The sequence below is a fragment of the Mesocricetus auratus genome, unplaced genomic scaffold (assembly GCF_017639785.1).
Source record: "Mesocricetus auratus isolate SY011 unplaced genomic scaffold, BCM_Maur_2.0 Super-Scaffold_100676, whole genome shotgun sequence".
Taxonomy (NCBI): domain Eukaryota; kingdom Metazoa; phylum Chordata; class Mammalia; order Rodentia; family Cricetidae; genus Mesocricetus; species Mesocricetus auratus.
Genome location: NW_024429266.1, coordinates 182,787,928 through 182,860,016, shown reverse-complemented (window position 1 = coordinate 182,860,016; position 72,089 = coordinate 182,787,928). Strand labels below are relative to the sequence as shown.

Sequence of the window (72,089 nt, the reverse complement as noted above, 5' to 3'; positions counted from 1 at the left end):
TAAAATTTTGGCTGAGGGGCAATTATTATATTTCAGTTTACTTCTGGAGTTTTTAATGGTTGGGTTACTGGGTGCAGCACCTCAAATGTTCTCATCTGGATAGTAAACATGAACCTCTAGATCTCAGTGAAGCCTATCTCACATTCTCAAGCACAGGCATTTTAATTAATTAATTACTCCCAGCTCATCACAGTTTCTCCTCTCTCCTCCCCTGCTCCTCCTCCCCCCACATCCACTCCTTCCCTATCTCTTCAGAAAAGAAGCACAGGTATTTGATTTCATTTTGTTGATAAATTTTATATGTTTTTTTTTTTGTGCTGATGATTGAACTTAGGGTCTCATGCAAACCATGTAACCACCCTACTACTGACTGACACTCCTCTGGCCTCACAGTGATGCTTTAAATGAAATGAAAGCAAACAGGGTTTGGTTGGGAGAACAATTTTAGGTTACCTTTTCTTATTTCCTCAGCTGTGAGAAGAGATCAGAAGGTCCCCTCCTCTGGTGGGCAAGAGCAGCGCTTGAAGTGGCTCCCGGCTCATCGCCTTGGGGATGTGCACGTGTAACATCATGTAAAATAGTCGAGAATGACTGGTTTATATGTGAACTGCCCTCCATTTCCACCATTGCTACTCTCCACCATCCCGGAATCACTTGTCTGAAGAAATGAAGTGCTTTTCTAGGTGGGGACTAAAGGAAAGACAAGTGACAGTGGGTAAGTATAAAAGTCTCTACTTGAATCTCCACATTTTCCCCAAATGTGTGCCCGCCAGTGGGAGAGGCTATTTTTCTATCTGTGGTGTGGTCAGTGGGATCACACACTGTGCAGAGTAAGATCAGTCTTGCTGGAGCTCTGAATTCCCTGGGAGAAGTCATTAGAGTTTGTGCATCATGGAGGCATAGACGTAGCTTCCATAAACAGCATGGATAGACTCCCCAGTCCTTTCTAACAAGAAGTAGAAGTGGTTAGATCAGAGGTTTCATATACTTTCTTATAATTTCTCGTGGCTCTTGGGTGTGTCTGGAAAACCACCCTACCGCTACTTCTGTGTGTTTTTGTTGAACTCTCAGTCTATATTTTTTTTCTACCCCCTCCATGCTTTTCATCTTCTTTTAGTACATGGACATTTGACCATTTTCTTCTTCAAAGTCTCCCTGGAGAGCTTGTGTCACCTATTCAACAGTTTATCACTATTTGGTGTTAAAGGAAAGGTAAAAAGGAACATTTACCAAACCGCACATCCCACAGCTGTTCTCTCCCAGCCCTTCCGGAAGATGGAGTTCTCTTCCTGTCTCTTCCATCTTGCCCTGTGACTCTCTACCCCTGCATCCTAACTTTTTCTTTTGTATGTGTTGAAGGCTTTTCATTTCCGTTTTCTGCAAACAGATCTTCCTGTCACGGGAATAGACAGGCAACAGGAGAGGAAGCCAATTAAGCACTCTGTCCCACAGAAGCAAAGGAGAATGTTGTACACTTCAGATAGTATATTTTCTTCATGGTCTGGGAATCAGAGAAGTTTTGTGCTCCCTAAAGTCTCTGTTTGGCCACTCTGGCCTCCCTGAGTCTCACCTTTGTTGTAACCTGGTCATTAGCTGACCCCACCAAACAGCATCTGTGCTCTGCCTGCGTAGGGGTCTAGATCAACCTTGTATTTTGTATTGGTTCAAAGGGTAATGTGCAAATTTCAACACAGAACCCTTACAGAGTTTTGTTACAGAAAGAGCTCACTCTGGGTTGTAGGTACGGATAGGAACCTTGTGCACTGAGCAGCCTTACTGCTAGGAATTTAAACCCAGTTATAATAATTGGGCATGCACTGAACTCTTGAAGCATGGTACACAGACAATGTCAACTATTGCTTCTGTTACATATAGCTCATATACGGTGCTTCCTTGGATGTGGAGCAAGTGTTGTGTTTTAAATTTCCATATAGTAATTTTCCTTCCTGGTACAAACCACCATGTTTTACAAATACAAATGGGTTTATCGATGAACAGGAAAATACCCTGAACCTTTGGTGATATCTGGTAAACAGTAACACAAAGGCTTTTACTGACCTCTACTTGGTATAAAGTTGTGGTGTGCTATGTGTATCTTAATTTGTTTGGAAGATCTGTAACATCTGCAGAATTTCTCTACCTAGAACGATCACCATTGATCCATCACAGATAAAGGGACAGTTAATTTTAGAATTTGAAATCAACACATTCATTGATAATATCTAATGAAATTTGGCTCCAAAATGACAACTGCTTTTTATACTATTTTCAAAATACATCTGCACCAAGTAGGAGCATTTGTTTTCTATGCCACAGCTCCCTTTTCCTACAAGGACACAGAAGTAACAGAGACTGTCTGGTCTCAAAATGAACTCTGGAAGAATAGTAATGACTATGTGAAGAACCCCACCAGAGCAACAGCTTCTTTGAGTGGACTGACACATCGCTTGACCTGGCGCCGGGATGGCAGCGAGTGTGGAAGGGGTCAGCCAATGAGAAGAGGCTGCACTGGAGAAATCCATACTGCATCCCAGGCAAGTTCTGAAGTGCTGTCATTTTCCAGTTCCTACTATGACTTGTTCCACAGCCGCCGGAGGCTGTGGCCATCATCCCAGGCTACTGGCTGTATCTACAACCCTTCACAGAAGTAAGAAAATTGCTAGGTGGAGAAGTTAATTGATAAAAAAATTTAAAAGTGGCACAAACACAATCAAAAAACCAAATTAAACAAACAAACAAACAAACAAACAAACAAAAAACCACGAAGGCAAGAGAAAAGAGTACAGTTAGGGATACTCCTGATGTTCTAAAGGATAAGGAGGCAAGATCAACCTGTCAGGGTCCCAGAGGAAAAGAAACAGACATGGAGTGAAAATAGCAGGAGAGTTAGTAGAAATAAGTAAGGTAATAATAGTACATTTATAAGTAGATTTGTATTAATAGTATAAAAAGTAAGTAAGCTAAGAGAAAGAAGTGAAACAAACATCCCAAGGTCTTAATTTGGAAAGAGCTGTATAGACTTCTAGTCAACCAAGATAAATCAGAAAAATCACATCTAAACCTATCAGAGGGAGAACACAAATGCACCAAAGCAAGATTTCTAGAAAAGGCACGTGATCTGCTACAGTGGTCCCTATGGCTTTCATCACACCCCACACTGCATGCTCTGCTCAGCTTCATCAAAATCTCTAAGTATTTCCTAGATTAACTTCTTATTTCCTCTCTGATCCATGGGTCAAAGGTGGGCTATTTAGCTTCTACAAATGCTTCCTAAGGGCTTCTAACTTTATCCCACTGTAGCTGGAGAAAACACAGATGCTTCACTTAACCTATAGATTCTTATATTCCAGGGGCTTCCATGGGTGGCCGATTCACAACAGTACTGAAGCCTATGGAGAGTGTCTTAGGGTTTTTATTGCTGTGAAGAGACACCATGACCATGACAACTCTTATAAGAAGACATTTAATTAAGGAGGCTTGCTTACAGTTTCAGAGGTTCAATCGAACCTCCGAGGGAGCATGGTGGCGTGCAGGCCGAGGTGGTGCTGGAGCTGAGAGTGCTACATCTTACAGGAACAGGAAACCAACGGACTATCACACTGAGTGAAGCTTGAGAAAGAGACCTCAAAGCCCGCCTCCACAGTGACACACTTCCAATCAAACTCGTGGCCCAGATTAAAGGTGTGCCCTCCAGCCTCAAGGTCTGGATTAAAAGTGTGTGTCATCCAGCCTCCTCCAACAAAACCACACTTCCTCCAACAAGGCCACATCTCCTACTAGGGACACTCCCTCTAAATTTAGGGGGGGCAACTACATTCTAACCACCACAGTCAGTAGGTTCCTTTTACAGCAGCTGAGCTCTGAAACACACCCATGGTTGACTTTTGGAGGTTGTCTTACAATGTTTCCTCCATGGGCAGCACAGGCAGTGTTTGTGTTGGTTGGTGAGTTGGGGATCCCTTTAGTCACCCAATCCAGATGAAGAATTTTTTGCTGAACATTTAACAGGATCAATGAGACTTTGTTTTGGAAGCAAGAGGCAGACTTATTCTGCTTCTGTTTCCTCTCGGAAGCAAGGGACTTTCTTCCTGTGCCCCAAAGGGAAAAGCTGTTCTTCATTGGGTCACTGAAGCCTCTTGCTTCTCATACTAGGAGGCTAAGAAGAAAACAAGGCACTATATGTCTTCCAGCAGCTGCTGGCCCCCTCTTGACTCCATTTGGAATGGGCATCCTAGTGTAGTCTCCTTGCTGGTCCCAGGCTTTCTGGTTGGTTCCCTGTATAGACCCATGCAATTGTGAGTGGGCCCCATGTTTATGGATCTCAGCTCTTCCAAACTAATGGGGTGGCCATGCTTTATTTGTAGCAGTTCACTGGGACTCTATCTTAGTGCTGGTTTTGAGTGGATTTTCTGACTAGAATTTGGATCACTTGGATGGCTCATGGTTGCAGTTAGAATGAGATAAAAAAATGTGTGATCCTGTAACTATGCTATATTCTCCTCATTACTGAGGCCTGGGAACATTCCATGTAGCTTCCTCCATCCCAGTAGAGTAGGAGACCCAACAATTGCTATTTTTAAAGCCTTGCTTTAAATCTGATGCACAAGTTTCATCCATCGGAGAATGTTTCTGCTGTCTGTGTTAGCTCCCTTCTGCATTATCCTAGCCCTTCTCATGCCTAAATTTTGTTTAATGAAATCTAGGTTTTAAAAACAAACTTATTCTCACTTGCCACTTTTGAAAGCTAAAGCTCCTCCCTTTATTTCTTACAGCAGATGGGTAGATCCAACCAGAAAAATAACCACATTGGGAGGTGATTTTGTTCAAGATGGCTTCTGGTGTACCACTTTTCAATTTATGATACCCCAGAATTTTCAGTGGAATCTAGAAGTTCTAGGGGCTGGAAAGTTTCCTATTTTTCCCCCCTCCAACTCCAAAATGAACCAAGGCACACACACAGACACTTTGGAGCACCTTCACCCCTGAAATGAAGAGGACACCTCAGTGCTCAAGAGTCCTCTCAGAGGCTAAGCATCTATGTCCAATAAGGAATTCTCCAGTTACAACACATGGTGTCTCTTTCCTTTGCTGTCTGGGATTCTATTTCCCCAGTTGTGTGTGAGGTTCCCACAGGGCAATATTTAGACCTTGGATATCTTATCCAATCCAGCACTGGGCACATTCTAGGTTGTTGTGCAGGGTTATCTCTGTTGTGTGTGAAGAGTAAGGAGCTTGACCTTGAAAGAAAACATATGGTCCTCTGGCAGGCAGAGATTTGGCATGAAACACCCTATAGGGTGTAACAGGACTGGGGAGATGGCAAAGACTATGAAGACACAGTATCATCTTGTTGTGAGTATCTGCTGGTCACTGTAGGGAAGACTGTTTAAACAAGAGTTGGGAACACTGCATATTTGGGGAATAGTATGGGTCAGAGTTACCCTGTGTCAGTGGTCTGATAATCTTTGGGAAAAGTGACTTTAAACATGAGACAACTTTTATTGTAAGAAACTTCCAGAAAGGGGAGCCTGGGTTGATCTAAATTTGCGGGACAATGTTAGTTGGGATAATGAATTAGGAAATGTAGAGATAGTAATTCAAGGTAAGTCTCATTACTGAGCATTGTGGTTTCAATGTGTCAATCTAAAGGCAATGCTACAACACCAGAAGTGGGTTCTAGGAAGAGGTGATTATCCTAGTGGGCTAGTACCATATGGCAAGTGTGGGCAGGCGTCCTGAGAGCCAGTCAGCTCTCACGTGTCTCTTTTGCATGCACTCACTTGACCTCTTCTGCCATAGAATGGGGATGCTGCAACGATTGAAACACTTGTTGAGGATAGGTAACTGCTTATTGTAGAAATTACTCAGAAGAGAAAACGGGCAACCCAGATGAGTTAAGTCTTTCACTATCAAACCAAAAGCCGTAAAGAGAGAGAGAGCGCGCGCGCGCGCACTCTGCTGTTCAGTCTTTTATTCCTTCCTCCGTACATGCCCCTAGCCACGCCCAAAAGTGGGCCTGGCTAGTGGCATAGTTCCGCAGCCCTGTCTCTAGTCATCCCAAAGTGTTATGTGGTTAGTGGCACGGTTCCGCCCTTTCGTTACCACATCCATATGCGTCTTTAGAGCTCCACGTGACTAATGGCAGTGTCCTAAGTTTCCCCCTGCAGAATGGCATATCCAAGAAGTCCTCAGTAGGGGTGGCATCCCCAACTTAGGACTTCCCAACCTCCACAACAGTGAGAAGAGGAAATTCTTTACCAACTCTCCACTCTGAGACATTTGCCCACAGTAGTAGAAAATGGACAGAGGCACCAAGAAAGACTTAGTGATGTATCAGGTAGGGTTAGCTGGCCCTTTTGTCTTTCTCCTCACTTTCTTTCGGGAAATCCTCCTGGAACCAGCAAGCATGCTGTGGGGTCGTTCAAAGCACCCATGCCATGATATTTCTGTTGAGTTCAGAAGGGAGATACCACTTTCATCTTGGAAAATGAAGTGTTTTCTCCTCATTGACCCGTGTAATAGGGAAGATATTCCTATCCTTGGATAGGACACACGTTTTTAATGTACACCAAGGCAGGGGATGGCAGGATTCTAAGAACACAAAACCTTTCTTGAGGAATATATACTTTGATTTGAGTCTCAAATTTGAATGTTAACCTCTTAAAACTAATGCTAGGATTGAGAAATCTAAAGCAACGTATTGGCCCCTCCTTATGAATATAGGTGCTGAATGTAATAAGATGTACTTCCTAAATATATAGTAAACTACTTGATTGATTGGTCGGGCCTGCCAATTTTTGTGCTTTAAGTTCCCTAAAGGAAGCTGCGCAAAGCTGGGCGGTGGTGGCGCACACCTTTAATCCCAGCACTCGGGAGGCAGAGGCAGGCAGATCTCTGTGGGTTCGAGGCCAGCCTGGTCTACAGAGTGAGTTCAAGGGCAAGCAAGACTGTTACACTGAGAAACCCTGTCTCAATGGATAAAGGTCTTCTTATGCAAACGTAAGAACCTGAGTTAAGATCTCCACATCATCCATGTTAAAGTTGTGCAGTACAGGTCTGAAATCTTAGTGCTTGTGTGTGTGTGTGTGTGTTTGCATGGGTCTGCAAGCAGCTTGCTAGCCTGCTAGTCTGGCTGATACAGCAACTTTCATTGATCCTGTCTCTAAAAACGGTGAACAGCAATAGAGGAAGACATCTGATGCCAATTTCTGGCCTCACATGTGCACACAGGGTGACCATATCTATGCACACACACACACACACACACACACACACGTATTAGGAAAAAAAATCTTTGGTAGGAGGAAAGCTAGCCTTGCTCTTGTCACAGAGAGGATGAAGCTTGGCCAATCGCCACTCAGATCCTCACACTCCCATTGTTCCTGAAGCTGTGATGTCATTACTGTAGTCACCTAAGAGGTAAAGTAGCTGAGGCAGAGAATTCTATGTCTTCCCTCCTGTCCCAATGGCAGAGATAGAATCAGGGGTCAGTCTGTTCCCAAATGGTGTCCCTTGGCTCTATGCAGTGTTTGCTATGCTCTTTGTATTTTTCCTTTTTGTCATGTTCTCGCCTTTTTTGCTTGAGATAGACCAACACATCAAGAAATGTAAGTATCATGACTCACAGAGGAGCTTTAGTGAGAGGATGTGTGTATGGACATAGGGGAGACCCTGTCACACTGTGGGCAATGAGAATGACTGTTCTTTTCTGGGCTCTAAGCACTCAGCCCATGGCTCACAGGCCTTAGAAATTGTAACCTTGGGACAGAAAAGCTTAGAGGACTCAGGTCTGAGCTGTGCTAAGCAATCTATAGCTTGTACACATGCTGAGCAGGATCCTACGCCCTGACTTATGACTTGTGTCCCAGGACAAAGACGTGGGGGACCCCGAGGACTCTGGACTGTGAGGGAGCTTCTCCAGTGGACTCTGACCCACGGTGTTTTGTCTTAGTCTTGCTCAGGTGCCGGTGTTCTCTGCGCAATACTTCGAATAAGGATAAAGACAGTAATGAGATGAAGATGAGCCACCTGGGAAGGCCAAGTATGTGCTCTGCCCCTCACTCCTGGGGACCAGTCAGCCCCACAGTCTGTGTGATACTTAAGGGAACTCTGCTAAATCCTGGCCGTGGTGGGACAGTTGCTATGTTCTTGCTATACCTTCTCCTGCCAATATTGGTCTAAGGGCTCTGAGGTTTTCTCTAGATAATCTTTTGTTTTGCTTTTTAAAGCTGAGGCTTGGTCCTGAACTCTCATTAACTGTGTTGGTTGCAAAGTCTCTGTTGTCACTTACACCTGTGGTGTTTCCCTTCCCATAGTATCCTTGCAAGGAAAAGAATGACGACTTTTCTACAGAAAGTGGCAGTTCATTTCCTTCCCTGACAGGGATGAGAAAGGAGAACTCTGCAAAGCTACTCTGTCAGCTAGAAGCCCAAGGTCCATCTGTTGATGGGTGATGTCCTGTCGATCAAATTCAGTGACATTTTCTTCCTGTGGTGCCAGGGACTGAACCCAGGGCTTCATTCAGGCTAAACATACAATTTACTACTGAGTTATGTACTCAGTGAGCACAGTTCCTGTAGAGTGTGTGTACTATGGAATTTGCTTCTTCCATTAAGGCAGTCTCTGTCCTCCTTACCACTTCATGACTCTTGTGACATCAGAGAGAGAGAGAGCACACTGGATTCTAAATTTCTCCATGACAACCGTGTTGGTGGCTCTCGTATATACGCCCCAATACTCTGTCCAGGTTACTCTTACATAAAATTGAAATGTATGTAAAAATGTGTCACTTTACTTGGAAATAAGCAAAATGGCTTGAAAATAAGTTTCCATATGAAGAAATAATTAAATTTGAATTTTTTTGTTTCTAAATTTAAGAGAATATGACTATCTTGATTTTTTTACATTTCCAGCCCTATCCAAAATACGTTAGGTGTGGGGAGCTGGAATATCTGTCCCCAGTGTGCCATTAAATTGATGAGCACATAAAATTATAATGAATATATAAATATGCATATGTAATGTATTTGGTTAGGTTAAATTAATTACCTCAAAGTTTCTGTGAAATCACTAATTCCAGGTACTTGCTCAAAGGCCTCGGCTACTCCAATCTTCTGCACATCTGTCTGCTAATGCTCTAGATGCCCTGGCTGCTCTAGAGCTCAGGGTCAGAGTTTCAGAGGAGACAGGCAGACGGACGGCTCTGTCTGAAGCTTCGTGTTCCAGAAGCGAGTGGGGATATTTCCCTCACGACAAAGAAATCCGCCGGTTAAGTCGGCCTTTGTAACCGAGCAAAGTGCACTGAAGCAAGTGTAGCTGCTTTTTCCAAGAGCTCAGAGTGAATTTCTCTCCCCTACTCTTCAGTTTTAAGTGTTTCTGAGAATGTTAGTGCCCTCTAAGGCTGGCTAATCCTGGGCTGAGTGGGCTAATCCTGGCCTGTGTTTTCCTTATTCCCAGTACTGATATCCACAGTCTAACCTGTTCTGAGGACGTCTCTCAGATTTGAAAGTGGGTTCTTTGGATGGTCAGCTACGCTTTGTGCTAATACTATCTGTGAACCAAAGTAAGGGGACTTGGAGGAGTTGTTACGATATGGACATTTTGGTGACATTGCCTTATGAGACCATTGTCTCATACTTTGATTTTACGTCATTTCTTGGGTCAGATGAGGTGAGAACTACCCCAGATTTTCTCTTTAAAAGCATTTATTTTCATGCATTTGGGTGTTTTGTTTTTGTAGGTCTGTGAGCTACATGTATGCAGTGTCCATAGAAGCCAGAAGAGGTGTTTGATCCCCTGGGACAGGAGTCAGAGGGTTGTTTGCCAAGTTCTGGGAATCAAATCTGGCTCCTCTGTGAAGTATGCAGTGCCTTTGACCACTAAACCACCCTTCCAGCCCATTGTCTTATAAGATCATAAAATCTTAGTGCTGGAAGGACTCGAGCTGCTGTGTTAGCTACTGTATTCCCTGATTCTCAGATGAAAAAACTATGTAGCTATAGAAAAAAGGGATCTTTGGTAAGGGATGACTTTTAGAATGCAGGTCAAAGCACCAACCCAGGGACAATTTATAAACATCAGGATCATCTATGTATTTATTTTGGGAATCAGAAAACAATGTAAAATCTCTGAGGGACAAATATTCTGATTGTATTTTCCTCCCTGCTATGTCTTATGCATTATAGCTTGAGAAATGATGTCTTGTGGCAAGTATTTACCAGACCATGGGTCAGTGGTCACATCCTGACATAACTGTGCAATCTGGTGATGTGCGGAAATAGTTAACTTTCATACATTATTTCATCTCTCTGCAATAGGTGCTTTCTTAGATGGCTGTTCAGCTTAGTCATGGTTGTGATTAAGCACCTTTCTTGTTCTTCCAGAATGTCTTCTGACATCATCAGAGAGGGTGGTTATGGGAGAGAAGAAAGATGGGTTGGGAAAAGATCCATCTCTGTTTGTGAGAGTAGCAAGAGAGTCCAGGGCCTCTGAGATCTGTACCCTTGGAGCACTGGTCTAAAAGTGACTGAGCTAATAAGGGCCACTTGTGACATGAAACCCCAGCTTTGATTCTGAGACACCCTCCTTATTTACATTGACAAGATGGCAATACATATCTTGAGACTTCAGAAAGGTTTGGAGTTATGAGGAAAAATTCAGTGAATTTTCTGGGCTCTTTCACTCAATTGTTTTTATTTACTACAAATTCCAATTTGATTTCTTATTTCCAGGAGAGCATCTAGGCAAGTGAATGCCATGTGTCATCATTTATTACAGAACCATGTATAGAATCATTCTTTCAGGGGAAAGATCAGCCATTCTATGACTCAGTAAATTCTGAACTAAGGGCTATAGATTCCCTCTCTATTTAAGATAGTTGCACAACAACAGTACCTGAACATTCCAACGTGTCCTTTCCAGGTTTCACTGATGTCTTCTGCAGCCAACGTGTCCTTTCCAGGTTTCACTGATGTCTTCTGCAGCCAGAGAACAGGATGGTTTTACAGAGTCAGATGCATAGGGAAGGGATTGCTACAGGTTCCATCTACCCAAAAACATCATGAGCTCTATGTTAGCCAAATTTCTATTAGCTACATAAAATACCTACACAATCAGCTCATACAAAAATATTTTGGTTTGCCGTTTTGGAAGTTCTAATCCATGAGGAGTCAGCCTTCATCTTCGTGATACAGTGTATCATAGAGAAGCAGATGGAGGGAGACTGATGGTGTCAGCAAGAGAGAGGGCCTGTGGAGAATGGGTAATCGCAGCTAATTGTCAAAGCCAAGGAAATTCTGTCTTATGTCATCTGAGGAAAACTCCAGAACTGAAACCATAGGAATGAGCCTCCTTCTCCAGCTTAATCTGAACCTTCCTGTCGATGCTGTTCAAAAGAAGATAGAGTTAATCAAAACTTAGACCTGGATGCATCCAGTTAGTGATTTATTAGTAATGATAAGCAAGAATATTCAGCATTGGTTTACATTTCAATCACTAAACATGAATGTTCATCTGAATAAATGTAAAACTGTTGAATCAATCTTCAGAATCTGAGAGATCTCCAAGCTGAGATAGCGAGACCCATAGATACCTTGTTGCCCTGTATCTATCTCCTGAAGCCAGAAGTACCTTTGGGAAACCATTTCCTGTTGGCTCTATTTAATTACTGTCTTTACTAATGTCCCATAAAGAAATTTCCAGTAATTTTGTTCTAAGATGACCTTGAACTTTTCTGCCTGGGATTTTAACTCCTCCATTGAACAAGAAGCTCACAGAGCTTTGGGCACATTTTGGGTTCCTAGGTCATGGGGGCAGTAACCTTTGTGTGCTTTGGATTTGTACACTTAGGTAGGAAATACATGCAAAGGCACCTACAGTCCTCCTGGACATTGAGTCTTGGGAGTAGGCAGAGACTGTGTGGGTAGATAATCATTTGTGAGTGGGTCTCCACTGGTCACTTTAGGTACGGCTGAGCTGAGAAAATTGTGATTATTGTGTGCCTTGGAAGGGAGTGCTGAGACAGTGCCATGCTATGGATGATACTCTGGGGAAAGTGATTTGAAGCTTAAGGCAATTTCTAATGTAAAAGTTGTCATTAGAAACAAGGAAAGTTGGGGCTGGTGAGATGGATCAGAACACTAAGAACCACAAGCCTGACATCCCAGAACCCATGTAAAGGTAGAAGAAGAAAACCAACCCCACTAAAATGTCCTTTGCTTTTCACATGTGTGTTGTCACATGTGTGTGCTTGTTTTCACATATGCAGAACACACACACCACACAAACAGAGAGAGAGAGAGAGAGAGAGAGAGAGAGAGAGAGAGAGAGAGAGAGAGAGAGGTGGAGGAGGAGGAGGAGGAGAGAGACAGAGCTAGAGAAATGAGGAAGCATTCAATCTAAACTCGGGAAAACATTACTGGGTTTGTGTAGGAGGTGAGGAATATGCTATTGCATGGAGGGAGGGCAATACTCTTGCTCCAGGTGATGCTGCTTAACCCCTTGGCTGTATTCCAGCTCTGCTTTGCATGTTCTGGTGACGTTCAGAGGAGCCAGTACTTGATATTGTTCAGGGTAGAGACAGCATATTGACACATATGACTAAGGAGACATTGCTGTAGTCAGTGAGAAAAATGCAAGAGTTTCTGTGAAGGGTGTGGAAATTTCCAGAATCATTTACTCCTTCTGGTGTCTCTATTAATGACTCCTGAGCTGAGGAGTTTGGGGAAAGAGGCAGTATCTTTTGCATATAGATCTGATTTCAATGGAGGAACACACACTTTTTCTGGATTGGCTCTTCCTGGCTCTTGTTAATTCAGCTATTCTAGTGCTTTGGAGTCAGGGGTTCTTATAGAATGGAAGCTTACTGATCTTACCTAGTATTTTCTTCATTGGCCAACATTATTTTTATTTCCTCTCTTCCCTCAGTTGCTTTGATCATGGCATTTTATCCCAACAATAGTCACCCAAACTAAGACAGTGACCTTCTCTAAATGAGAGGGGGAGCTCAAGTGGGTATCGCTGCCTTTGCCAAGAGTTCAAAAACTGAATTAACTTTTTCCCTTTGAAAGGTGACTCTACACGTGATGAGATTTGGAGAGTCAGTTTAGACACTAAAAACGTTTGCATTTTTGTGGCATGTTGTACTTGATGGCCACTACCTTTACTCTTAGGATATATTTAATTTGTATTTGTGTGTGCATGTGTGTGTACCTGTAGGTGTGGATGTGTACATGTGGGTGCTCAAGGAGGCCAGTAGAGGGCATCAGATGGTTCTGTAGTTACAGGTGGCTGTTCATTGCTGATATGGGTGCTGGGAACTTGTGGTATTTGAATGAAAATATCCCCCATAGGCTCATAGGGAGTGGTACTATTAGGAAGTATGGCTTTGTTGGAGGATGTGTGGCCTTGTTGGAGGTAGTGTTGTCACTGCGGGATGGGTGGGCTTTAAGGTTTCAAATGCTCAAGCCAGGGCCTGTACACAGCCATGTCTCCAGCCATGACAGCAACGGACTAAATCTCTGAACCTGTAAGCCACCCCAAGTAAATGTTTTCCTTTATGAGAGTTGCTGTGGTTATGGTGTCTCTTCAGAGCAATAGAAACCCTAACTCAGACGGAACTAAACTTCAGTCCTTCAGAAGAGTAGCAAGTGCTCCTCGTCCCTGCCTTTAATAATTTAGAATCTCCCCCTCCCTCTTTCTCTGAGGCTGATGCTCACTGTGTGGACCAGGCAGGCCTTGAACTATAGGGATCTTCCTGCCTCTGCCTCCTGAGTGCTGGAAGTAAAGGCATGCACCACTCACTCCACCTTGATTTTTAACATAAGTATGTAATTTCAATGAATTATATCAGATGTGAGTAGGATGTGCCCCAGGATTTTCATCCCCTGCCCCTCTGTCCTCTCTCTCTCTCTCTCTCTCTCTCTCTCTCTCTCTCTCTCTCTCTCTCTCTCTCTCTCTCTCTCTCTCTCTCTCTCCTGCCCCCCTCTCATAAAAACACAAAGTTAAGGAAAACAGAAGTTGTTCCATCAAAGACAGGAGTGATTCAGCTTGGGGAACTGTTACTGTTGGATCTTAAGTTGCCACTGTGACTTGGGGAAAAGCTACCAAGGCTGGCATATTACCCATATGGGAACTTCAAGAAGTCAGGAGAGGATCTCACAGAAAGACTGAGCCTTCCATTCACCAGTAGCTGACCTGGGATTTTATTTGACCCGCTCTCCATTTCTGGCAAAGTCATCTTAGTTGAATGTTTTGAAGTGAACTTTTCCGTTTTCTGTCTTCATGTTTTCTGGTTGTGCAGTTCTGTAACAACTGTATCTGGCAGTCATCTCTCCTGATGCTAACCAGACAGCATGACTGCAGGAGTGTGGTTTTATTCTCATAAAAATGTTTGAGGTGTTCACTGATGTTTGCAATCGTAGTCCACGAAACTGTTATTTTTTCTCCCCCCCTAATGGGTTCTGTCCTTTTGCTGCACTAGGCAGTGAGCCGTATGTCCTTGTGTTTCAGGGTGTCTTCTCCAGCCACCTGGGAGAGACGCTCCCAGAAGAGAGGCAGCTGGAGTGAGAGAAGACAGCTCAGTTCTGGTGGAGACGGTAGGAGAAAGGACCCAGGAAGTCTGCCCGGTGACATCAGTTTAAGGGTGATCAGTGTCAAACATTCGTTTGACGTCTGTGAGGTGTCCTGATGTCCCGTCTCAGGAAGACGCCTCTAACAAACATCCTCATTGTTGTAACAAAATAAAAATGATAATAAAGATTTTGGACACCTCAAAAATATGGTTATCAGTTCTTTCTTGAGCTTCTGTCCTTTTTTCAACCCATCAAATCAAATCCCAAATACCATTTTTGCTGTGGAGGTGACCTGTGTCATTTCTTTCCCCCAAGTAATACTGATTCAAGAACATACTTTTTAAAATGAAGAGACAAGCTCAGCTATCGGTTGTACTTTTAATTTTCCCTGAAGCAAGTTGTAGCTTTGTGGTTCTCAACCAACGAAGTTCTAGCAGAAAGTCACACTAAATTATGTCACCAGTGAATAGAAAACAAAAACAAAAACACTTTCTTTGTCCTTGTGCTGGAAGTGGCTCCAACCAAGATCAACTACACTTTTCTATCCAGGGTTCTCAGAGTCTTGAAGAGCAGAGCCTGTGGACATACTATCCCATTCCCAATTTGGTCCCTGTGAGTGATCTGTACTTTCTAATACTCTTAAAACAACCTCATAGATTATCACCTAAACTGTTGAACCACAGATTCAGAAGAAAGTCTCAACAACAAAATCATGTATTTTTCACTTTTCCAAAATAATGTGTGTGTGCACACATGCACAAGGGTGTACATGTTTTTGTGTGTGGAGGTAGATATACATGCCATAGCACATGTGGGGAGTTCAGAGGACAACCTTAGGCATCAGTTCTTACCTTCCATTTTAGTTTAAAATCTCTTCCTTCTTCTTCCTTCCTCCCCTCCTTCCTTCCTTCCTTCCCTTCTTTCTTGTGTGTGTGTGTGTGTGTGTGTGTGTGTGTGTGTGTGTTCCTGTTTATCTGTATAAGCATCACATGCATGCGGTTACCCACAGGGTCAGACGAGGGCGTATGATAATCTGGAGCTGGAGTTATAGGTGGTTGTGAGCCACTTCATATGAGTTCTGGGAATTGAACCCTGATCCTTTCCTAGAGTAGCAAGCACTGTTAAGAGCTGAGCCATCTCTCCAGTGCCCACCATGTTTTAAGACAGGATGGTTTCCTGTTCACAGCTGCATGTACCAGTCTAGTTGACACATAAAAAATCCAAGGATTCTCATGTCTCCACCTTCCTTCCTGCAGTAGGAAGGCTGGGCTTATCTATATGCTCCATCATGTGTGGAATTCGGTGGGTTCTAAAGATCCAAACTCAGGTCCTCATACTTGTGTGACAAGCACTTTATCCACTGAGCCATACCCACCCTATCCTAGGCCTACTTTGCACTTTTTAAAGTCTTGTTAGTGATAGACAGTAAGTCCTTTATCTGATCTGTATTAGTTAGGGTTCTCTAGAGGAATAGAACATGATTTATGGGCTGTGGTCCAGCTAGTTCAACGACGGCTGTTTACCAATAGAAGGTCCAAGAACCCAGTAGCTGTTCAGTTTATGAGGCTGGATGTCTCAGATGGTCTTCAGTATATGCTGGAATCCCACAGAAGTGGGTTCTAATGCCAGAGAAGGAATAGACTTGCTAGCAAGATCAAGAGCAGCAGTCAAAGAAAGCAAGTTTCCTTCTTCTGTGTCCTCTACAAAAGCTGCCAGCAGTTGGCTCAGATGAGAAGTAGGTCTTCCCACCTCAAAAGATTTGGATTAAAGTTGTGTCTTTTTGACTCAAAGATCCAGATTAGAAGCAGACATTCCCACTTCAAATGGTTTCGTTAAGCAAAAATCCCTCACAGGTGTGCCCAGGCATTTTTGGGTTTTAGATTATTCCAGATATAGTCAAACTGACAACTAAGAATAGCCATCATGCCATCTGGATCTTCTGCTCATCCTCTTGTCAATCATGTACATCTGCTCCAGAGAAAGGCAAAAACATGGATGTGTTGGGAAATAGATGTGTTGGGAAGTTACTATGTTCTATATTACTGGCTGCATACTGAAGAAGTAACTCAGATTTAATTGATATTTATATTAGTAAGTTTCAACATACTTTCCCTAAATATTTATGTTCTGTATCTTCAGTCTTAAAATATAAATGGGCAATGGAAAACCTTGGGCAGTTGCTGAGATTTTGAATGACTTACTCTGTAATAATTTGTAACTTCTCAATAAAACATTTTGAAAAACGAAGTTGAGTTCTTCCAGCAAGTTTATAAGTCTGGGTAAAGCAATTCAGAAATTATGGTAATTGGATGTGGCTTGTGTGGTGCTTCTCAGAGGTGGGAGGATGAAAACAATGCAGAACTTCCCCATTCTACAAGTCTTGTGGTTACACTAAACTGTGAGTCACACCGGAGGGCAGACTCGCTGATTTTTAAGTGTGTCCTTAGCAATTGGCATAGGGTGCTTGAGCTGCCTTATGGATACTGGTTAGATAAATGTCATAACAAGTTGAAGTGGTTGAAACAAAATACTAAACTGGGGGAAAGAACACACTTTTTAAGCAGTTAGGCTTTGATAGATGTTTTGATAGAAAACATCTCACTGGGGAGAGCCCACTCTTCAGTTGGTCCCATACACGAAGCTGTCATAGCTTAGGAATATTGCCCATCCATAACCTCTTGTCTTTTGCTTCTTATTACAGTCTTTGCTGATCTTAAAGCTGCAGAACCTGGGGGATAACTCCGTGTTTCTCTTCTCCCTGAACTCCAGAGGCTGAGTTCTACTGTGTCCTAGTTAGAGTCTCTGTTGCTGTAATAAACAATGATGAAGAGCGAATGGGGGAGGAAAGGGTTTATTTCATCTTACAACTCCCGGGTCTCAAACTATCATTGAGGAAAATCAGAAAATGAGATGGAGACAGGAGCCTGGAGGGAAGAACGGAAGCAGAGGCCTGTAGGGAGAGATCTAGGTACCCATGCCGCTGACCACACCCTTTTTGGGTGTGGCTACAGGTGCGTACTGGGTGTGGATAAAAGAATGAGGAGAGAGGTGCTCTCACTTTTTGGGGTTCTAGTCAGGCCTTGGAAAGCTGCTGAGACTAACCTGGGTTGCTGGTTTCTCTTGTAAGTACCTTCCCACAATAAATAGTCACCTATATGCTCATCAAGTGTAAGATTTATATTTCCTTATCAGAGGCTATGGAGAAAAGCTACTCATTGGTTTGTTCTCAGTGGCTTTCTCAGCTTGCTTCTTTATACAGACCATGGTCTCAGATTTGGGCTAACTGGTGGCTTTGAAGGGTGTCAGAATGGTGAAATCTCTTGCTGGTTGTACAAGTTCCTCCTTTGGCCAGCACTAGGGTTCCAGTTTTTTTTATTCCCCCAGTATGAGACCCCTGCAGAAATTTCAGTTTCTTTAGTCTGAGGGCCAAAAGGAGGGACACATTTGTCTCTTTAGAATATTTTCATTTCTGCCAGGAATCTCATGCTGGGAAAAGAAAAAGTCTGAGACCCTGGTGCCATCCAGGGGACTTTGTTTCTTGGAAAGAGACCTACACTATCCTGACAGCTTTTCTAGGTAACCTCAGAAGAGAATGGAGCCCAGGAGATGATGATGAGGGCAACCATACTTTGGCCAGATTTTATGGCTGTGGTAGTTTAGCTTTTTATGGATATCTTGTTCCTTTGTCTTTGGTTCACACTCCCTCCTTACCCCCTCCCAACTTTATCACCCCCTTTGTTCTTTCCTTTGCTCATCTACTTAGTGAGAGATGTATAGCAGGGCTGGTGTTTTATCCAGCAATAGAAGAATGAACAATGTGTTCTTTCCCAGTTCTGCCAAGAGGCGGTGACTGACTATCCAAACAAAGCAATCTCTGGCATTGGCTGTAATAATGAATGCTGCTGATTGAGCTCCTGATGGTTTGTCAAAACTACCCATTTTTCTTCAGCCCCAATTGCCAACATCCTTTTTTGCCATCTTTGTAGTCTGTTCTCAGTTCTGCATTCAGGAAACCTCATGCTACATGTGTGGGAGAGAATGAGTGGAGATAGGCAGAGGCATTACACAAGCCAACAGCGAAAATGCATTCTAGGGTAACGTGGTGATTCCAAGGAAGCCAGACCTGATGGAGAAAATTCATATTTTATAAAGATGACCTTGAAAACAAAAGGGCAGATTAATTCTTAGGGCTTCTCTTTCTTTACACAAGTTTTACAGGAATTCACATGCAAATGTATATGGGATATCTGAAAATAATATTGCCTCTGGGAAATCTACTAATTGTAAGAGAGCTATGCTAGCTGTACTTGTATTTGTAATTTGGGTTAGATGAAGTTAAAGTTAGACTAGATGTGCTTAATTCCAGACAGTGAAAGCAAAAGCTCCAAAGAAGCCATGGAGAAGGGGCTGTGAAACCAGGCCAACCACGCACTGGCTGTGCATGGGGAGATTAGGGACATCAAACCACCTTGCTAGACTTGGTTGCTTTGTTTGGCATGCAATTCACCCCAGACACTTAAGAATGAGTATCCGAAATGTTCTGTTTTATCAACTCTGTTACATTATCGTATTTGATTACTAGATTTTCTATTATATCAAAAATTGAATTGACCTTGCTACAATCACTACCATGCCCATGGTACTTAGAAAATTACCCAAAGCCCTAAGGAACTTTCCCTACGCAATCAGATGGAAAAGCAAGGGTAGAATGGGAAATCATCACTCTTAAAACTCTTCAGTTGGTCTTCTTTTCCTCTTACATTTTATTATGAATGAAAGATTATGTAGTTACATTGAACCTCATTGATTATCCAAAGCCATTGATTTGCCCAAATTACCCTAGGATATTTTGGAAAGCTATCTGTAGGAGCAGTCAGAGCCTAAGATGAGCTATAAGGAGATAAGTTAGCAAGATCTGTCACCAACATAGGCAAGGACTGATAATCTCAGGAAACAAAGCAGTAATGCTGTTTAAGGTGAGGGAACTAACCAAGGTGTAAGTGGCAGTATGTGGGAATCTCTACTTACTACAATCTTGTTGAATCCAATCTAGCTTTCTTGCACCTTTTCGAATTGAATAAAAAGCATACAATGTGCTCAAAGTTAAAAACATGGAACTTGCACATACTTGAGGGACTTATGCATGAAACTGAACCTTATTAGATAAAATCTAAGTCATGCCTCTCAAGCTGTGGAAAGCCTTTCTCCAAAAACAACCCTTGAACAATCAGCTTTGAGTTTGTAAAATTTCACTGGTCCTCAGTCACAGCAGAAAATGCAAAGTTGGTTTACTAGGTGTGAGACAAAGACAGTGCCAAGAGAAATAGTGATGTGTTTCCCAAAACCTCGACACTTCAGGCAGCAGAACCTCCTCCTTTCTTGCAGTCTGTTCCATCCCCTTCCCCATTGCTTATGTGCTACAAGGTTAAAAAGTCAGTACCGATTCCAGAAGTGTGCCCAGTTGTCTCTCAACGGGAACAACTTCATCTATCCTTATGCTTTAGAGTTGAGAAGTGGATTCTCCCCCCTCCACCATTTTGGGTTTAGTTGCTCTTTTATTTAAGTTGCATTTAAGAATTTATTGTATAACCCTACATATATTAACTAGTTTTTGTGAATGTCCATGTTCTGCTCATTAAAAAGCACAAGAGCACTGACTGCTCTTCCAGAGAACCCACAGGCTTACAACTGTTGATCACTTCAGTCCCAGGGGATATAATGACCTTCCATGGACATCAGATACACATATGATACACAGATGTTAATCCCAAATATGGGAGGAGAAAAACCACTGACCCACATCATCATGACCAAATTAATTAAAGCAAGAGATTAATTAAAAAAAGCTTTTTAATTCATGTATACAGATTGCCTCCATCTAAGACAGGGTTCTAGGGGTTACCATTGGATGTGAGGAAGATAAGGCTTTTGTAGTTCAGGGGTAGAGGATTTCCAGATTGGGGGGGATAGAATTGTTTACAGGAGTAGAACTTAAGCATAACAAGTTAGTCATAAAGACCTTTTGAAACATAGACAGGATTGCAAGATGGACATAGCAAGATAACCAACAATAGGTAGTCACAACAACAGGTAGGCATAACAACTTTTTGAAACAAAGGTAGGGTTGCAACATGGTTATAACTTTTTGAGACAAAGGCATGGTTGCCATTTCCTGGAACATGCAGTACAGAGCCATTTGTAGTTAAGGTTCCAGGTAGCATAGTCCAATCCTTGAGAAACAGAAGATTAATCATAAACAGGAATAAGCTTCATTAGTCTTTACTATAAGATGCAAGAAACAATTCAAACAGTGCAAGGGTTGAAAACTGAAATAGAGACAAAAAAAAACACAATCTGAAGGAAGGCTGGAAATAGAAAAGCTGGGCAATTGGTCAGGTACTACAGATACAAGCATTACCAACAGAATACAAGAGATGGAAGAGAGAATCTCAAGTGTTGAAGATACACTAGGAGAAATGGATTCATCAACCAAAGAAAACCTTATGTCCAACAAATCATTAACACAAAACATCCAGGAAATATGGGACACCATGAAAAGACTAAACCTGTAGGGAAAAGGGACCAGTCAAAGAAACACACCCTGAGCAGAGCCAAAGAAACACACTTTGGCCCTGCAACCACAACCAAAGAAATGTACCCTGACCCTAAAACCAGTGCCAAAGGAATACACTTTGTCCCTGGAATCAGAGTCAGTGAAAGAAATGTACCCTGGCCCTAAAATTGGAGGCAAAAGGCTAAAAAGGACCAGAGAAAGAAACACACTTTGGCCCTGAAACCAGAGCCAAATCTGACCCTAATCCTGTGTAAAAAAGTAACCAATCCCGGAGCAGAGCTCTAGCCAATCTGGGCTCAGCACTGAAATTGGACCAATCCCTACTCTGGAAAAACTTCCCCAATCCCTATATAAACCCTGTGTATGTTCAGCTTGGCTGGTCCAGCTGTCTTCCAATAAACCCCTTTGGATGAACTTCGGGTGAAGATCTTCTTTTGCGGTGGCGACAGAGCAGAGGCGACCCTGGGCAGAGCAGAGCAGAGCAAGCAGAGGCGACCCTGGGCAGAGCAGAGCAGAGCAAGCAGAGGCGACCCTGGGCAGAGCAGAGCAGAGCAGAGAGAGCAGCGCTGTAACACTTGCCCGGGAAACCTTCCTTGGCAGAGCAGAATTGTTACACTCTGCTCCGGGCTCCCTGCTCTCTGCTCTCTGCTCTCCAGGAGCAGAGCTGAACTATAGCAACTTCGCCCGAGAAACCTCCTGCGGAGCAAAACTGCTACACTAGGCGAATATCCCCAGGTGAAGACCCTGTCCTGCCGGAATGGAGCTGATACACCAGAGAAGCCTTTCTCTGAGGCAAGGCTGTAAGCTGCCAAGCTTACTGCAACCTGTGGTGGTCCTTGGCTCCCGAGCTCCAGGAAACCTTTCCACCTGAGCTGTGTAACACTGAGTATTCTGTGACTCCCGAGTGCCAGAATACCTGACCCACTCCTGTTCCATCCTGTCCTGACCCATCCCGACGAAATGCTTACAAAACCTAAGAATAATAGGTATAGAAGAAGGTGAAGAAAACCATCTCAAAGGGGCAGGAAACATATTCAACAAAATCATAGAAGAAAAACTTTCCCACCCTAAAGAAAGACATGCCAATGAAGGTACAAGAAGCTTACAGAACACAAAATAGAGTGGACCACAAAAAGTCCCCTCACCACATAATAATTAAGACCCCAAATATACAGAAAAAAGAAAGAATATTAAGAGCAGCTAAGGAAAAAGGCCAAGTAACATATAAAGGCAAACCTATCAGAATTACACCTGACTTCTCCATGGAAACTCTGAAAGCCAGAAGGTCCTGGATAGATATTCTACCAACATTAAGAGACCATGGATGCCAGTCCAGACTACTATACCCGGCAAAGCTCTCAATCACTATAGATGGAGAAAACAAGATATTCCACGACAAAACTAGATTCAAGCAATACTTATCCACTAACCCAGCCCTAGAGAAAGTTCTGGAACAAAAACTCCAACCCAAGGAAGCTAACTACAACCAGAAAAACATAGGCATTAGATAATCCCACTTTACCAACAGCCAAAAGAAAAAAGGGGTGGAATTCCACACATAATTCCACCACCACCAACCATTCCAAATCAAAGAAGAATGAGCAATCAATGGTCATTAATATCCCTCAATATTAATGGCCTTAACTCACCCATAAAAAGACACAGGCTAACAGAATGGATTCAAAGACAGAATCCATCCTTCTGCTGCATACAAGAAACACACCTGACCTCAAAGACAGACATTACCTCAGAGTTAAGGGTTGGGAGAAGATTTTCTAATCAAATGGACCCAAGAAACAAGTGGTGGTAACAATCCTAATATCTAACAAATTAGACTTTAAAATAAAATCAATCAAAAGAGATGAAGGGGGTCATTACATACTCATTACAGGAGAAATCCACCAAGATGAAGTTTCAATTCTGAACATCTATGCCCCAAATACAAAGGCATCCATGTTCATAAAAGAAACATTACTAAAACTCAAATCACATATAAAGCCCCACACACTTATAGTGGGAGACTTCAACACCCCACTCTCACCACTAGACAGGAATACCAGACAGAAACTTAACCAAGAAGCAAAGGGTCTAATAGAAGTTATGACCCAATTGGGATTAACAGACATCTATAGAACATTCCATCCAAACACAAAAGAATATACCTTCTTCTCAGGGCCACATGGAACCTTCTCAAAAATCAACCACATACTTGGCAACATATCAAACCTCAACAGGTACAAAAAAATTGGAATAACTCCATACATCTTATCAGACCACCATGCTTTAAAGTTAGAATTCAACAACAACACAAATTGCAGAAGCCCTACAAACTCATGGAAATTGAATAATGCACAATTGCTCTATTCCTGGTTCAAAGAAGAAATAAAAAAGAAATTAAAGACTTCCTAGAATTCAATGAGAATGAAGACACAACATACCCAAACCTATGGGACACTTTGAAAGCAGTGCTACAAGGGAAGTTCATAGCACTAAGTGCCCACATGAAGAAACTGGAGAGTAGTTATACTAGAGAATTAACAGCACAACTGAAAGCTCTAGAAAACAAAGAAGCAAACTCCCCCAGGTGGAGTAGACACCAGGAAATAATCAAACTGAGGGCTGAAATCAATGAAGTAGAAACTAGGAAAACAATATAAAGAATCAATGCAATGAAGAGTTGGTTCTTTGACAAAATCAAAGAGCAGCTTATACCAATTCTTCTCAAAGTATTCCATGCACTAGAAGCAGAAGGGTCTTTGCCAAACTCTTTCTACGAGGCTTCAATAGCCTTGAACCCCAAGCCACACAAAGGCACAACTAAGAAAGAGAACTTCAGACCAATATCCCTCATGAACACTGATGCAAAAATACTCAATAAAATACTGGCAAATGAGATCCAAGAACACATCGAAACAATCATTCACCACGATCAAGTAAATTTCATCCCAGGGAAGCAGGGATGGTTCAACATACGAAAATCCATCAATGTAATCCACCATATAAACAAGCTGAAAAACAAAAATCATATGATTATCTCACTAGATGCAGAAAAACCTTTGACAAAATCCAACACCCCTTCATGATAAAGGTCTTGGAGAGATCTGGGAGAACAGGAACAGACCTAAACATAATAAAAACTATATACAGAAAACCAACAGCCAACATCAACTAAATGGACAGAAACTCAACACAACTCCACCAAAATCAGGAACATGACAAGGCTCTCCACTCTCTCCACACCTTTTCAATATTGTACTTGAAGTTCTAGATAGAGCCATACGACAAAAAAGGAGATCAAAGGGATACGAATTGGAAAGGAAGAAGTCAAACTTTCACTATTTGCAGATGATATGATAGTTTACATAAATGACCCAAAGAAGTCTACTAGGGGACTCTGACAGCTGATTAACACCATCAGCAATGTGCCAGGCTACAAGAACAACTCAAGAAAATCAGTAGCCCTACTATATACAGATGATAAAAGGGCTGAGAAAGAAATCAGAGAAACATCACCCTTTACAATTGCCACAAACAACATAAAATACCTTGGGGTAACGCTAACCAAACAAGTGAAAGACCTGTATCATAAGAACTTTGAGTCTTTAAAGAAAGGAATTCAAGAAACCATCAGAAAATGGAAAGATCTTCCATGCTCTTGGATAGGTAGGATCAATGTAGTAAAAATGGCAATCTTGCCAAAAGCAATCTACAGATTAAATGCACTCCCCATTAAAATACTAGCACAATTCTTCACAGACCTTGAAAGATCAATAATCAATTTTGTATGGAAAAACAAAAGACCCAGGATAGGCAAAACAACCTTATTCAACAAAGCAACATCTGGAAGCATCACTATCCCTGACCTCAAGCTCTATTATAGAGCTGTAGTCCTGAAAACAGTTTGGTATTGGCACAAAAATAGACAGGTAGACCAATGGAATCCAATTGAACACCCTGATATTAACCCATACATGTATGAACATCTGATCTTCGACAGAGAAGCTAAAAATGTACAATGGAGAAATGAAAGCATCTTTAACAAATGGTGCTAGCATAACGGATGCTGGCATATAGAAGAATGCGGATAGATCCATGTCTATCACCATGCACAAAACTTTTAAGTCCAAATGGATCAAAAACCTCAACATAAATCCAGCCACACTGAACCTCTTAGAAGAGAAAGTGGGTGGTACCCTTGAACGAATTGGTACAGGAGACAGCTTCCTGAACATAACACCAGTATCACAGACAGTGAGGTCAACAATTAATAAACGGGACCCCCTGAAACTGAGAAGCTTCTGTAAGGTAAAGGACACAGTCAGCAAGACAAAAAGGCAGCCCACAGAATGGGAAAAGATATTCACTAACCCCACATCTGACAGAGGGCTGATCTCCAAAATTTACAAAAAACTCAAGAATCAAGTCTCCAAAACACCAAAGGTTCGAATTAAAAAGTGGGCTACAGAACTAAATAGAGAATTCTCAATAGAGGAGTCTAAAATGGCTGAGAGGCATTTGAGAAAGTGCTCAGCATCCTTAGCCATCTGGGAAATGCAAATCAAAACAACTCTGAGATACCATCTCACTCCTGTAAGAATGGCTAAAATCAAAAACACCAACGACAATTTATGCTGGAGAGGTTGTGGTGAAAGGGGAACTCTCCTCCACTGCTGGTGGGAGTGCCAACTTGTGCAGTGACTTTGGAAATCAGTATGGAGATTCATCAGAAAAAATGGGAATAAACTTACCACAAGACCCAGCAACTCCACTCTTAGGCATATATCCAAAAGATGCCCATTCATACAACAAGGATGCCTTTTCCACTATGTTCATAGCAGCATTATTTGTAATAGCCACAACTTGGAAACAACCTAGATGCCCTCAACTGAAGAGTGTATAGAGAAATGTGGTACATTTACACAATGGAGTACTATTCCGCAAGAAAAAAATAAACCAATGGAATCCTGAAATTTGCAGGCAAATGTATAGCTCTAAAAGAAATCATCCTGAGTGAGTTAACCCAGTTACATAAAGAAAAACATGGCATGTACTCTCTCATATATGGATTTTAGACATAGATCTGGGGAGTGCCAGCCTACAATCCCATGGTCAGAGAATCTGGGAAACAGAACCTTCATTCAATGGCTGATGGAAGCAGAGGCAGCGTCCCACAGCTAAACACTGAACTGAACTCAAGGAATCCAGGGACAGAGAGGGAGGACTGATGAACAAAGGGGTTAAGACTGGGCTGGTTTAACCCTCAGAAACAGCTGACCTGACAAGGGTTAGCTCTCGAATCCCAGACTGATGGCTGGGAATCCAGCATGGGACTGATCAAGACCCCCTGAATGTGGGTGTCAGTGAGGAGGCCTAGGTAATCTATTGAGCCTTGGGTAGTAGATCAGTATTTATCCCGGGTATACAAATGGACTTTGGACTCCCATCCAACAATGAGAGATGTATATTCACCCTGGACTCTTGGGGGAGGATCTAGGCTCTGCCCTGGATGAAATGACAGACTATGCACACTCCCATGGAGGGCCTCACCCTCCCTGGGGAAATGAGGGGATATTGGAGGGGTTGGTGGGGAGACATGGGAGGAGGGGAGGGAAAGGGAGAGGGACCTGGAATTGACATGTGAAGCAACCTTGTTTCTAATTTAAATTTAAATTTAAAAATAAAACATAAAAGAAGAGTAAAAAAAAATCTATATTACCCAAGGTGACTTTCAGAGTCAATGCAGTATCTTCACAAAGAAACCCAATGTTTTGTTTTTTCATTTAAAATAGTCTCAAATGATATGGGAAGATGAAGGATTTTATACAGCAAAAGTAGCTGGAAATGTAGCTTAGTGGTTGAAGGCTTGCTGAGCCTGCACAAAGCAACATACACACAAACACACCATACCCCCACACACAAACAACATACCATATCACACACACACATGCACACCACACATACCATATACACATACACACAACACACACACCCATACATATGCCACACACCATAACACCATACCAACACACTACACACACACACACACACACACCACACACACTACACACACCACACACCATACCACACCACAATATATCCACACACACACACACCACACACATACATCACATCACATCTACACCATACATACACACCACATACCATACCACACACTATACGCACTAGAAAAAGAAGGAAGTTGGCAGCCATGATTAAAGCATTAGGGTGCTCCAAGAGACCACTTCCTGAACATAACACCAGTAGCACAGACACTGAGACCAACAATTAGTAAATGGGGCCTCTTGAAACTGAGAAGCTTCTGTAAGGCAAAGGACACAGTCAACAAGACAAAATGGCTCCCTACAGAATGGGAAAGGATATTCACCAACCCACATCTGACAGAGGGCTGATCTCCAAAATATACAAAGAACTCAAAAAGGTAGTCACCAAAACACTAAATAATCCAATTAAAAAATGGGGTACATATATAAATTGAGAATTCTCAATAGAACAATCTCAAACGGCTAAAAGGCATTTAAGAAATTGCGCAACATCCTTAGCCATCAGGGTAATGCAAATCAAAACAACTCTAAGATATAATCTTACACCTGTCAGAATGGCTAAAATCAAAAGCACCAATGACAGTTTATGCTGGAGAATATGTGGAGAAAGGGGAACACTCCACCATTGCTGGTGGGAGTGCAAACTTGTACAGCTACTTTGGAAATTAGTATGGTAGTTTCTCAGAAAATTAAGGATCAACCTACCTCAAGGCCCTACAATACCCAAAGGATGCACATTCATACAACAAGGACATTTGCTCAACTAGCAATATTATTTGTAATAGCCAGAACCTGGAAGCAATTTACATGCCCCTTAACTGAAGAGTGGATAAAGAAAATGTGGTAGAGGTACATAATGGAGTACTATTCAGTGGTAATTGGTAAAAAAAACAACAACCAAAAAACAATGAAATCTTGAAATTCACAGACAAATGGATGGAACTGGTAGAAACCATCCTGAGTGAGGTAACCCAGACACAGAAAGACCAACATCATACATGTAGTGAGCACCTGTGGTGCTGACCATGCCCAAACAGGCATGGTCACAGGTTTGTAAGTGAGGTGTGGGATTTGGTCTGGAGTGAGGGACAGGCTTGTTCTCTCTTGGTTCCAAGTTACTTCTCCTGGATGAGGATGTGACTTCAAAATCATAGTCTGCAAAAACAGAATAAATAAAGGGATAACATCAAGCTGCAAAGATTCTGCACTGAAAGAAAAAGATTTTGCACAGAAAGAAAAACAATAGAGCAAGCCATGAAATACAGATTGGGAAAGTTATTTGTGAGATGCGTATCTGATAAAACTCTAGATATATAAGGTGCTACAACAACTCAATATTAAGAAGAGAAATAACCTAATAAAAACAAGACAAGAACCTAAATCCTCACTTCTCAAAGGGAGAGGGGAAGGGGATAGACCTTGCCAAGAGTTAAATGAAAGAGCATGGGTCACCATGGAAATGAAAATTTAAGCCATTGTGAGCTGTGACCTCACACCCACTAAAAGAGGCACTATCAAAAACCTCAGAATGGCTGTTCAATCTAATCTCACAGTTCTTCTTCTGATTCAGCATGGCAGAGAGATAGCCACACACTCCTCATCCCTGCAGCATTACTCATAACCGTCAAGATGCAGAAGAATCCTACGCATTTGTTGTCATCTGACTGGATTTAAGAAAACATGATGATCAGTCTTCAAAAGAAATTGAATCTTTTCACTTGCAACACGGATAATTCTAGAGGATATTATATAGTAAGTGAAATAAACCTACAAGGAAAGACACCATCTCGAATACATGTGGATTGTAAAAATATTGAACTCAGAATAGAGAAGAATGATGGTTACTGATGACTTTAAGATGTGTTGGGGGAAGCAGCGTCAGAGGGAGGGAGGGCCTGAATCTCAGGCCTGGAAGCAGCTTTAGTGGGAGGCCCAAACCCCAGGCTGGAAACAGCAGCAGAGGGATACCTGAGCCTCAGACCTGGGAGCAGTGTCAGTGGGAAGCCCAAACCACAGCCCTGAAGCAGTGTCAGAGGGAAGCCTGAGCCTCAGGCCCAGGAGTGGGGAGCAACTGTCAGGTGAGGGGACAGCAGTGGTTTCCAGCAGTAGCTTCCAGGAACTATTGCAAGAAGTTCCTCTGGGAAAGAGCACCTGTGTCCCAGCCAGCATCCACTGCCATGTCTCAGTTGTAAATAACCTGCTGCTACATCAACCACTGGACCCTCAGCCACACCAACATCTAGAGTCGTGGCCCCACCTCCAATGGGAGGAGTATTCACTGGAGCTGTCGCCCCACCTGCATCTCAAAGAGCAACCACCTGAGCCTTGGGTCCACTTCCACAGGAGGAGCGTTCACCAGAGGCTCTGCTTTGCTTGTGCCTGAGGGAGGGGTCAACAGAGTCACAGCCCCCAACTATACCAGTTGGAGAAAGACGCCCCCTGAAGCAAAGCTCCACCTATACCAACAGAGGAAGAGATGCGTAGACAAGGGAAGAGCACAGTCAACAACATATAGAGCAACACAGCATCACTAGAAACGCGGTCCTACAGCAGCCAGACCTGAACATCCCAACTCAGATGAAGTAAAATAAAATAAGCTAAAAATAGCTTTATGAGGGTGATTGAGGCCCTGAAAGAGGAAATGAAAAATTCCCTTGAATAAATGGAGGAAAAGACAAACAAAAAATTGGAAGAAACTGACAAATTCCTTAAGGAACACCAAGAAAAAGCGATCAAACAAGTGAAGGAAATCATTCAAGACTTGAACTCTGAAATAGAGTAATAAAGAAAGTACAAACTTCAGGGAATCTTGAAATGGAAAATCTGGGTAAATGACCAGGAACCACAAATGCAAACATAAACAACAGAATGCAAGAGAAGGGAGGGAGAATTTCAGGCACTGAAGATACGATAGAGGAAATAGATTTATTGGTCAAAGAAAATTTTAAATCCAATAAATCCTTAACTTAAAACATGCAGGAAATTTGGGACATCACGAAAAGACTGAATCTAAGAATAGTAGGGATAGAAGGAGAAAAAGTCCAACTCAAAGGCACAGAAAATATATTCAACAAAATCATAGAAGAAAACTTACCCAACCTAAAGGACATGCCTATGAAAGTACAAGAGGCTTACAGAACACCAAATAGACTGGACCAAAAAAAAGTCCCCTCACCACACACTAATCAAAACAATAAACATGTAGAATGAAGAAAGAATATTAAGAGCTTCAAAGGACAAAGGCCAGGTAACCCATAAAGGCAGACTATCAGAATTACACCTGACTTCTCAATGAAAACAATGAAGGTACTGAACAGACGTTATGCAGACATTAAGGAACCACAGATGCCAGCCCAGACTACTTAACCCAGCAAAGCTTTCAATAACCATAGATGGAGAAAACAAGATATCCCATGATAAAACCAAATTTAAATAATACATATCTACAAATCCAATCCTACAGAAAGTACTAGAAGGAAAACACCAACCCAAGGAAGTCAATTACATCTATGACCAAAGAGCAAGTTGGGGAGGAAAGGGTGTATTAGGCTTACACTTCCCCATCACTGTTCATCTCTGAAGGAAGTCAGGATAGGAACTGAAACAGGGCAGGATCCTGGAGGCAGGAGCTGATTCAGAGGACATGAGGTGGGGTGTGTGTGCTATTTATTGGTTTCCTCAGCCTGCTTTTTTGTAGAACCCAGGACCACCAGTCAAAGGACAGCTTCATCCTCCACCAATCACTAATTAGGAAAATGCCCCCTTTCAATCACTAATTAGAAAAAGCTGGATCTTATGGAGGCATTTTCTCAATTGAGGTTCCTTACTTCCAACAACTATAGTTTGTGTTAAGTTGACAGAAAACTGGCCAGAATGGGATGTCACTAAAAAGTTACAAAATTTGTTAGATAACAGGAATAAATTCAAGAGACACATTTTTAACATGTAGCTGTGATTTGTAACAATTTGTTGATCCTTGAAAATGGATGGGAAGTAGGTTTTAGCATGTTCTCAGGACAGAGAAACACATGCAAAGTAATGTATACTAATTCGCCTGATCTAAGCATCCCACTCCATATGACTATTCCAAAGCATCATATTTTTGTGATAAATATCAGTTTGTAATTAAAAAATTACTTTTTAAAAAACTGCATAAAAGAATGGGATAGCCAAAAGTTTGTAGATGCTAACTTAGTGTTGAATTGATTTAAATATTTTGTCTTTATGTTAATATTTACCATTATATTTTTGTGACTGTTACCATAGTAATTTTTGTCATAAGTGAACTGACTTTACAGTAGTTATATTTATATAGAAACTTCACAGTTTATGAATGGTTTTAGCATACACGATACTTCCCCGAGGGTAGAGGAACTAAACCACTTAGTCCTTTTCCCTAGCAGGGACCCTTGTGCATTTCCTGCCAGTGAGCAGAATTGTAGCAACAAAAAGTACTGACTACAGTACAGCCTGCCTTCCAATTTTTATTAATTACATCTTTAGAGATATCATACTTGAGTAGGATGCATGTGAGCACACTATTCCCCTACTCCCACTTCTGCTAAGCCTCTTCTCAACGGCTCCCCACTCCTGTTCTCACGTTCCTCCCCTGTCCTCCATCTTCTTTCTCTTTAAAGACCCCATATAGGCAGTCACAGTTTCTGTATGGACTTGATGACCATATCCCTGTATTTAAAAAAATCCAAAGTGAAAATGGACTTCTTTAATTTGGCTATAAGAAAGTTATTACTTAAACTCAACTAGAAGGAAGTGTATAATATTTGAAAATCAGCATGCCGAATGAAAAGACATAATATTCATGAAGCCCTAAAAACTCAGAAAAACCCAACCAGAAATTTATAAAAATCAAGGCAAAAAGGTTAAACTGGGCGTGGAAGTACAGGTTCTTAATCCTACTAGCGCTTGGGAGGCAGAGGCAAGTAAATTTCTATGAGTTCTAGGCCAGCCTGGTTTACATAGCCCCCTCCAGGCCAGTCAGGGTTACATAGTGGGCCTCTATATCAAACAAGCAAGCAAAACAAAGAAACAAACACATGAAGTTAAACCAGTAACAATATTGTTTATTTAATCCCCTAAAAATCTTCCACATCTATTGAGTGGTCACATTCAATAGGGTTTCTGTAAGTTCAGCAGGATACCAGGACAGTATGAAGATGCAGCTCTGGCGATCTGTGCATGGACAGGGTTCTTGCTCCATTTATCTGGCTATTGTGTCCAGGTTTCTTAAGTGCCAACCTAGCCCATTAAGAAGAAAAAGGTCATTTCTGTCTTTACATAGAAGAATGCATCACAAGATACCATATATCCAAACTCATTTGTATGAGAAAACGTACTGCCTTTACTGAGCAGAGGATTCAGTGTGAAGAGTTTTGAGCTTTAGTGTGTGTGAAAACCATGTTTGTTCCATGCTGTGACAGTAAGATCAAGAAATGACATTTAAAGCCGGGCGTTGGTGGCGCACGCCTTTAATCCCAGCACTTGGGAGGCAGAGGCAGAGGCAGGCGGATCTCTGTGAGTTCGAGGCCAGCCTGGTCTACAGAGCGAGTTCGAGCACAGTCTCCAAAACAATACAGAGAAACCCTGTCTTGAAAAACCAAACCAAAAAAAAAAAAAAAAAAGAAATGACATTTAAAAGGTCAGGCACAGTGGTGCTCACTTGTGAGTCTAGAACTCACAAGGCTGAGACAGGAGGATTGCTCTGAGTTTGAAGCTAACCTGATCTATGTAGTGAGTGTGAAGCTAGCCTGGGCTACAGTGCAAGGCCCTGCCTAAGAAACCAAAACAATACAAAACAAAAACCAAGATAAGAAAAAGATGTCATTTCCCAAAGCCACACCCCTGTGATTCCACAACAGCTGTCACACAGTGGTTGATGTCTAAAGACCTGTCACCTCAGGGAATGTTAATGCAGTTGAAGTTGTAAGTCAGAAGTTTTTCAGAATCCCCAGGCTACAATGTAGGTAGAATTGTAACTATTTCTATCTATACAGAAATTGTTTCAGTCACTGATAGAAGCATTTTACTTTATGTTGCAAATTACAGAATCATGTTTACATTTGTGCATGATTGTCCTCTTTAGAGTTAAACCAAAGGCTTCTCAGCATTTGAGCTGGGAAGTTGCCATCTTTATTTTTTGGTTATTGGTAACGGACAATACTGTGAAGTAGACAGCTCCTGACAAAGGTCTGCACATTGATGACTTTATTTGTAAGGACAGAATCCTCACAGGGATGTAGGGTGAGTGGAAGGGTTTATGAAGCTCTTGGGCTGTCATTTTAGCAGGGGTCGGTTGATTGTGTGTTCTGGAGGCCACTGTGCCTTTTCTAACAGCAGTGGCTTAAATTGCTCCTTTCTCTTAATTCTCATCAGTAATAGGTTCTGATGCCGTTTTAAATGTTTGCTAGTCTGATTTATATGAAGTAAGATCTCGTTATAAACTATAACATGAATTCTCTAGACTACCAATCAATTTGAACTTAATTTTTTTCTCTTTATTCTGTTTATCTGCTTGTTATTAGTTGTGTGAGCATTTGCTAGTGTGGATGTGTGTGTGTGTGTGTGTGTGTAAATCCAAAACCAATGTCAAGCATCTTTCCTGTATCTCTTTCCATCTTACAGTTTTTTTTTGAGGCATGATCTCTCACTGAACCTGAAGCTCATCGATTTGGCGAGGCTGGTTAGTCAGTGGGCCTCAGGGATCCACCTGTCTCCTCCAGATCTGGGCTTACTAGTGTATTGCCACCTCTGGCTTTTTTACATGGGTTCTGGGGATCTGAATGCTATGTGGCAGGCACTTTACCTACTGAGCAATCTCTCTGGTGCCATCAAATTTTTAATTCAGTTCATCTTGTGCAAAATGCCTTTATGTAGTTTTGCTCAACTGTTCCTTAGTTAAATCTTTATAATCTGTGGACATGAACACTTCATAGTATAAGTGTTAGCCTTTCTTTTCACTATAGTGTTGGTGGCTAAACTCAGAACCTGATAAACACCAGACAAGTGTTCTAACCCCAAGCCACACCCCAGACCAACACTTTACATTTATAGATTTTCCAAGAGTTCTGTCTTCGACTCTGTCTCCATTTATGTTTCTCATAGATCATATATAATATTTATATAACACTATATTCTGTAATTACTAAATAAAAAACCCAGAAAAATATACCTGCAAATGCATTTCACCATCTTTTAGAAAATGTATAAATTAACAAAGTTTCTTGCTTTTTCACTTCTTACATTTTCATAATTTTTGTTAAATTTTCTTCATGGAAGATAATTGTAAAATGTGAATCCAAGCATGTTTTGCTTAAGCATAGTTATAAATGTGTGTAATGTGTGCATTTCAGTGGAAGCCTGTTTCCCCAAGGGGTGGCTATCATCTATTCCTCCATAGTTTGTACATATTATGTCCTGTCCCCAGAATGGTTCATATTTCAACCATGATTAAGGTTTAACTTAAATATCACATCCTCTTATAATCTCCCTAAACTTTCTAGATGAATTTTCTGTCATCTGTAGTGTCTTGTACGATCTTTATCATAGCATGAATTATAGAAATGTTATAACTGTCTGATAGGATCTCTGTAATGTTTCAAAATATTTATTTACCCTATTTCTCCTTATCCTTATGGATGTATCATTGTTCTTGATAAGCAGACACACACACACACACACACACACACATCTTAGTGGCAGTTGAGTAATATTTACAATGAGTTAGCCTATATCTGAACACAGATAATATATGTATATGCATCCTTTTCTCTCTAATACAAGAGGAGTTGTCTGTCTCAAAAGAAGTGTGACTGTTTTGAATATGATTCACTCACCTCAGTGGATTATAAGTTATCATTTTCCTTTTCAGTGTGCCTCTGAATTGCTCCCTTTTTAAGTCCAGGAATAGGAAGATATTTAGACAGAGACGTTAGTCCATCAGCATTAAAATCATTGGCATTTTCTGGAAGGAAAAAGGTAATTACTGGGAATATATGTCAGCCCTGGCCTCAAGTAACTTGGGAGTTCTCTAAGCACCTAAAAACAGCACATGATTGGGCAGGCGAAGGATGTGGGCTAAGGGTCCAGCACCGGTCCTGATCCTTAAATCTGTGTCTGACATAGCAGCAGCAACGGCCCGAAGAAGGAGCTGAGTCCCTCTCAGAAGGTTCCTCCATGGAGCAAGGACAGTGAATACCAGGACATTTCTTCTAGAATGAAAGATAAAGCTGGCTCTGGGGGCGGCAATGGCGTCTCATTGGATGGAGTATGGAAAACTTGAAGTTTGAGACTTCAGAAAAATAATATAATAAAAATCAAATTCAAGGACGAGTGTGAACAGGGAGTGGGAGTGGATAAAACTTTTGAAGGAAAAGACACAGGTGAGAGGATGTAAGGTTGAGCCGGGTGAGTGGATGTAGGCGCTCGCGTGCAGCGCATGTGCCGTAGCGATAACACCGTGCTCTGGGCAGGATTCCTGCTGGGGACGATGGAAATGCTCACTCATTTCGGTGTAGTAACTATATAGCACCTTTGTGTTTTCCACAACGTCATATCGCAGGCCTTAAGTATACACAGCCAAGTTATTCTTAAGAACGGAAAGGACAGAAAATTTAAATAGTCACCGTAACAGTCTTAGAAAACGGATTTCTGTTTCAGGAAAATGAGGTCCAATGCCGCTGGGTCGGTACACCCTTTCAGCGATCAGCCTCTGAGGCTAGACAGAGACTTCCTTGTGGCTGCTGCGCTTCTATGCTTTCTAAAAACGATTTTCAGCCCGCGGCTGCCTTTCTTGACATTTTGGGCGTGAGCGCAGCCATTAGCGGCTGAAGCAGCTCTCCTAACCTCGTGCCTTCTCCCCAAGCACCGCAAACTTCCCATTACGGGCTTTCAGAACTTCTCCAGCTATTAATCAAAGCAGGATGCTCAGCCTCGACTGCAGTATCTTGTTTGAAACTCCAAGCTCTAGGCTCTTCCACAGTCCACTGACCTGAGGACTTCAGCAGGTCCAGATCGTCTGCCCTCGAATTCATCTCCTGGTATTGAACTTGATGAACCAAAATCTGTCCTCTGGAGGAAACTGACAACAGAGGTGCTGGGTTATGGATCAGTAAAAACCAACCCTCCTGCATCTCAGCCTTTCACCAGCCATGTGAGCAGTCTCAATCTTTACCTAGGCGGTTGTTTACCCGCCTGCTTGTATGAGAGAGACAGACCATTGTCTCTGTTGTCACGATATAACAACCCATTTTCCTACCGAGGAAGCCAACATCCTTCTGGGATTAACTGGAGTGCATCCTCCCCTCCATTCTCATTGTAAAGCCCTTTTCATTTTTCATCTCAGTTATTCCTGTCAGTGATGTGGTCCTGTTTCAACCTTTCATGCATGCTCTTTTTTTCCCCTTTCCTTTTAAAATTCATCTATTTATTTTACATCCTCCCTTCCCCATCCCTCTCCTCCACCCCCTCTCCCAATATCCAATCTCCTCCTCTTTTATCTCCATTCAGGAAAGAGCAGGTGCCCCATGAGTGTAAGCAAAACACGGCCCATCAGGTTGTAGTCAGATGGAGCACCTCCCCATGTATTAAGGCAAGGTGACCCAGCACGAGAAGCAGAACCCCAAAAGCCAGCAAAAGAGCTGGAGACAGCCTGTGTTCCCCCTGTCGTCAGGAGTCCTACAGAGCACCACACTACACAACTGTAACACACGCCCTTGCTGCGCGGTCGCTTTCAGGTACAGCTGACCACTCCAGTTGTCTCACGCGCTGCCCTAATGACCAGGCATCCTTGGACCCTCAGGCACAAGGATTTCATAACTTGCTCCTCCTCTACACTAGCCTGGCAAGCGGCTTCTCATCCTTTAAGCTTCCCCGCACTCGCGCACACCTTCTTTCTCTGGAATGTCTCTTGCTCTGTCATTGGAATCATCATTAAAATCTGTCTGAAAGGCTTCTCAGAAGCCCCTTTTAATGTCAGATAATCTCTCTGTCCTCTGTGTCACTTTGTTTCTCATTCAGGTTAGTAGAACGCTACATTGTCGTGTATCTATAGTCTACTAAACCTGAAGCTCCATTAAACAAAAACATTTTATTATTTTATTATCCTTTTCTTGGCTTTTAGATCCTAGCACATTGTTTGATAGAATAACACAATTTTCATTAAGGTTATTATGGTAAGAGAAAATTAAATTAAGAACAAACCTTCATTCTAAATCATGAATTGTGTATTTATTCTAAGCTGCCAGTTCCATTAATTATCTACTCCAATTAAACACATAGAATGCAGAACACATTATGGTAGTCAGAGCTTTTTTTTTCCACCTGAGGAAATTTTGCTCCTTATATTCTGAGAAACTCTTCAGACCTTTTATGATCCCCACTTTCTGGTACCTTCACTCATGAGTAATTTGTTTACTTAGTTATAATTAGCCCAAGAAGCCCTTAATCATTTGGATATGTGAAAGAGATCATAAGTTTGCTCAGACCTGTAAGCCACTGTATCTGTCTTCGCTTCAGAGTCCACAAGAGGAATGTGATGACAAGGACCAACAGAATGGCCCCACAGATCAAGAGTGCAATGAGGACCGAGTGACCTGTGCAGAGGAAAATATTAAGAAAGATGATAAATTCTCAGCCGCTTTCTTTGGCCATGTGCAGGAGCCCCGAAGCAAAACTCCAGCCTCAGAACTCCTTCTGACCCAAAGTCTTCTAAATGTGAGGAATTCTAAATAATACAGCTCCATGCTTACCATGTTCTGATTTTGGAGGCGCTCCTGCAGGAGAAAAGAGAAAGAGACTCAATTCTGAGGGTCTTGGATAAAGCAAATACCAATATTTCCTTGTACGAGCCTTCACTGTGTCTTAGGCAAGTGAACTGTGTTTTCTAAACTAAAGCATGGGTCTCCCAGTCATTTGTCTCTTGCACACAGATATATAGGTTGCATGTCTGTTCTCTGTGATAGCCACTGTGTAACAGCGAATGTTTTCATCGTTCTTTGTATAGAAACACCATGATTGTCTTCCTATCAGACCCCCTTGTTGACAGATCGAGCATGAATGCATCACATTTTAATGCCTGGCTTGTCTTTGCTACTGAAGAGTCCTGCTCAACCCGGGTTGTTGACACCCACCTGGAAGGCAACGTATGGCAGCATCTTCCTTGTGCCCACAGTCACTGTGACTCCATGGTCTGGCAGGACAATCCCACAGGGAAGACTCATTCCCTCTGCACTTCATTTCATTGAGCCATATTGGCCCGGTTCCTGGACCAAAGGCTGCTTCTTTTAATGCCTTCACAGCTTGACCACAGCCCAACTGCCGACACGCAACCTCAGCATCATCAAGATCCCAGGAGTCGTCACACACTGTCCCCCAGGAGCCTCTGTGCCAGATCTCCACACGTCCAGAACAGTCCGTGTGTCCTCCCTGAAGTCTTATTTTGTCTGAAAAAAGTATCAGAGACATCTGGGTTATCCCTGAGAAGATGAAAGCTTCTGAAAGGCTATAGAGGACAGATATCTGATTGCTTTAAAAATTAATGTGCACTGGTCAAAGTGCAGAAAGTGGCAGCTGTAGATGAGACATCTACATTACACCACTCACTTCCAAGGCGTAGTGACCATCCTTGGGCGGGGGGGGCGGGGGTAGAGATGGAAAGATTGTAAGGTTGGGAAAGACTGAGGCAAAACAATGTTTCCTGGACATGGCAGGACCACCACATTCATAGCAGCTGTGGTTATCTGCAAAAGATCAAGCCAGTCAACATGCCAGCATGGGGCAGGGAGGGCATGGTGAGCCCTCTCTAGCTGAGGAACTAGTGACAGCTGGTGGCTCTTGGAGGCTGGTGAGTCAGTTTTCTTTAGGTTGGCCATGCTCTATACCCATGAGTATATGGGCAGCTTATTAAACTCAATGGGTTATGAAAAGGAAAGGCAAAAGGAGGGCATGAAGTCAGAAGGGGAGTTAGGATGTTGAATCTGAGAGAAGATGAAGGAGGAATAGGGGGTAAATATGATCAAAATGTATTGTATGCATGTATGAAACACAAAGAATTAATAAAATATATAAAAACAAATGGGAATTTTAAAAGAATGATATGATTATAATTTTTAAAATAAAAGTACATGTCTTTTCATCGAACTGCATATATTCCATCAAATGCTTGATGAATGGGGTCAAATGAAACAGAGAACTCCTACACAGCAAAGGACATCATTACTATGGTGAAAATGCAGCCCACAGCTTAGGAGTTGAGGGAGAGGGAGAATATGATCAAAATACTCTGTATGAGATTCTCAAGGAATTATGAAAGATAGTATTTAAAAAGAATCATTGTGTGACTCAAGAAACTGCTAGTGAATGAGGTCAACATTACTAATGTGGAAAGTTACATTTTCTCACATGGACAAAAGGGATGTGGACAGAAATATCAGTCTTACAGCTAGAGAAGATGCATAATAAAAATAGTTGAGAATCAACCATTCTGAGTTTTTTCTAATATCAATGTAGCAAGATAATATTTGGAAGCAATATAGGGAAAGGAAAGTAGGCCTTTCAAAACTGCAGTCATTAATCATGTATTCTCTTCTTAGTCTTCTTAGAGAAGGCCACCAAATAGCACACAAATGGGAAAGTCTGGAATAATGATTACTGATCTTGTAAGTGTGTATACACATGGATAATACAAATTACATAAAACCAACTATTCCAATCCTAACTATTGTCTAGAAGTTACACCCATTCTTGCTTAATGAGACCTAACAAATTAATCCAGGGTGTGAACAGGGAAATACAATTTCATGTTTTCTCAGAGGGTGACGGTGGAGTGGTGGAACAGAAATTTCCTATTGACAATGGGTACTCACTGTCACAGACGATCCAGGACTCCTCTGAAGGGCTGGCCTGTCTCTGCTTCCATGGAGAGGAAGGGCACTGCCATAAGGTGTCAACTCCTTTTGGACACTGTACATTGTCTACCCACATGAACCTGGATGGTGTCTTGTCTGAAGATGTTGATTTCAAGGTCCCGCTGTCTGCACAGCCCAGTTGGCGGCACACCACCCCCACAGTGGTTGGAGACATATTGCTGCTGCCAACCCTTCCCCATGTACCATTGTAAAACACTTCCAGGTGACCTGTACAGTTCTCCTTAGGGATGCCATTGGTCAGCCTCAGAGACGTGAACTCTGGGGGAAAAGAATTGGTGGTGTCACTTCTCTGAAGAATACACCTTTTTCTCTAATGTAAGAATGGCTGTAACAGATACAATGTGTCAACTAATAATTTGTTAGTAACCTCTGAATAAACCAGCAGATCTTCATGAAACACAGTATTAGTCTCTACAGACCATGCAGCTTTTTAATCTGGAGTTCTGTACTTAGGTGTGTCTTTTGAAGACTGTCAGTGTTCTGAGATGCTTATGAGATTCAAAACCTCCCCCAAGTTCTTGTCAGTTATAGAATTTCTATTTTCTCCCCAAATTACTGTAATTTTAATTCAGGAAGTCTTATTCAATTCTTGTTTGTTTTGTTTGTTTGCTTGGTTATTTTTAATGTGCATTAGTGTTTTGCTATGGGTGTTGAGTTCCCTGGAACTGGAGTTACAGACAGCTGTGAGCTGCCATGTGGGTGTTAGGAACTGAATCTGGATCCCCTGGAAGAGGAGTCGGTGCTCCCAATCACTGAGCCATCTCTCCAGCTCCTCTTTTTTGTTTGTAATAGACACATAAACCATTTCAGGGATATGGCTGGATGTCTCAGAGCCTGTACATTCCCACTTATGTTCAAATCAGGGCTTTGGTGCGTGCATCAACTCAAAACTCTTAGTGTCAGTACGGTGTTTGAGACATCTTTGGTACTTAACATTTAGTGAGATGCAGGTGCTAAAGCCAACACTTTGTGTACATTATCTTAAGAAGAAATATTTCCTTTTTTGACACATGACTTTGCCATAGATGCTTGCTAGCAGCTTTATGTCATTAAATAGGGATCAGTTGCTTCTAATGTACAATTGTTTCATTTCATTACTTTACTGGGTCCTAATACTATTTTCCTCAACACACTGCAACTAGGGGCACTTTTCTGGTTCATAAAAGTCTCTGAAGCTTGTTATGTGTACAAAGCGAGAGAATGGCTTCTTCATGGTAATATTTGCCCTGCTGGCAAATAAAACTCATGTATCTGCTTTTATGATTTATTTAAATATGGTAATTATCTCTTTTTAAAAAATATTGTATAGAATTGTTTTTGTTCTTTTTAGTCTGCCTTACTCATATTGAAACTATCAAGGGAGTCATTGACTCCAATATCCAGCTCTAATATATTTATAAAAGCACTTCACTGCTAGCATTTTTGTGATATTCAGACCTGCTTCTGGATTTTGCTCTTTAATGTATACCAGCCAACACCTGAGGTTGTAACAGCGTGTCAAGAAAATGCTTTGGGGCTCCTGACTTTGGAAATCCCTGAACAGACTACTCTGGGTATACTTCAGGTTGGTATCCACTACCATTTGCTCCTTGGCCATTTTAAATGTAGCTGTGACCAGGAGCTCTGTGCAGAACTTACCAGAGCAAATGACACCAGCATCCTCCTTGTGCCTGCAGTTGTGGTGCCCCCAGCTGTGTGAGTGGCACTGCCAAATATGCGATTCTCCCCCACTGCAGTTCATCTCGTCAAGCCAGATACTCCCTGTTCCTTCCCCAAAGTAAGCAGAGCCGGTGGCGTTGATAGCCACACCACAGTCCAGCTGCTTGCACACTACACTGGCATCAGTCAGATCCCAGCTGTCATCACAGATGGTGCCCCAGGCACCCTCATGATAGACTTCTACTCGCCCAGCACAGCGACCGCCTCCATTTACCAAACGAAGTTGACCGCTGGCTGGAAAGAGAAATGAAGTTAGCAATAAAGTGCATTTTGAAGGAGTCAGACCACTTTCATAGATGGAACACAAAGTCTTACCTATGCAGGGAACATCACTTTTGTGTGGAATGGTAGAGCTCGTTGTTTGGACCGAGGACGATGAACTACATGGCTGTAGTGTCTGGGATTGGTTTCCTGAAAACACCAAAAAAATTCAGGCATGTAAGATCAAAAGGCTATGTTGAAGTGGGTGAGATGGAGAGTCCTGCAGGTGATTTGAAGATGAACGCAGCGTTAGGAAGAGGGAGCGAGGTGGACGCGTCACAGAGAAAGGGGGAAATTGATGGGCACCGGAAGTGAGGGAAGCAGGTGCTTTGAGAAAGCCTAGGATTCACTAAGCCAGTGGTTCTCAACCTATGGGTCACGATCTCTGGGGTGGGGGTCGAACAACCCTTTCACGAGGGTTACATATCAGATATCCTGCATATCAGAAATTTACATTATGATTCATAACAGTAGCAAAGTTATATTTGTGAAGTAGCAATGCAGTAATTTTATGGTTGGAGGTCACCGTAACACGAGGAACTGTATTAAAGGGTTGCAGCATCAGGAAGGTTGAGAACCGCTGCAGTAAGCTCCAGGCAGCACTCAGGCTGATGAAAATCAAGTTCACTTACTTTCCAATACGACAAATGTAGTTACTAGTGTAGCACGCATCTCATGAAGCCCCAGACAGACCATTTTCCTTCCTTTTGCTTTATCCTTGCCTCGGGCCCATCTGATTCTAGAGCACAGCTCGTGATTGGCTCCGCCCTCCATCCTCTCACCTGAGCATATAACTGAAGCCACTTGTCTTTCAGAACACATGGGTGCACCGAGGGCAGTCACGAGGCAATCCCCCATGTGCTGCTCAGTCCCCGTGCAATGGAACATGTGTCTCCAGATCTGACCAGTTCCTTTCCCAAACTGTGCTCCCTCTGGGGTAGACAGAGCAACTCCACATTTAAGCTGCTGACATAAGACATGGGCGTCTTCGATGTCCCAGTGAGAGTTGCAGAGGGACCCCCAGGCTCCGAGCACCTTGATCTCCACTCTCCCCTCACAGGAGGTCTTGCCACCTGCCAGGCGAATTTCTGTATATCCTGAAAGGAGACAGGGCTTTAGAAAAGACATTTGTGACTCCCTAACCCTCTCTCCTTCACAGCACAGGAGCTAGCTGAAGACATTTTCCACATCTTACGTGAGCAGACTATGCCGACATCCCTGCTGTGGCTACAACTTTCTTCTAGAGGGGGCGCCACCGAGCACAGTGAAAGATGGGACTCATTTCCAGTGCACTGGAATTCTTCAGCCCAAATCTGTCCACTGCCTTCTCCGAAATGTGCTCCCCCTAGGATGGAGACGACTGTTCCACATTGTAATTCCCTGCACACCACACTGGCGGCTTCTAGAGACAAGTCGAAATCACAGACGGAGCCCCACATGTCGCCATGTTTCACCTCCACACGACCGGAGCATGGAATTTCCCCTCCAACCAATCTGGGTTCCCTGTGACCTGAAAAATAATAGTGTTTTTGTGAGAGGTAAAAAATTTGCACATTTTAACCCATGGCGTCAACTAGGTGCATTGTGGGTTCTCGGCAATTTTCCACACCGCACCTCCTGGATTTTCTGTCTAGACCGAGCATAGCAAATTGAGGATCTCACATTTCCCAATGTACCTGTCCTCCTAAGAAAATCCTAGAGCTTTGGTTCTTGAGGAAAACCAAGATTAGAACGTCTCTTTCTTTCTAGTATGTCACTTGCATTCATTCATAACACACAGTTTGTTCACTGTGAGCCCGCCACTTGCGGCAGTCTGAAGCCTACGCCAACCTTATCGCAACTGCCTGTAGGTTTTCAACGTATTTCCATTTTGAACGCTGAACACCAGAAGTCTAAGGGAATGCACTACCCTTGCTGTCTGAGACTCTCTTGTCCTCTTCCTAATCCTCTCTGACAGGGTTTTACCACATGCCTTGTAGACAGACTGTGCATACTCTGCCCCTCGCCACACAACGCTGTGCTTCATCTGTTCTGACAACTAGAAGGGCAGCACTACAGGAGGCTCCCAGACCTCGTGCCTTCAGGACCAAGAGAGAAAACAAACCTGCATGTCACCAAGTGTGGCTGGTCTTTAAAGTGTAAACAATAGAGATGACAAGTAACAAGAAATGGAACTCAGATTGGGATGGCCAAGAGGGTTGGTCACCAAGACAAGCAAGGATTTCCTTTAACACCCAGGAACCATTCAGCTTCTTGAATACATGAACTACTCCAAATTCACTTCTTTTGAAAAGCATATCTGAGGGCGGGCCTTCTAAAGAGCATAAGTCCTTCACAGATGTCTGCGTTCAGTCTTTGATGCTGCCTGTGGCAAGGTACAGATGGACAGACAGACAGACAGACAGACAGACAGCCCTTCGGCTGTTGTGGCGTTCATACTCTCTGTGTTCTTTTCAGATCATATGCCTTTTATCTTACATTAAAGTATCTCTAAAAATGTGCCACATAGGACTATTTTCTGAGTTAGAAACAAATAGAATGGCTTAGCATGCCAAAATTTTACCATTAAAGTGAATTCCTATTCAAATGTGAGACAAATAATCCATCTATTTCTAAATGCAGATCAAGTTTTAAAAAATGATGCCATGCACAAATAATCAATGGTTTTGAATTGGAAAGTCCAGAACTTCTTGTTGCATTGAGAAGACATCACTGGCTACTATGTGCTTGGTCGTCTTGGACAGCCCTTAATGTTTAAGTCAAGGCAGTTTCTGAGATCAAGTCAAACTAGGTTTTGTAGTGGCATCTTGTTTTGCCAGTGAACTTGCGGTGGTGACTACATCCTAGGGGTGTTGTTTACTATTGATTGTGTAAGTGCTTCTCTAATAAATTCCTGCTTATCATTTATATTGGATTGTGTGGACTCATTTAAACCCTGCCTTCATGGTTTACTGTAGCTTCTGGATTATTCATGTGTAGTCATTTCAAATGAAATATAACACAACCAGAGAAAAGCAAAACCAAACCAAAAGTACTTTCTTTCTTGATGGAAACATATTATTGGCACTAACAAATTCTTTCTGTATGCAATCTGTCTATTCCCCAACCCTAAAACACTTAAATCTAAGTCCAAAGGGAAACTCTTCCACACAAATAAGATATTTGGGGACTCCATTTTTTCAGCCTTGATTTTTGTGACTCTGGTAACATGCATCCATGCACACTACAGGTGCTTTATTTATACAGGGTCAAAATACTGGACTCGGCTTTTTAAGGGACTTTTCTTCCTGACAAATGTATGACTGCATTGATTTTTATATAAGAGTCATTAAATAAAATTTCATCCATGGATTTGGTTCTTTTGATTAACAAGTTAAGTTTTCATCTGCCAAAGTAACTAAGCCAGCCTTAATCCTTTTTTAAAAAACTAAATGAAGAAAAAGTTAGAACTTCCTCCTTTTGATCATTAGCAAAGTATGTGATATACACAAAGAAGGAGAAATAACTGTCATTTGAAACTCCCTGAATGTCTTGTCCCTCAGCTCAGTGGTCATAAAATGCAGTCGAATCAGAAGATGAAGTTGGTTCTCTATAACAGAAGCAGCAAGCCTACCATAGCCTTCCGATGTATTGCTTTCACTAGGCCTTCAGTCAGAGAGCAGCGATGGACAGGCAGAGGCTGCCATGATGCCTGTCACGTTTGTGAGTGCCTCTCGACCACAGGTAAGGCCGTAGATGAGAAGCCTGTGAGGTTTGGGTAGCATTCTCTTGCTAACTGTGAGAACAGCCGCTCTAAGCCTCAAGTGCTGAGGTTACACGTGTGCACTGTGTCACCCTGCTTTTTATGAATGCCGTCGATCTAAACTCAGGTCCATATGAGTGTGTGGTTATCGACTAAGCCATCTCTCAGACCCTCTCCATACGCTTTCAGTTGAAGGATAAATCAGTCTGTCAATATATTACATATGCATAATACAGACACATTAAGATATGTGTCAAATACATCATTCCTTTCAGAAAGATAGTGCAGATTTATTTTAAGATAAATCCCAATTCTGTGATTAGAACAAGCAATGCACCCACACATTCTGATTCAAAGGGTTGGAAAAAGCATCAAAAGTAAGCCATCGCTGGACAATGGTGGCATATGCCTTTAAGTCCCACCTGAGCAGGTAACTTGGGCTTCTTCCAAGTGGTCACAGGAAAGGCCACCCCACTGCCAGTTTCTGCATTGCCAAAGAGAAGTTTCATTTCCACTACAGGTGCCAGGAAAGAGCCACGTATCTGTTGCCTTGCTTTTGGAGTAGATTTTAGAACTTGTCTGGAGTGCAGATCCACATCCAAGCTGTCTACAGACCACATCAGCATCTTTCAGGGACCAGCCTCGGTTACATATCTTCCCTTTCAACTTCTGAATCTCTACCTCCACAGTCCCAGAGCAGCGACTGCCTCCACCTACAAGTGTCAGTTCCAGATCTGACCCGTCTGCAGAAGAAGCATAAGCGCAGGCTGAAGGAACCTGGGGAAACACATGGTCCTCCCCTCCTTCCCAGATACCAAGACACTGTAAACTGTGACTTACCTGCTTCCTATTGTTTGCTTGCTTGGTTCTTGGCATCACAGAGGATTGAACCTAGTCCCTTACATAAAGTGGAAAAGGGTTGTGTGCCTGATGCCTCTTTTTACTTTTGCTTTAGCTTTGGAGGTGGAGTCTCAGTAAGGAGCCCAAATGTGTTTGAATTTGTCATCCTCTGTCCTAGCCTCTCTGCTGAGTGGTTTGGATTACAGGCATGTGCCACCACACCTAATTTTGGATTACTTATTTCCTGAGTCTTTGATAAACAAACATAGGTTGTGAATTCTATTGTAAATGGTACATAGTTCTAAAGACTAAATATGATACACATGTGAGTGCACGCACTCACACACACACACACACACATACGTGCGCCATTCATCATAGTCCCTTAAAATGCTGACTCTCTGAGCTTCACATAGATGTAGAATTTAAGGTGTGGTTCTAAAGTAATACAGAAAATGGAGCCAAGCATCTCTCCTATGAAGAATGTGTAAGATTCTTCTCAGCTGTGAAGGAATTCCCTACAATGAATTAATTATGTCCACTACTCACAACTTAACACTTATTCCTACTTCTAATGAATATAGGTTCTCCATGCTTCGATTGCTTTTTAACTTACCAGAACATGTCACACCAGCATCTTCTCTGTGATTACAGTAATGCTTTCCCCATTCCTGGTGCTTACACTCCCAAAGAGCTGACTCATCTCCTTTGCAGGACATATTGTCAAGCCAAATGGGTCCAGATCCCTCGCTGGCATTAACCCGACCAATGGCAGTGACAGCAGTTGGACATCCCAGTTGCTTACACACCACAGCAGCGTCATGGGTATCCCAGTTATCATCACACACAGTCCCCCATTCTTCTTGGAATCTCACTTCCAATCTTCCTGAACATTTGGATACGCCATCGACCAGTCTCAGGCTCAGATCCGCTCCCTCTATAATAACAACGAACAAGTCAGTGAAAGGGAAATAAGGATAATGTGATTAAAAACAGCTCTAGCTGAGTCAAAGAAAGGGGTGGAGCCATGGATACAGGCAATCACTCCACAGCACCATTCTACTGCTTGAAGAAGTGCACCAGGCAAGGACTTTTTAGGACACAGTGCGCATTTGGGGAGGGTCTCAGAGATTTGTCTAGACTCAGTTTTGTGCCTGTTGTGTCACTACAACTGATGATGCAGTTGTTTACTCTGTCTTGTTAAAGTGCATCTGCCTGTGTTTTCCACCTTGTACTCCAGTCTGTGTAAATACTCTGCATCTGCTTTCACTGTCATCCATGTGGTCCTCTCCATTACCCTGCTTGTGCTGTGCACCTGACCCTTTTGTGAGTCCCCGTGGTGGTCTGAATGAGCTGCTCCCCTCAGGGTCAGATGTCTGCACACTTGGTCCCCAGGTAGTGGCACTGTTTGGGAGACTTAGGAGGTGTGGTCTTTCTGGAGGGAAGTCTGGCCCTGGGGGAAGGGTTTGAGGTTTTACAAGCATTGCACCACTCCCAGTTCCCATTCTGTGTGTGCTTGCTCTTTAAGAAGTGACCTCCGAGCTTGCTGCTCTAGCCACCAGCTCTGCTCCTTGTCATGTTCCAGGCCGAGATAGACCCTTAGGACCAAACAAACCATTCCTTCTATAAGTTACCTGGATCATGGTGTTTTACCACAGCAACAGAAGAGTAACTAATAGGGTGCTTCTTAATTAAAGGGCTGAGAAGTGGGGGAGGCTGATCTACTCACTTCCCACAGTCAACACCCCTTAAAGAACCATCCTTAATTCTGCAGACTATCCGGTGATGAGCCCAAACCAGCAGCCTGGGTCCCTGTGTTGAGTATTGTTGTCAGCAGGCAGAAGCAGTGCTTGCTGTGGATAGCCCGAGCCCTTGGGAGGTGCTGCCGTGCTGGCACTTTCATTTTCATGGTGAGTGCTAGCGATTGGAGCTAATGGTTGGGGACGGATCAGGTCGAGATGGCTAAAAACGATGATGATGGAGGATGATGAGGAGAGAACTTTGTTTTTAAACCAACATCAGAAAGACAAAGAGGGAATGCTATTTCAGTTGTGGGTCATAGACTTTTACACAGATACATAAACTTATGTATTTGTGATATTTCTCCATTTTTATATCTATGGTCTGTCTCTCTTATCTACCTACTTACCTAGAAATGACATGAGGGTAGAAATAAAGCAGTCTAAAAGGACAGAGGTACTAATGGAGGGACAATGACGAGGAAAGTGTAAGGGTTTTGAGGGAGGTATGTGTCCAGCACATAATATTCACATGTACGAAAGCTTTAAAAGTTTTCTACTGGCTTCTTTAGTCCCTCTGCCCCTTCCCTCTTTACCCCTTCCTTCTTCAATCCTTCCCTCTTCACATTCCCACCTCAGCACCCCCTGCCTCTCTTCACCCCATCTTCAACCCCCATCAAGATTTTCTTAAACACTCTCTTATGATGGAGCTAAACTGCATTATTTGTCATTAATCCTGTAACTATTTAATTGCCTATTCATTTATTTTGAACTTTACATGTATGTGTGTATGCCTGAGCATATGGATATACACTACGTATGCACAGTACCCAAGAAGATCGGGGGAAGGGGCCAAATCTTGTGGAACTGCAGTGACAGGCAGCTGTGAGTCATCCTATGTGTGCTGAGAACTGAACCCTAGGCTTCTGTAGAAACAGTAAGGAGTCTCTTAATCAACAAACAATCTCTTCATCACCAGTCTGACCCTGTACTGTTTCCGTTTCCTGTTTTCAGTTAGTGAATTCACAAATGTTAGAGCTGGGACACCAAATGAGACAGTAGTAAGATGATGGAGGCTGAATTCTCTTCATTATGTTCTCAAGGACTCAGGCTTACAATCCCAGTACCTCCTGTCCGTCACAGACAACAGGAAACCCGGAATTGTCCTTACCTAAGCAGATCACTCCAACATCCTCAGAATGATCACAGTTATGCTTTCCCCATGCTCCATATTTGCAGTCCCAGAGAGCTGACTCATTTCCATTGCACGTCAGATCATCAAGCCAGATTGGTCCAGAACCAGCTCCAAACTTAGCTGAGCCAGAGAAACTAATGGCACTTCCACATCCGAGTTGTTTGCAAATCACAGTAGCATGATCTTTGCTGAAGTTGTCATCACACACTGTCCCCCACTTCCCCTGGAACTTCACTTCTACTCGTCCTAAACACCGGTTGCCGTGATTGTTCACCAGTCTCATCTCCAAATCGGATCCATCTAGAGAAAAGACCAAGGTTTAAAGGAAAAGTCCTTTCATAAGCAATTAATCATTGATGGCTTGGAATTTGATGCCCTTCTTAAAAAATAGTGTTTGACTTTTATATACTGCCACTTCCAAATACTGGAGAATTTTGACCTGATAAATCCAACAAACAATAATGGTTTTCTTATATACCTACTTTCCAAGGATATTGTGTTATAGGTAAAAATGCTCTTTGGTATAGAAAAGATCAGTATCACACACACACACACACACACACACACACACACACACGAAAAAAAGAAATTGGCCTTCTAATCAAGTTGTTGAAAATGGTCAATGACAAAATGCTTAGATTCCTTATTTTAACTCCTCCCAAGTAAAAGAGTTCTAAGAATGAAAAATTGATGCTGAATTTGAAATTGGAAAATAAGAAAAAGCAATGATGAAAATGCTCAAATAAACACAACAGTTTGGAAAACATTATGTGTTTAAAATTATGGAAAATGATTTATTTCAATTTTAGCAATCAAATTTCTCCTCAAGGCATTTGCTGTCATTTTCAGCAAAAAAGAGGAGGAGGTTTTTTGGTTTTTTTTTTTTAAACAATGATATATGTTTCTCACGCAATGAGTTTCCATGAGGCGTAAAATACACGAAGGGAGACTTTGGTTGAAATTTGGGGACACTGGAAAAGTTGCAGTTGACAAAAATGTTTAGAAACACTTTCTTAAACAAGAAATTAAATTTTATGAGCTAGAAGCTCCAACCAAAGTCCCCAACTTAGCCAGAGTTGTTTTCATTATGGGCAATTAATAATAATAATTAGTAAGGATAAGAGCTCACAATTAAAGTATAAATAAGTAGTCATTACACATTTAAACAATACATGCTATCACCATAGCCCACTTCATGGATCTTTGACTTGAGACTCAGTAGCAGGACATAGCATTGATCAACTAGAAAAAACTATGAAGCCAAGAAGTGAGTAGCACAGAGGTTGGGGGAGTGGCCTGTCACCAGTTTTCTGTTGGTTAGTGTGCCACCATCTCCCTAGAGGTGAGCTCTGCAGACTAAGCAGGAATTAGGGTGAAGGATCTCACACATACAGAGAACAGATCTCTATGAAACCAGCAGCCCTCAAGCGTCTATTGGTTCCTTTTCTCTTATTAGATTCTAGTTGCTCCTTTAAGTTTCAAACTTTGAAAAACAAGTTTAATTTCACTCTTCATTATGTAAGAAAATAAGAGCAGATAGTAGTACACTAAAGCTATAGATGAATATCAGCTCTTTACACAGGTGAGAGCCTGAAAAGATTTCTTATGGTTCTGAAATTTGTTTTACCATTTGAAAATTAATAATTAAAAAATGGAGGAGGAGGAAGAGATGCAGATGACTGAGGCAGCATGGGAAGGAAAGATGGGGTCCATGAAGAAACTAACAGTTTTAGCACTTGTAATATTCCAGTGTGCAAACAGCTCTGCAAGTGTCTTATTATGGAGTCATCAGATGCTTAGAAAGATTAAATACTTTGCATGGAATCTCTGCATCAGTGAATGGTTGCGCTAGAATTAGCTGCCCCATTTTTCCGGGGAGATGGACGGAGTCAGTGGAGTCAGGAAGACGTGTGTGGCACTTGCTGGGACGTAGGTCAGCCTTACCTGAGCAGGTCACTCCAACATCTTGCTCATGGGTGCAGTTGTGCTTTCCCCACCCTTCATGTTTGCAGTCCCAAAGAGCAGATTCATTCCCTGTGCAAGAAACCTTATCCATCCAGATGTCTCCAGAGCCTGCACTGGAGTTCGCCCATCCAAGGGCTTGAATGTAAGTTGGGCATCCCAGCTGCCGGCAAACCACAGACACCTGATTCATGCTCCAGCCGTTCCTGCACACTGTTCCCCACCTCTCGTGGATCTTAACTTCCACTCTCCCACTACAGTTGTTTTCACCACCAGTTAGTCTCAGTTCCTTTTTCATTCCTCCTGCAACAACAATTCAACACATCAAATGATGATTCAAAGAGAATTCAGAGAGCAGGAGAAGTTTTCAGATTACTGCCATGGGATTTAGAGTCAGAGTTGAGACCCATCCTGACCCCACCGTGGTACAGTAGGAGAATGCTACTTCCCAGTGTCCAGGTGGAATTGTTAGTACCACAGGCTTCAAGTAGAGCAGTGGCAAAACTGGGAGAGCTAGCAGCACAATAATACATGGGATTTTAATTGTATGGCCGGGTATCCTTACACCTTCTAAACTGAGATGCACAGTGTGTTACACGATGAACTGCATGTGTTTCTTCCTAGTCATAAGGTTGATAGTGACCATGGGGGAATGGAAAAACAAGCTGGATGGAATTAGATATCCATTTCATGCATTTATACAACAGTTTATAAAGTAGTTGAAATCTGCTGAAACTAGTTTTTGGTTTTTAAACAGAAATCTAGGGAATTGTTTTCCTTTCTCTCTCCCTTGTTTTCTCAGATTACCTCTGGTGCTTTTTTTTTCTGTCATTTTGGCTTAACTGAAGAGCCCAGCCTGACTTCGAGCAATCCATTTTTAAATGTTAAAATCTGGGTTTTGCATTTATGAGTGTTTTCAGAATCCCTTTTCCCCAGTAACTTTGTGCTTTTTCCTTCTCTTTCCACGTACTGCTTTCAGTCTTTTGTAACATGGGGTTGTTTGTGTGAGAGAAGACCACACTAATCATTTGCTGACTCCTGCTTAGAATATTATTGTGTGCTTTTAATATTTGGTTCTTAACTCCAAGGAGCATGGGTTTTTAGATACTACTTAACATACAGGAAATTGTGATTTTTGTTTGACAATTCATGTCAGAGTGGCCGAGGGCCATAAGTCAATTCTGTGACATACTCACCAGGAGAGTTAGTAACAGCAGAGACACAGAGGAGTGAGGCTACAGCCACAATGAAGAAACAGAAATGGACAAATCCTTTACAGCCTATGAAACGAAGGACAGACGTGAAGCTTAATAATGAGCGATCTTGGAGAAGTTCAGGGTTTGTGGTCTGATGAAGACCAAACTGTTAAGAAGAAAAACCTCTCCTACCGAACAGATGACGCACAGGACAGATACAGACCCAGGCCCTGACCGTGTATGCAGCCTAGGAGTGGGGAATTGTGAGAACACTGGGCGTGGAAGCAGATTTTCAAGGCAGGTCTTACAGCTGCCTAGCTAAAGGAGGCATCAATGAAACTAGATATGGAGCACGTTCTCTGTACACTACAGGTCAGGTTTCTGAACTTTCTGTCCTCTACCTTCTCAGCATCAGTGACTCCCACCTCCATCTCCATGTCTCCTTGGTCCACCAGACAATAAGCTTTATGAGAGAACTAATGATATTTCTCATGTTAGTACTATTCCACCAACAGTGCTTGTTAAATAGCATCTCAGCAGTGTCACAGATAGAATACTCTGCATCCCAAACGCCCAAAAAATCAACCTCCTCATCACACACTGCAATTCAACACTCATGCAAAACTGAGGAATGATTTTGGCTGGTCCATGCACATCATGAAGTAGAAGTTTGCACTGAATTCGGTCTCCATATTTTTAATCTGTATTGATTCCTACACTTTATCTCTCTTGTTTGCATACTCAGGACAGTTCTGCTCACTTCAGATCCTGACTTGAATTTTCACCTCGACAACTTTATAAAATAAATACAAAAACTGCTTCCTTCTTTACAATTTTAGTTTGGGGTCTATGGCTGATTAGAAGCACATCCATAGGACCCAAATGCCTTTTTGTTCCTTGCTCTCCTATGCTAATCACATCATTTTGCTGTCAGAACATCTCTAAACTCTACTTTAGGATAAATATAAATGAGACACATTTACCGGGAGGTCCAGCATCTTCAAGAAGAACCATTCCAAGCATGCCCATTCCAAAGCTTAATGATTTTGATGGCTTTTTTGTCTCCTCGTACTATTGTAGAGAAATGTTCTCCGTAGAAAGTGGATAATCACTGATGGAAATAATCATCTTGTTCTTAAAATAATCATCTCGTTCTTAGGAACGGATAGGCTCCAGAATGAGGGAGGAGCCAAGCCCAAAGAGGAACCCCTTTTTGCCTTCACCCTCCTCCCCCCCACCCCTGGGACTTAAAATGACCAAAGGAAATTTTAACACGTTCCATGGATTTACAAAAACCAGAAAGTGTATTTATTCACACTCTTGCTGATGAAGTGTTTTAATTAATTGATCGAATAATTCTTACTTATGTTATATGTGTTTGCCTGCTTGTGCATATATATATGAGCCACATGTCTGTGCTTCCTCAGAGTCCAGGGGAGTACATTGGAAACCCTGGGCCTGGAGTTATAGGAGCTTGGGAACCACCATGTGAGTGCTGGGAACAGAACTTGGTCCTCTATAGATCAGCAAGTACAGTTAACAGTTAAACCACTTTCCAGACTCTATTTTTAATTATTGAAGTTTATTTTATTACCTCCATTCAGTGTTGGGCTTCTATCACAGAGCCTTGAAGATACCAGACAAGTGTCTACTATTGAGCTATTTATCCAGCACTTGAATTGTGTTTTTGACTAATATACTAAACACATACAAAAAATACTAATGATGACAGAGTAAAACTATGTGAAACACACATACACACACAAAACATGGTAAATTGTCACTATTAGCACTTTTGACATTATTTCCAGAAGTGAATATATCTATTGGGTGATCATGTGAGTGGGGTCCTTTGTACTTCCTATCTAATGGATAGAACACATCTATACATTGATCATGTGAATGTGGTCCTTTGTACTTTATATCTAATGGATAGAGCACATCAATACATTGATCATGTGAGTGGGGTCCTTTGTACTTCCTATCTAATGGATAGAACACATCAATACATTGATCATGTGAGTGGGGTCCTTTGTACTTCCTATCTAATGGATAGAACACATCTATACATTGATCATGTGAGTGGGGTCCTTTGTACTTCCTATCTAATGGATAGAACACATCAATACATTGGCCATGTGAGTGGGGTCCTTTGTACTTCCTATCTAATGGATAGAACACATCAATACATTGGCCATGAGTAGTAATGGCTCCATAAAGGAAGAGTCAAGGATTCCTCTGTAACACTCAGAATGGCCTGGGACTCACTACATATCCCTGGCTGAACTTGAACTTGAGGCAATTCTCCTGCCTCAGCTTCTCCAGTACTGGGACTACAGGCACATGCTAACATGCCCAGCTTTACATTCATTAATTTTGTTTAGAAATTTAAATTAGTAGAAGCTGTTGAATTCTACCCCTTTCCCAAAATGTCCCCAATAAAGGACAAGACCAAAGAAGCTGCATGCTTTGCAATCCCCGAGACCATGATGATTGGCCCTGGAGATCCTGGCCAATAAGGGATCTATCTTAACTTCTCCATTACTGTAAACTTCTGATCCATTGCCCAAATTCTTGCCTTCATCGTAAAATCTTCTACGAGTGTATTACATCAAAGATGTTAAGAACATGAATGGCAACCATATAAATCTCCATACATACTAAAGCAAAAGATAAAGGCCTTGCCAAGACATTTAAATTGGAGTAACCTGTTACATATTTACTGAGACTAGCCCAGGATGGATCTTTAGACGATAGATTAAGTAGACGTTTCATATCTCATGACAGTTTCTAAATAATTGTTGAAATAGATACATCTCTTCCCATACCGTTTTGAATTCCAGTACAACAAACAAGTCTCTAGAACTCTCCATCTTTTCTTAGGCCTTACCTGTTCTTTACACATTTTCAGCTTGATATCTTATCCCATGAAGCCGGTGACCATATGGAGAACACACTTCTCATAGTTGCTCTCCAAAGCACCTCAACTGCTTTTTTAATATACATACTTTTGAACATAAACTACCCTGAAAAGTCATGCATATCTGTGCCCCATTCTGGTGACAATTACAGCTTATTTTTGTTGGCTTATGATTTGGAGCCCCACATCAGTTTAAGTAGGTCCCCTCTTGAAAGTGATACCCTAGACCACAACCTAGCTGGCATCACACTGGTACCAGATGTCCCTATTGGGTGATGACAATTCCTCACGCACCATCACCTTATTTCCTTACGCAAAGACGTTGTCCTTGAAAATGCTTTGCCTTCTATGTCAGAGATGACTTTACTCAGACACTAAAGCTGTCATCCATAGACAGATTCTCCTAACATACATGATGAATACAGAATACCCCACCCATCCTTTGATAATATGATTCCACTACATTTTGTAATCCTATTCATTTTATTTCCAGGTCATAATTCTTATTCTCTGATAAAACATACACTTTGTGTTGCCATGCTTAAAGACGAATCTGATAGAAATTACTAAAATTAATGGAGGTTATGGTTGTCCAGGAAGTCTCCTCCTCACATCAGTCAGTGCTGTGAGTTCTTAAAGAAAGAAGCCTATCCTTCAGCCTCATGTTGGTCTACTCTTTAGCTTTCTTTCTTTTTTCTTTTTTTCTGTTTTCTGAGACAGGGTTTCACTGTGGCTTTGGAGGCTGTCCTGGAACTCACTCTGTAGACCAGGCTGGCCTCAAACTCACAGAGATCTGCCTGCCTCTGCCTCCCGAGTGCTGGGATTGAAGGCGTGTGCCACCACCACCGACTTCTCTTCAGCTTTCTAAGCCTGATCTCCACAGCCATGAACTGACCTTGGTCGAGTACACCACCTCCTTATAATGAGTACATTCTCCACCAAATAATGGCCCCAGATGATGTCCACAAGCAATTTATCCACTTTTCCTGGTTGCCTCCTCTGCTTGTTTACTATGCTGAAGCCATACCCAAGTGTTCACACTGTTCAAATTAGGGTTTCTCACAATTGGCATCCCACCAAGGGACTTGTCCATTTATGTCAATCCAAGAATTCCGGGAAAGTGCGTAGTATTTATTCATATCAGTAGTATTTCCCACAGCCCTGGAAGTTAGCATCATTTTCATAAGCTTTGTTCTGTTGACAGCACAACTACCTACTAGCACTGGGGACGATTTCAGATAGTGTTCAAAGGCTGAATAATGCAATACGTTTAATGCAACAAGCACACAACTAGTCCAAATTGTAATGGGTAATGTTGATCCTTGCTTCTTTACTAGCAATAGAAATATGGGCTTATGTTACCCAGCATACATCAGACCATGTGTACATGAAGCTGAACAAACACAGGAATAGCTATGAGGAAAGTTCAACAACAGAGATAGCTGTAAACTACAATCTTACAACGGAGTCTCTCAAATTCAGAGGTTTACTGCTGATACAATGGGCTACTTGGTTGAAGAACAGGTCTGAACACTCAATGTATGTCTAGTAAGGCATTTTTCTCATTTTTACCACTGTCAAAGTTGACCTCATATGGCCAAACCAAGATGCCTTCAACACTGTCCAAACCATGTAACAAATTTTGTCCATTTCAATTAGTACTTTTATGTTAAGGCATCATGGGATGACGTTCACTGAACATTTACTGATGTTTTCTTTTTCTTGACACATTAGTTCTCTGCTTGTAATCACAGGACAGTAAGCAGACACAACGAAATCCCTAGGTAAGCTGGTATCCAGACTAGTCATAGCAGTGAGGTCAAGACATTCTACCTCAAGGAGGACAGTAATTGAGGAAGACACTCAACAGCAGCCTAGGTGTCCACATGCATATGAACCCATGTACATGTACACCCACACACACATGTGCCCATGCAATGCAAATATATGGAGAAGTAAAAATAAATAAATAAATAAATAAATTCAATGAAAAGGAAGAACAAAATGACCAGAGAAGAGTATCTTCAGCAGAATGGCAGGGCAGGAACACTCTGGTATCTCCTAGATCCACCGAAATCTGCCCTGAATCTAAAAGACACAAGTTACCACCATAAATACCTCATAAGTTTGGATGCTAGTTTTGATGCTCCTTCTGCCAGCACGATGAATGATTCGGTTGAATCATTCTACAAGCTATGTGGACCTATCTGGAGAATGTCCCTGAACCCATCTTTTCTATAGGGGCTTCCCCGTCATTTTTCCATACTTCTTAGTTGATGTGTTCTGATGTTGCCAGGAAATACTGCAAATATGGCTACCAGGTGTCTATTACAAATAAAGAATGCATATGAGTCTCACAGTAACTAATATGCAAACCATGATGACAGCTAGAATGTCTCAAGCCAAGGGCCTGCCGTGGTGCTTTGCTGAATGCAGTGGTGGCAGATTGTCTGCTTTGGATTTGAGACAGGTTTTCTGTAGATGATGGTTACAGGAGAAGCCAGGCTGTGCAATATGGAATAAATACTCACACATTTCATATTCAAATGTCCTTATATGGCCCCAAAGATCAAGAACATCCAAAACCAAAAAACAAAAATCCATCCAAGATATCCCTAAGAGACCAGAATAAGGTGGCCAACATAAAAGCATTGAGGATAAATGATCAGCCTGATGATTCAAAACTAACTGCTCATGCAAAGCTCAGTGAACTTCAAGAAATCAGAAGCAGCTTAGAAATGTATCAGATAAATTTAATAGAGGCTGATACAATTTTAAAAGTCAAACAGACTTGTGATGCCCGTATCTCAGCTTCTTGAGATTGGGGTTGTTCCCTCCCCAGATCAGTGTTTTCTCTTTTCCTTTTTAGACTCTATCGATTATTGGAATTACAGTCCCTCTAGCTTCTATCTTTCTGTTCTGTGCAGACCAGAGTGGATGGCCATGTAGACCTGGTTATCCCACATGGTAGAACATCAGCACTCCTTTATTTCAACATTGTCACATCTTATTTCTTCATCATTTTTGAAATGTCATCATCCCTGTATCTAATTATCTCATGGAAAACACCCCACAACAATGTCTTCAGCCTTTGTATATTCAATACTAATCTTTATGTCAGGTTATTTCACTTCAATATTCTAGCATGTTGAATTTAAGTTTAGGCTGTACATTTTCAAGGGCAGCTATTTACATAGAATCCATGAAGTGTGGATATTGACACATATAATATATGCTTATCTCAGAAAAAATGTTGGTTATTGTCTGCTTCCTGACAGAGAACTGGCTTTGATTCCCGAACTAGTGACAGTTTTTGCCCGATTCTAGTAACTGGACTTCTGCTTTGTCCATGTGCCTCATGACAAAGTCTTTGTCATTCACCAGTTCCAGGAATTGTGATACCGTGTGAGACGCTTGAATTTCATTTGCTGTCTTGATTTTCTTTCCTTGTCAACGCCTGCTTCAAGACAGGAGAACTTACCTCTCAACAATTGTTTGCAGATAAAGAACGTAAAGTGACAAGGAAGATACTGAAGATAAACATGATATGATAATATATGCTCAGAATTCTTTCAGCGGTGACTGTGGCTGCAGTATGGAAAAGTGGAAGTGTTCAAATGTGGACATAACACCACCAATCAAGTAGTTCATAGAGTTTAGCGACAGATGAAATGTGGTAGAGATGGGGGGATACAGTTGAAAAAAAGCTTCACCAATGTTTACTTGTTATAGGAAATAAACTATTAATAAACAAAATATATTCAAGTGTCAATAATGGCCACTATGTTGTGCCCCTAAATTACAACTGATCCAGCTATATGTACTTGAAATACAAGAACAAAATACATAGATAATGTAAAATATATCTTGATAGTATAAAAGACACCAATTAAAGGCCATTAAAGAGAAGGGAATTCAAAAATGTAGAATGAACAAGTGAATTGTCTTAGAGAGACTCTATCTCAAAAAAAATTGAGCGTGTGAGAGTTGGAAGTCTGTTTGAGTCATCCAACAGGAATCAATGGGCAGTCCTCTCTCTTTCGTTCCCACCTGCAAGTGCCTGGCACTCATGCTCATGCAGTCTGGACAGGTGACCTGGGCTGGGTGACTGTGGCCTGAGTAGGCTGACACGTAGTTCCTGCTACACTCGCCCTTCTGTTGGGTGAGAGTGTGCAGCAGTTCCCTTTCCTGTCGTCCTTGGAAGCGCCTTACCTCATTTCTCCACAATATGTATCCCATGCTCTGCTCCTGGCTCTTCACATAGTGTACTGTGCTAGCTTCCCTTGTGTCTCGCTTGACCAACATATCTGAACACTTGAACTCAGCTCTCCTCCTCACCAGGGTTGTCTTAGAGAGTGGCTATCTTAATAAGAAGACACTAAGCACTGGGTTGCTAATCATCACAGGAACACCTCCAAGTTCAAAGGGGTTTCCTGTGTGGAACGAACCTGGCTAGGGCTCACAGAGCCAAAAGTCTACTTGTTAGGATGGAGCCATATTTAGTGGAAGCATACCATAGGCATCCATGGCCATATTCCTGAGGGCCTTACGAGGGTGTCACTAGAGTTTAGACACTCTGTTAGGGGGGAATAGCCTGATGTATAAGATCCAGAATGGTCCAGCCCCAAATTCAAGAAAATAAAAGGAAGCAGAAGACAATAGTCAATGTGTTGAATGATCTTGATATAGCGAGTGAAATCAAGACAGAAAAGTCTTTAGGATTTGTGAATTTGTTAAGAAGAGTCCTGCTAGTGATTTTTAAATATATTTCCTATGATCTATGTGTAAATGACATAGTAGCGACTGTGGTGATGACAGCTGAACCACAGACAGAAGGCACAGGCAGGGACCCAGCTCAGTATTTAATATCATTTCTAGCTGCTTCTTTGTGTCATTTTCCCCAGTAGAGATCACTACCCAAGAAAGGAGCAGAGAGCTTGCCTCACACATCTTCCCCATCATTGCTCAACAATGTATAATTCTTACTAACTCCACTTACACTGCACCCTTGATGAGAATTGACTACTTCTGATTTTCTGATCCACCAGTATTTATTTTAGACGTGACTCCTCTCTGCTGGCTTCCTAACAGGAATGGTGTTGGTGGTTTGTTCTACTCTTAACTAACCCCTGCAATTGCCAGGACCAGAGCCAGTAAGAATCTGAGCAAAGAGTAAAATCTGAGTAAATGGAAAGTCAGTGTTTCCAGGAAGTAGGATGTATCTTAAAGCAATGTTAACTGCTAGCTTGTTCTGAATTAGAAATTTTAGACAAGAAAATCATTGTTTGTTAAAACTTCTCTTCATTCTTTGACAGATGTAAACAATGTGTTGTGATGATATCCACTCCTAACTCCTCCCCATCAATGCTGGCAAGACCCCCCATCCCCTTTCACACCCTCCCCCTTTCTCTTTTTTCTTTCCTTCCTTCCTTTCTTCTCTTTCTCTCTGTATCTCTCTGTGTGCCTCTGTCTTTCTCTGTAACCCAGAGTCTAGTTAGCATTGTCTGTTGGAATGCTGACTGATCTTGTTGACTTGGTCTTGCCTTGGTTACCATAGCTTCAGTGAGTTCTTGGGTGTAATGGTCATGTCATGGGAGCTGGGGATTTGAACTCAAGTGCTTGTACATGTGCAATAATCACACTTACCTGCTGAGCCACCACCCCAACCTTGCTTTTGTGTTTTCTTTGAGATGGAATTTTCTTTAGGGGCATATTCATATATTTATTCTTCAGATTAGTTAACAATGTTTCGTTAATTCTTCCTTGCAACTGTGAGAAACATGAAACATAGGACTCCTGCCACCAAAGGATTAAATATCTTATTTGGAACTTGAATGATCATAAATAATATGATAAGATATTGTTACTTTCCTTACAATTCAAAGAAAATTCTACTTCAGTAGTGGCATAGAGCCCCATTTTAAACAACTCCAGGAAAAAGTAAATGACATAAGAATAATAGTAATGATGATGATGATAAACTCAGATATGTTTAAACTAGGGTCATTACAAATTGCCAGAGACTCCTCTGAAGTGGTGGACTTTCAACACATTTTGAAACAGTTTTCTGAACTACATGTTGGCTTTGGCAATGATTCCATGGCCCAACCTACACACTGCAAACACGCAATTTTCAATCTTTTTATTTGTGTCAGGTTTTTGCTGTGTAGCCCAGGCTGGTCTCAAACTCACAACTCTCTTGCCCTGGCTCCCAAGAGCTGGGATATACAAGTATATGCTAATGACCCAGCTGTAGTCTATCCAGTTTTAATTTAGGAACTGAAGATTTAAGCTTAAAGAAGAAAAGAGCTGGATATAAAAATATGACATCAAAAAGTAGATCCAGTCAACGGAGTGGCGACAGCAGGTAGACACAGCGAGTTGACCAGACAAAGAACCCATTTAGACTAGGGTAGAGGGAAGCTTTGAGTTTTAACACAGAAGTGGATGTGAACAGAGGGGTCAGCTGCAGTGATGATGCAAAGTGTTAGCACAGATGGCACACATGGACTTAGCAAAGCATGATGGGGCTGTGATTGTTCAAGACGGGAGATTGCTGGTGTGAACAGAGATCGCAGGAGGAAGAGACGTTTCAGAGATCATCTTAACTCCTTATAAGCAATGAAGTCTAAAACACAGTTATAGAAACTGCAAAGTGTTCGTTTGCAACCTGCAGCTCTTCATGCATAATCGAGAAAGCCCCATTCCTCCACCCCCAAACCCTACATCTCAGAGAATCTCCAACAAAAAAAGCCCAGTTCCACATTCCTAGCCCCTGCCTCAGCACTCCAGGTTTTGACCATACTTGGGCACAACCCAGCTGGTGGTGGACATGTCACCTCCCCTTGCCTACAGTCTATATCATCTCCTTGCTTTACTTTGGGCATGTGACTTGTACAGCCGCCATCTCTGGGACTGGAGAGTTCACCCAGGAGTAGCTTTGTACAAATAAACCTGTTCTACTTTTTCAATTTGACTTGATTTGACTTATTGTGTTGGCGGGGAATCCTATTATAAGGGTACAGAAAACCTATTGCAAAGTATTAGAACTTTTCTTTAAAGTTTTAAGAAAAAGTCAACTTATGCAAGGGACAGCACTTTCAGGTAGGAGGAAAGTGATCCTGGTAGTCCAAGAAGGCTGTGGGGAAGCAGCGTCAGTCAAGGGGGAGCCTCCAGCCTGTGGAGGTCAGGCAGGGAGAAGAGACTCCCAGCTGAAGCTGGGCAAGCCCTGCTGGAGCCACTGCCTCCAAGTCCCACAGCGGCTGAAGTGCAAGTGTGACAGCTTCCTAAGTTTCCCTTACTTGCAGCCTTCAGCAGTTTGACTGTGAGAAGGTAGGAAGATGCCCAGGGAAAAGGGAGAGGCCAGGGTAACAGGGAGGCACCCCCAGATGACCCCATGAGGCTAGGGAAGGGACAGTTACCCACCATCTGTGAAATTAGAACTTCAGGACATCTTCCTCCCCCCCACCCAGCAAATCCCACAATAAAACACCAGAGTTTGGATATGTAAAGGAAAGAGCCCTTCAGTTGTGGTGGTTTAAGCAAGCAGGGGATCTCTGTGAGTTGGAGGTCAGTATGGTTTACAAAGCCAGTTCCAGGACAGCCAGGATTTTTTCACAGAGAAGCACTGTCTCAAAACAAACAAAACACACACAAACAATAACAAAAAATTAAATCTTTAGTCTCTGGAACAAAGATAACATCCCATGTATAAAAAATATGGGCAAAGGGTAGGGAGCTCAGGTGCTTGTGGGACTCGGGTCAGCCTGTCTACTGGTCCTTACAGAGGATCCCTTCTTCTCTCAGGGGTCTGTCACCTGATTTGAGCCCTCTTTTAATCTTGCCACCCACTTAGGGCGCTAATAATGTGCTTCCTGCAGAGAGGAACACTGAGGCTAAAGTAGGTTAAATGTCTTTCTGAACTCTATGCTATGTAGAAGAATGGAAGCCTGCCATTTTGATTGCACCATTTTCATTTCTGTTTAAATATGCACCATTTTCATTTCCGTTTAAATATGCCAGGTCACCGTTAGAAAATGTGTATAAAAATCTTGGAACTTGGATGAGTCTAATTGCACAGTGGATTTCTGGCATGAAGATCACAAGCCCAGACAGAGACTAGAAACGTTTGATTAGACTGAAGAAGTCTGGAAAGAAGGGAAATCCACACTCCCAGCAATACTGAGATCCTTGAAGGACCAGTACCAACGGGCAAGGAAAACTGGGCAGGGTCCAGAGATCACTGTGCTGCCCATGCCTTAGGAGCGAGGACTTGGCTGCTGATGTGCAAGCAACAGCTTCCCCAACTTCCTTGTCTTCAGGCTTCAGCAGCTTGTCCGGGAGAAGCCTGCTCAGGAAGAAGACCGGATTATGGAAACAATGTCTTCTGTAGCAAGAAGGACAGTACATTAGGTCACAAGCACAGGTAATCTTACACTGAATTCCCAGAGCGGCACACGAACTTCGTGCCCATCCTTAAGTTTTTCCCTTATATTTGGTCAACACAGAGATGAGAGTTCTCACAGAGAGCTTTTCTTTAAAGGACATTTTGAGGGTAATGTCCTTCCCCTTTTAAAAGGCAGCTGAGGTTGGCAAAACCCGGGAATAACACATCCAGTCACTTGCTGAAAAGCTCAGCTTAAAATGAGTACAAAATGTTCACAGCACAAACTGTGCCTCATGTGTTTACTACTACATGTGCAAGTCAAAGATATTTAAGAATTGGTTCATACATATATATTCTAAGGAAACAAGTAGACTTTAAGTCAAGTAGGTATCAAAGACAAGATTTTTATTCCCACAAAATTTAGGATGGCCATTCAATGGAATACTTCAAGGGAAGAGGATGAAGAGGGACAAAGAGGGAATCATATTTTACTTGAAAATAAAAAAGCATGTATTTTAAATGTAAATATTAAAAAATAAACTTTACGAATCCTGTGGACTTGCTCATCCAATATTTGTGTTCAGAGACCCTCAGACAGTCTTCAGTACAATGGAAACCCAGGATGTTATTCCCTGACCAGATCTGCCAGATGATGGCCACCTTGGGGTCTTGATCTTAAATAATCGGTTTAGAGAGGGCAGAAGATGCAGACTGGAACCTTTAGACCACAGTGGAGCAGGTTCATGTGCCATCTTTGCTTGATGAGTGTAACTCTCACCCCTCGTGATGGAAACTTCCCTTTGCAGCAGAATACCCATCACAGAATACCACAACTGGCCAAAATACAGAGAACAACTGATCGTGTGGTGTCCAGCCTGAGTGGGAACATCGTCAGCCCAACTGTTACTCCTCAGACTCAGGGAACATTGTGGAAGAAGAAGGAAGGCAGAAAGGTTGTAAGAGCCAGAGGACCAGGAAGTGAGAGCATGTTCCTTAGAAATGACAGGGAAGCTGCATTCAATACTGGATCAACACGGAGGCCTAATCAAGACCTGAAAAGTGGTGAAACAATGACAAAATTAAGAGATGAACTAATGCGGAAGGGGGCGTCTCACTGGGCCCCACCTCTAGACGAAGAACTCAGGCAACTAATGATTACCAGAGAGGAAGAATTTCTCTTCTAGGGATGAGGTCATAACTGGTTATCCAATACCAACTGATTAGCCCTGAAGTCATGTACATACAAGCAGCACTGAATGCACTCAGCAATTTGTATTTATGTATATGTGCATGTACATGTAATAGAACAAAGCTGTGAGGTTGAGAGGCAGTAAGGGGAATTATGGGAGGGGTTGGAGGGGGAGGACACCAGAGGGATTGGAGGGAGGAAAAAGGAAAGAGGAAATAACGTAATTGTCTTTTAGTTATAATAGACAAATTACTAAGGAAAAAAGAGCGAGTCATGCATGTAAGGGATGTGCTCATTCTGTCCCAGATACAGGGTCAACAAGAGAACTGTACACCTGGAAATTATTACAGTTGTTACAATAAGGATTTTCATTAGATATGTAACACCAGGACTTGGTGTATGGTATTGCTCTTTATTAATTTCAAAATAAAGATTTATTTTCAAACTAGAAGCAGGACAGTGTGGTGTATGGGGTTAAGTGATTGAGCTTGTGTCTAACGTGTGAAAGGTGTTGAGTTTGAATGTAAAATCTGTGCTATTTCATAATTAAAGGTTACAAAATTATAATCATATCTTACACATGGCCACAGTATTGTACATACACTATTAAAATACAAGTGCAAATGGAGAAAGACAGTCTCACACGTTTTAAAAAGATTGAAATGATAAAATAGGAACTGAATTTTATTTTATGAGTGGCCTTTTGTTTTATGTTAAAAGTAAAAAATTTCTTCTTAAAGTAGCTTGTCACCCCTTCATTACTGGCATTCATTTATCAGTTATTATCAGATATTTAGTGAACATCCAGTAAATGTTATTTCCCAGAGCAGATATCATAAATTTATGGTTGAGAAAAACCCATAACACAAATCATTAATCACATCCATGTGGCATGAGTTTATTTTCTTTTTTTTAAATAAAAACTGAAATTATAGTAAATTATACCATTTCCCCCACTCTTTCCTCTCCCCAATCCCTCCCATGTGCCTCCTCCCCTGGTCTCTTTCTAACTCGTAGAATGTATAAACAGTTGACACAGTCTGTATAGTATTGCTTGTATTCGTTTTTTCAGGGTTCACTGTTTGGTAATGGATAACCAATTGGTTGTGCTCTTCCTCGAAGATTATTTTTCCCACTCTCAACATTCCTTAGTTTCTTACTGTTCTTTGTTTATGGCCGAGTCCTTGTGACTTTCCTCCCCACCTATGTTATCATGTCTACCGGTGTCCTTCTTGTTTAGGTCATGTTTAGGCAGTCATGCTGGTGACACTTCACAGGATGTAGTTTCTGACATTTCTAGTAGACACAATCTCACAGCAAACTACTGTTCCCCTGGCTCTTACCATCTTCTTGTCTCCTTTTCTGCAATTATCCCTGAGCCTTACTGTGTTATAGATGTATCCCTAGGGAATGGAATCCACAAATTTGCATTTTGATTGGTTTTGGTTTTCTGTAATGGTCTCTGTTTCAAAGAGATGTTTCCTTGATGAAGGGTGAGGAGTACACTTACCTGTAAATATAAGTACAAATATTTAGAATGCAATTAGGGACTATGCTGGTTTAGTACATTGGCAGTTGTAGTCTTGCAAGATCCCTAACTTCGCTAGCCCTGAGTAGTTGGCTAGGTTTCCAGTACTCTGCATGATTTTCCTCTTGTTGAGTGAGTTTTCAATCCAATTAGAGTGCTGTTGGTTACTGCCAAGGTATGTGTGCCACGACTGCATTCCCAGGTTACCCTGCTATGCTGGTCGTTGTTATGGTATATAGGTGTCATAGCTACAAACTGTGGGATGCTTTCCTCTTTTGGAAACTTGCATGACCCTTCTGATACTGTGAAAGCTAGTCCTCAGGAAGGAGGCTTTCAGATCAGATTCAGCTCAGGGGCTTCTGGGCCGTGTGTCTGAAGTAAATGTTATTTTCAGTAATAGGAACTTAACTTACACCACTGGGGGTGGGAACAAGCAAGGGTAGTAGCTATTGTCTATAATGGTCTATAAGTCTCTTGGATGGCCCTAATCAATAAGTCAAATGAGGGCTTCTTCTTCTTTTTTTTTTTTTTTTTTGGTTTTATGAGACAGGGTTTCTCTGTATTGTTTTGGAGGCTGTCAGTCCAGCCCGGCCTCGAACTCACAGAGATACACCTGCCTCTGCCTCCCGAGTGCTGGGATGAAAGGCGTGTGCCACCACCGCCCGGTGGAGGGCTTCTTCTTATGTAGCATTAGTTTGGTTTTTGATGGTGCTGTGTGTGGCCAGTTCTAGACATAGAAAATTAGCTCCACACTGAGTTAAATATAAAATAATGTAAATGGTGATTATTCAGAACAGGGAGGAAATATTTCGGTCATTGTCATGATCCAAACAAAGACACATCTGGGAAGGAGAAATCTCAGTTGAGCAATTGCCTCCATCAGTTGGGTCTGTAGGCACATCTGCGGGGCCATTTTCTTGATTGTTTTTTCATGTAGAAAGGTCTATCCCATTGTGAGCTCTACCGTTCCTGGGCAGGTATAAGAATGCAGATGTTGTAAAAGAGCAACACAGCTAGCTTATTCTCTTTATCATATCTGTAATTCATTCTTGTAATGGGATATGAAATGAACTGAGAATTGGGAGATTAAGCAAAATCTAGATATTCAACAAAATGTTCACTTACACAAACTTTTGTGTGCACTCACTACTCAGGTCTTTGGCTTAAATAATTTTAGTTAACTTTTGAGTACAATATAATTTCCTAAAATGTTGTGGATTGTCTCCATATACTTATCTGGCTGAGTATAAAGTTGTCAGATGTTCTGTGTTGCATGGGGCAATCAGAGAAACAGCGTCACTCCAAGATGAAGTTTTGGCTCTCTGGCAGCAGTTTCTATGAACTGAACCTCAAACAGCTGTGCAAAGGCTTATTTATTGATTTTTACACAAAAGTTGCTTTGGGGTAAAACAAGTTATGAATACCAAAGTCCAATGTAATCACACCCCTGCAACTCTAGTTCTTATTGCACACTATTTGCAGAATCCAATAATCCAAGATGTCCAGGTGCGCCAGGACCGTCTTGTGACCAAAATATTGCAAATGCTGTAAGTCTGCTTCAGAAAAACAACTCCATAGAAAACAGAAAATCAATCATTGTTTTCCACAATGGTTTCTTCAAGATCAAAGTACTTTCAGGAAGCAACTATTCATTCTGATGTTTACTCTAGATTCAGTGAAAACAACTATTCCATACTAGTGTTTATCCTAAATACAATGACTCTACTAATTTTTCTCTACATTTCCCCCTTTTATTTAAGGTATTTTAATTATGTTGAGGATTATGTAGCCACACAATGAAGACAGCCTTATTTTATTATGTTTCTCATTTTTATGTATTTAAACCATAATACATTCCAAATTCAGTAAAGTTATCACAGAAAAAGCAAGTATAGCAATCCCTAGAATGAGAAATCATAGGATTAAAGGGAGCTATAGTATCTGCAAGACTTGCCATAGCATCCATCCCAGGCAATTTATTTGAAGAAGTTTCAAAGTCTCTTTCTCCCAAAAGTAACTCAGCTTGTCTCAAGTCAGCTATTTGATTAACTAGCTGTTTTATTTTGTTGAGCCCCAAGTTCTGCAGAATGTTTATGCCAATCTCTAACAAATTCAGCAATTTGAATTTCTCTTTGAAGGATCAATCCAGCTGTTGCAGCAGTAGAAGTAATGCAATAATTCCCATAACCATGGCAATAATCAATCCAGTTATCCAGTGAGTTCTTTTTAGCATTCTTTCAGTGAGTTTCTGGACTAGAATCAACACAGGTGAGTCTTGCCACAGCCTCGACAGCTTCTCTGGCATCCAGACTGCTGATCTAAGAATATATAAACTTTCCGAAGTGGAATCCTATAATATACTTACATTAATACAGGCACAAAGAGTATAGTGTTCACAAGTAATACTATAGTTATTAGGATGCCATTGTATAGGCGCTTTCAATAATATATATAATACACATGCTACAAAAGTGTGGCTTTGGTTTAATCTAAAGGACAAAGTAGTTTTTAATCTAAAGGACAAAGTATACTTACCACCACCATTGATGTTTCAATTCCCAAAGTTTAAGAAGGCATAAGGTGCCTGGCGTTGGTGGCGCATATCTTTAATCCCAGCACTAAGGAGGCAGAGGCAGGTGGATCTCTGTGAGTTAGAGGCCAGCCTGATCTACAGAGCAAGTTCCAGGACAGCCTCCAAAACAATACAGAGAAACCCTGTCTCAGAAAAAAAAACAAAAGAAGAAGAAGAAGAAGAAGAAGAAGAAGAAGAAGAAGAAGAAGAAGAAGAAGAAGAAGAAGAAGAAGAAGGCATAAGGCACTTGTCAATTTCCACAAATTAGTCTGCGCTAAGTTGCCAAATTGTAGCATAGTACCTGACTTCTCAACCCCATGCCATTGGATAGGGTCATCAATAGGAGAGCTAATTCCCACAGTTCCATTCAAATTATACCGCTGCCATCTTGACTCTGAGTGAGAATATTTTCCTCAAGAGAAGCTGTAAGAGCTCCAATCAATGACGAATCCTTGGGAGATATTAATAAACACTCGAGGTTTCTCGCCTTTACCTTGTTGCCAATGTACCCAGTAGAACTCCTTGTTGGTAACCCACATCTTACAATATGGCAGATTTATGGAAAAGTGGCATTAATATCCTGCCCTCTAAAACCAAATATATGAAGCACATAGAATTTATTATGAAAATCCTGGTTAGTGTTATGATTAACTACAGTAACAAAAATTTAAAGGTTATATTTAGACAGTAAGTTCCATTACCCATACACATAGGAATTCCTTGTACTCACACAGTGTAATTTATAATCTCCTTACCCTCTTCTTCAGGTTTAGCAGGTCCTCTATGGTCATAAGGACCAGGTAGCCAAGAGGATTCATTGACCACCACAGGATCATCCATATCCCCACAACTTACCCCTTTGTTAATGGAAGGATTGGGAATATAAGACAGGTTGCTTGGTCTCCATTGCCTGTATGGTCACCACAGACAGCATAGCAAGGATCAGTGTTGTAGCATCCAAAGGTTCCCTAGCCAGTGGACCTACTCCTTCTTCTTCGTGAGTCTGTTTCTTAAAATGCCCCCATGTAGGAGAATCAGCCGTCTGCTACTGAGGTTTTCTTTCTCTCCAGAGTTTTCATGTCAGCAATTACCCATATCAGCAGCTAGGCATCCAAGAGACTTCTCTAGCCCATGTCTAAGTATTATTAATTTTGATGGTATCCACAACTTCTCCTCAGACCCATCATAACACCTTCCTTAATTTGCATTGTGATGTCAAAGTCCTTGCACTACACAGGCTGACACAAGTCAGCTGTTTTCCCTACACAGTCCAATGCCTTTCAGCAGCTGCTTTCCCTGCTTTATTAGAATTTCAAAAATTTAAAGTCTTAAAACATTATGTAATCTATCTCTGGGAGTCCTCATATCCCCTTGCATTTTATAAGCATCTCTTTGTTTGTCCTGTTATACTGTATTATATGATATTCCTGTATTGCTATAAGTGTTTTATAATGCCTTATCTTTTAGGAATCCTTTAGAGTACTTATGGTATTCTTTTCTTTACATCTTTTTATTTATTTTTAATTATTTTACATATCAATCGCAGTTCTCCATTACTCTTCTCCCCTCCCTTCCCCCACTTGCCCCTACGTACCCCCATATATTCCTTAGAAGGGTGAGGCCTCCCATGGGGATGGTGAGGGGCTTGGTTCTATGGTATTCTTTAATGGTTTGCTCTCTGCTCAACTTCAGAATTAAGTGCCTATACCTATACTTACTAATAAGCCTGAAAAAACCCCTATTACCTCTTGTTTGAAAGCAATCACTATGAAATCTGAGGATGATATCAACAACTGATCAGGGGTACAGAATAAATTGAATGTGACCACATTTTGGGTCAAGACTAGAAATGAGTTTCAAACATCTAAATATTCCCTGAGTTGAGCATGTGTAAAATCATGGATGGGACTTAACTGTATCCATGCTACAACAAAGACATTTCTTCTAGAAACTAGGGTGTCAGAAGTAGTGCTAACCAGAATGTCCTTCATTTGTAAATATGATGAGGTAAGCACACACACAGATGCACATGAATGTACATGCACACATGTGTGCACACAGGCACACACACACACACACACACACACACACACACTGCCTGAATGAACAATAAGAATATGCATTGTGTGTGTGAGCTATGTCAGCATGAAGCAACTCCCAAGAATGGGAGGGGGGTGCAGAGACCTTTATTTAGCAGTTTTGTCATGCTAAATAGGTTGCAGATTCTTTAACTTTTCATGAGATGTAAACAGTTATGGAAAGTCAGGTGACATAAAAGCAAGAGCTGGGATGCAAGCTTTGGGAAGTTAGAAAACTTTGAACATTAGAACCATTATAGCAAAACCAAAACATTCATTATAGAAAATGCAAGCGATAATTGACAGTGTGGGAAAAGCATAAAGAGGGGTTAGCCTGCGCATTCAGACACACTCTTGAAGAGGACAGAAAGGACTATGGAGGCACAGATTAGTGAGATAGCCCAAAGAATATGCTCTTCTGTAAGTATAAGTTATAATAAATGGGATACAATGAGAAGCTGAACATATACTAAAATACCAAGGTTGTCTAAGTGTGGAAATGCATTAAATATGTGAATTGAGAAGAACCTTTTTCCTTGGGAAATAAATAATACAATTTGGATATCTTTTGAGTATAAAGGGAAAATTCTGGAAGAAAAATACCCATGCATTTAA

At 41.8% G+C, this 72,089-nt stretch overlaps 1 protein-coding gene across 3 annotated transcripts; it reads right to left on the bottom strand.

Annotated features, from left to right (window-relative positions):
• Positions 1-32,266: 32,266 nt before the first annotated feature.
• LOC101837919 (scavenger receptor cysteine-rich type 1 protein M130) lies at positions 32,267-53,965 on the bottom strand. Of its 3 annotated transcripts, none has more exons than XM_040738341.1 (17): positions 53,785-53,965; positions 52,802-52,885; positions 51,588-51,908; positions 49,620-49,943; positions 47,326-47,646; positions 46,292-46,612; positions 43,323-43,637; positions 42,910-43,224; positions 42,182-42,277; positions 41,786-42,100; positions 40,085-40,405; positions 38,351-38,662; positions 37,970-37,993; positions 37,706-37,813; positions 36,211-36,300; positions 35,057-35,184; positions 32,267-32,462 (listed from the first exon to the last, which is right to left on the bottom strand). In XM_040738341.1, the coding sequence occupies exons 1-16, from the start codon at positions 53,828-53,830 to the stop codon at positions 35,066-35,068; spliced, it is 3,432 nt and encodes a 1,143-aa protein (XP_040594275.1). In that variant the 5' UTR covers positions 53,831-53,965; the 3' UTR covers positions 32,267-32,462; positions 35,057-35,065. The 3 variants fall into 3 exon arrangements, with proteins under 3 accessions (XP_040594275.1, XP_040594277.1, XP_040594276.1); XM_040738343.1 differs by having other exon boundaries at positions 35,057-35,110; positions 53,785-53,964; XM_040738342.1 differs by lacking the exon at positions 52,802-52,885.
• Positions 53,966-72,089: the final 18,124 nt, after the last annotated feature.

Coding starts and splice junctions, on each gene's coding strand:
- LOC101837919 (XM_040738341.1), bottom strand. CDS start 53,830: ATGGGCATGCTTGGAATGGTTCTTCTTGAAGATGCTGGACCTCCCG. Junction 43,638..46,291: donor AGCCCAAGTTACCTGCTCAG/GTGGGACTTAAA, acceptor ATTATTTTTCAG/GTCACAGGGAACCCAGATTG. Junction 35,185..36,210: donor GGACCTGCTGAAGTCCTCAG/GTCAGTGGACTG, acceptor TTTTCCTTCCAG/AAAATGCCAATGATTTTAAT.